The 72,089-nt window shown below is 42.2% G+C and overlaps 3 protein-coding genes across 3 annotated transcripts in view; all 3 read right to left on the bottom strand.

Moving 5' to 3' along the window:
• Positions 1-18,215: 18,215 nt before the first annotated feature.
• Positions 18,216-22,040, bottom strand: LOC115359832 (gastrula zinc finger protein XlCGF57.1-like). The gene is made up of 3 exons (XM_030052474.1): positions 21,851-22,040; positions 19,401-19,630; positions 18,216-19,208 (listed from the first exon to the last, which is right to left on the bottom strand). Exons 1-3 carry the CDS (start codon positions 22,038-22,040, stop codon positions 18,354-18,356), a joined length of 1,275 nt encoding a protein of 424 aa, XP_029908334.1. The 3' UTR covers positions 18,216-18,353.
• Positions 22,041-39,272: 17,232 nt separating this feature from the next.
• On the bottom strand, positions 39,273-54,436 carry LOC115359831 (gastrula zinc finger protein XlCGF57.1-like). The gene is made up of 4 exons (XM_030052473.1): positions 54,412-54,436; positions 53,382-53,611; positions 52,617-53,174; positions 39,273-39,806 (listed from the first exon to the last, which is right to left on the bottom strand). Exons 1-4 carry the CDS (start codon positions 54,434-54,436, stop codon positions 39,273-39,275), a joined length of 1,347 nt encoding a protein of 448 aa, XP_029908333.1.
• An 11,707-nt stretch (positions 54,437-66,143) lies between these two features.
• Positions 66,144-72,089, bottom strand: part of LOC115359829 (zinc finger protein 585A-like) — a 1,044,768-nt gene continuing 1,038,822 nt past the window's right edge. The window contains exon 12 of the mRNA XM_030052472.1: positions 66,144-66,677. Within this exon, the coding sequence (XP_029908332.1) occupies positions 66,144-66,677 (534 nt within the window). The remainder of the gene's footprint in view (positions 66,678-72,089) is intronic.

Below are 72,089 nucleotides of genomic sequence, written 5' to 3'. Positions count from 1 at the left end.
GTCTCAGCCTCAGAGGAGGGTTCTGGGTTCCTGGCTCGTTCCTCTCCACCATCTTCTGCTTCCATCTGTCCAGTGGAGCGGCGGCCGTCTCTGCTCCACTGAGCTTCCTCTTCATCATCCTCACTCTTCACAGGGACAGCAGTGAACGGCAGCCTGGTGATATCCTGAGGATGCTCTCCTTGCTGATTGGTGCAGAGTTCCTCCTGTTCCTCCTTAATGTGTGGGGGCTCAAACTCCAGACTGGGGGTCCGCTGAAGCTGCTCAGGGGGGACCTGCTCTTTACACACCACTGGAAAACACACACACATACACACACACAGAGAGAGAGAGAGACACACACACAAAATTATGCTTGGAAGATGACCCGAGCCTGTCAGCATCACTTCATGTCAGCATAATCCCTACTAAAGCTTTTGTAAAAAACAGATATGGTGACAATCAACACTTGCTTTTTTGTTTTTTGTTGGTTTGTTTTGTAATGTTGAAGAAAAACCACTGTAGTCCAGTCTAGGAGTTTGCTGTAATGGTGTGAGTTCATTGAAGTATAGCAGCACACTGGTGAACTGACCGACACAGAGGGTATCTGGTACGGTGAGCTCACCAAGAGCAATGTCAGGGGAAGACCTTTAAACAGTGAGTACAAACGGTATGTAAATAGGCAGAGAACAAAAGGTGAGGGAAGGTATTGTAAGACAGTGATCAAGGTATTTTAAGGCAGTGATCAGGTAGGGTGCGGTTCCGAATGGGAACAAAAGACACGGTAAGTGTTCATGTGCATGCCTACAGGATTAAAGGCCAGGCCCAGACGACAGGATGGGCCCGTCAATTAGCAAGTCTGAATCAATCAGGAAGTCTGAGCCGCCCAAAATGTGTATTTTCCTTCCACAATAATCAGGTGAGAAATAGGTTGTTTCTTATTCTCACCTAATTCCAGTTCACTCCATGATTGCTTGGCCACCAAAGATCGGACGTCCTGTAACTTCGCCCACCAGAGCCCCAATAAAAACTTTGTTTTACATGGTCCTGATAACCTCACCGCCTCAGTTGATAAGATTATTGGCCGACTTCACTCTAATATCAAACCTGCCACTGAGAATCTTTTTGTCATCTTTGACCAGTTCATGTCTTCATGTCTCAAAGCTCGCCCAGTGTTTTCTTTAAAGTTTTTTCTTTAAATAAAAAACATCGCAAAAATAGCTTGTCTTCTCGAGCCCTCCAACTTCTGATTCACACTTTGATTTAGTCCTGTCTAGGTTATTGCAATTCCCTCGACACACGAGCCTCAGTAAAGCCTCAAAAATTTACAAAAACTAGTTGTTCTCCTCCTGTGGGATCCAGTCAGAGGAAAATCCTGCTGGTTTGAGCCCAGAATCACAATCTCCTCCTCAGCATCTGGACTCTGAAGAGACGTTGCTGTGACTTGGGCCGATTCAGAAGAAAACAATTTGGTGATTCTGGGCTAAAATCAGCAGGATTTCTTTGTTCCTGAATCCCATGTCAAAGTAGAATTTGCTGAGTTGATCAGCTGCAGGCCTGAGACACGGCCAGCAGGAGGCAGCACATGAGTTTTTTGTCTCATACATCTGTGACTTTAAAATCTCAGAATTTAGGACTTTGTTTTTTTTTAACATAGATTTGTGAGGTTTTTTTTGTAAGCAACCACTTTAATCTCAAAAGCTTTTTTCTATGAAATTTACAACTTTAATCCAGAAAATTCTGTAGTACTACTACAATTATTATGACTATTGCTACTACTACCACTACTAGTGCTACTATTACTACTACTACTATTACTACTACTACCACTACTACTATTGCTACTACTACTACCACTACTACCATAACTACAACTATTAATATACTACCACTACTACTACTATTACAATTACTACTACTACTACAATTGCTACTACTACTAGTACAACTATAGCCTAACAATTAATATACTAACACTACTACTACTACTACTATTGCTACGACTACTACTAATATACTACTACTACAATGACTACTAAAATACTACTACTACTACTGTTACTGCTAGTAGCCTACTAGTAGTAGTTGTCTAGAAAATTCAGAGTTTTTTGTTTTAGAATGTGGCCCCGCCCCCGACCCCCCTGCAGTGACCCTGGTACTGCATCGTACAGAGGCCTGTGTGATCCACAGCAGCCACTATAACTTCATTTTTTCAAATTTTTGTTTTTTGATTCCACTCCAGGAGGCGACAGCACCGATAAACAGGTGACGGCACAGACAGACGAAGCGCAGGGTAATGTGGTAAAATATGGAAATTGCTCTAGTAACGGCTGTCTATCAGTAAATATGATGATAAATAATTTGTATTCAGAATAAACAATTTGTTTTTAAAATGATCTGAAAGTTGTGGCTGAACAGACCCGCTAACATGATATTAGCCTGTGAAGTTGGTCATTTAGAGTTGTTATTGTCATGCATTAATATTGATATCATTAGTTGTTATTGTCATGCATTAATATTGATATCATTAGTTGTTATTATCATGCATTGGTATTGATATCATTATCTCACAGACGCTGTAGATTGTCTCAATGTTTTCTTTTGAATCTTAACTGGCCGTTAGCCTCGCCTGTCAGGGTCCAGGTGAGTCGCTGATGTGAAAATGGCGTTTAAAACTTACGAACCTCTGTGCAGTCGCACCTCCGGCAGCAAGATGGCGTCCAGGAGCCTCTGCTGCCTCTCCACCTTCAGTTTCAGGCGAGAGTTTTGCAGCTTGTACTCAGCCAGCGTCTCCTCCGGCAGAGCCAGCGTCTCCTCGGTGGCTGCAGTCTGTTCCCGCATCACCTGCGATCTCAGCTCGCAGAGATCAGACATCTTCACAAAGTTGAGATCCGACTTTTCGCTGCTTTGACTCCAAGAGAAAGTACTCAGATATTCGCCTCAGAAATGAGGTTTTGTTTATTTTCTTCCTCGGCTGATGATTCCGATTCTGAGAATGTTGTTCTGTAAATCTGTGACTTTGGCTGCTAATGGTTACTATGGTAACTAACAAAAACTGGTCCTGTCTTTTGATGATAGCCCTATATTTCTGAAGCTTCTTTAAATCTTGGTTGGAACCAGAGTTACTATAATTGTTTTTTTTTTTTTTTTTTTTTTTTAAACCATTGAATCTTAACTAGGAGTCATGGCTGTTATGCACTCAGAGGGCAACTGCTATAAAATAAAATAAAAAAACAAACAAACTACAAAATAAAAAAATAAATAAATCATCCATTTCAAAAAGCACTCCCATTTTATTTTTATTTTCTAACTGCCCTTTACTTTAAAAAAACAAACAAACAAACAAAAAAAAAAAACGGACTCTTATCTATGGGTAGTGGCTGTTATGCACTCAGAAAGCACCCGAGTGTAAATAAATAAATAGATAAATAAAAACTTAAATAAGAATATATTCATTCAACCTTTATTTGGATTCGGAGAATCATTGAGAGCAAGCCCTCATTTACAATGATGCCGAATGTACAACAACCATAAAAACAATACGGAATTACAATACAATAACAAAAACATAATAAAACAGGGACTAAAACAGAATAAAACAGGGATTAAAACAGAATAAAACAGGGATTAAAACAGAAAAAACGGAATAAAACAGAATAAAACAGGGAAAAAATTAAAAGCAGTTACAAGTATGAGTAAAATAATCAGCAATCAAAGATTTGAGCTGGTTGAGGTGTACAACTGATTCAAGCCTCAAGTGACATTGCAAAGTGTTCCAGCTGTGAGCTGCACAGAAGCTAAAAGCAGTTTTTCCAAGTTCAGTACATGGGCATGGTACTTGGAGCAACAAAAAATTGGAAGAGTGTGTGGAGTAATTCCTACTGGACCACCTCAATGGAGAGCTCAGATAATGAGGAAGCCTTCCAATGTGGGCTTTATAAATGAAAACAAGCCAATGCCTATTCCGTCTGACAGACAGGGAAGTCCGGCCAAGTTTATCGTACAAGACACAATGATGGACAAAATAACTGTCACCAGTAATAAATTTTCAGGCTGAGTGCTAAACAGCATCTAATGGTTTTAGGGTGGAAGCAGATGCATGGCGATAAATGACATCACCGTAATCCAGGACAGACAGGAATACTGCCTCAACTACCCGCTTCCTGCAGGACATAGGAAAGCTGCCTCTATTTTTATAAAAATACCCTATTTTCTGCCGCAGCTTGGTAACAAGCATGGCAATATGAAACTTAAAATTAAGTTTTTGGTCCAGCAAAATGCCAAGATATTTATATTCTGAGACCCTCTCTATATTATGACCGTCCCGGGTCGAGATACACAGTGGTATGTTGATATCAACATCACTACAAGAAAACAGCATAAATTTAGTCTTGTTTGGATTCAGTAATAATTTCAATTTGAAAAGAGCATCTTGAAGTGTGTTAAAAGCCTTTTGAAGGGTTTCAACAGCAGACTGAGCAATATCAGCAGAACAGTATAGGACTGTATCATCTGCATAGAGATGAGCAGCTTGTTATAGAATTTGTAATATTGTTACTGAATATTGAGAACAAAATTGGACCCAGAATAGAACCTTGAGGAACCCCTTTTGCTAGTGGCAGGAATTTAGAGCGATTATTACCCAGGATTACACATTGTTGTCTATGAGACAAATAATCACGAAACAAATTACAGGCATTTAAATCAAAACCTATATCACATAATTTCTGGAGCAGCAAAGCATGGTCAACAGCGTCAAACGCTTTTATAAGGTCAACAAAAAGTGCCGCACAGTATTTCTTGTTATCAACATCACAAATAATATCATTTAAAACCCTGGTAGCAGCAGTGATGGTACTATGTCGGGCTCTGAAGCCAGATTAATTTGGGGTCAACACAGAATTTTCTGAGAGGAATGATTTGAGCTGCTCATTTACAAGAGATTCCAGTATTTTAGCAAGGCAGGGCAGTTTGGAAATCGGTCTATAGTTATTTAAATAATTTCTATTACCACCTTTATGCAGTGGGATTATGTGAGCAGATTTCCAAACTAGAGGGACAATTTCACTAAACATAGAAAGGTTGAAAAGATAAGTAAGCTGCTCAGTAATAAAAGGGGCAGAGAGCCTTTAAAAAGAAAGGTTCTAGGTTGTCCTCTCCAATTGCTGACCTACAATCAATGGCTTGCAGTGCCTTACTAACAGCAGAGGGAGTGACAGCCTGTAGAGTAAACTGAGGAAAGGCAGGAGAAGTAGAAACAGGAGTTGATAAATGGGTTAAAAACTTAGAACAAGACGCTGCTCCTGGGTGTTCAATGTCATCCTTTTTTCCAACTGAAGCAAACTGAGTGTTAAAAGCCTGACAAATATCAGATGCCTCGTTTACCTGACAACCATTTAACATTATATAAGTTGGAATTGATAAGGAGGATTTATCTTTTGTATTTACTGCTTTCCAGAATTTTGAAGGATCGGAGGCAGATTTGGAAATCAGTTCAGTATAATAGTTTGCTTTTGTTTTCCGTAAGGAGGATGTGCATTTATTCTTAAGTTGTCACAAGCCAGTACGCCTGGCTTGTGACCAGGCTTTGTCCCTTGCCTTGAATAACAAAGACAACTCTGAATTAAACCATGGGCTTGATCTTTCCTTAATCCTAAGATTCTTGAGTGGTGCATGTTTATCTATGACAGCAAGTAAAATATATGTGAGATATTCTAGGGCTGCCTCTACATTAGGAATGTCAGATGTGTGACATAAATTACTGTCAGCAAGGTCCCTGAGGAAGGACTGCTCATTAAAGGATTTAAAATTCCTTTTAAAAACAATTTTAGAGCCCAGTTTCTTCCGCTTACAGCTGTGTATGCATACCACAGGACAATGATCACTAAAACCAAGTGGGAAAACCCCAGAGGCTGTAATGTTTTCCTTCCTGTTTGAAAAAATTAAGTCAATCAGGGTAGATTTTGATGGATCCTTTAAATTGGGTCTGGCTGGTTCCTCAATCAGCTGTGACAGGTTGAAATTTCCTCTCTCCTTTAGACTGGATGAATCATTCGATAACCAGTTCTAGTTTAGGTCACCCAGGACCAATAGCTCAGTCTGCTCAAACTGGGCAAGCAAATCAGCTAAAGCACTGATAGAACCAGGGACAGCCAATGGTGGTCTATAAACACCCAGTAGATTAAAGGACCTGTCATGAGATAAACTGATTTTCAGAACAATAAACTCAAAACAGTGTGGCACAGAAGCAGCACTTGAAATAGAGACGGGCAAGTTAGATCTTACAAACACAGCAAACCCCCAGAAAACTGGCCAACTTCCAGAACAAAGAGTTTATTGCGACGTTTCGGTCATAGACCTTTTTCAAGCAAAGATGAATGAAGCAAAGATTTGCTTGAAAAAGGTCTATGACCGAAATGTCGCAATAAATTCTTTGTTCTGGAAGTTGGCCAGTGTCCTTAAGTTTCCTTAAGAAATACGGCCGTTTCTGAGCTTTTTTAACCAGGGCAGAGATATGTGAAGTCCATGACAGGTTCTCTGTTATGTTGATTCCCAGGAACTTGAAACTGCTCACTTGCTCCACCTCAGCTCCATTGATGTAGACAGGGTTGTGTGTCTTTGCCTCCTTTTTTCTAAAATCAACTATCAGCTCTTTGGTTTGGCTGACGTTGAGCAGTAGGTTGTTTTCTGTGCACCGTTCTGCAAGATGGTTGATTTCCTCCCGATATGAAAACTCATCATTGTTGGAAATCCGGCTGATGATGGTGGTGTCATCTGCGAACTTCACAATAGAGTTCTCTCCATGTCGGGGGTTGCAGTCGTGGGTGTACAGCGTGAACAGGAGGGGGCTGAGCACACAGCCCTGGGGCGCTCCGGTGTTGAGCACTAGAGTGGAGGAGGAGAGACTGCCAATCCGAACTGACTGGGGTCTGTTTGTGAGGAAGTCCAGTATCCAGTTGCAGAGGGTGGTACTGATGCCCAGAGTGTTCAGTTTTCCAATCAGCTTCATGGGGGAGATTGTGTTGAAAGCTGAGCTGAAATCAACAAACAGCATTCTGGTGTAGGTGTTGCTTTTCTCCAGGTGAGTGAAGACTGAGTGGAGAGTAGTGGAGATGGCATCCACTGTGGATCTGTTGGTTCTGAATGCAAACTGCTGAGGGTCCAGACTGGCAGGGATGTTGTTCTTTACATGCTGGAGAACCAGTTTCTCAAAGCACTTCATCAGGATGGGGGTGAGTGCCACAGGGCGGTAGTCATTTAGATCAAATACGACAAATAACAAAAAATTAGGATAAAGAAAGAAAGAAAGATAAAAATATAAAGTCAAATAAGAATAAGAATAAATAAATACAACAAATAAATGAATACAAATTAAGAAAGTACACAAGAATACAATCCAACAAGCACTCCCATTTTTTTTCTCACGTTTTATGTTGGTCACAATAAGACGAAAAGATCAGATACAGAATTCTGTTCGCCTACAGGGAGTCCCTTTTTTTTTTTTTTTTTTTTAAGTCTCTTAATTAACTTTATTTTGAAATTCCAGCAGGGATCCTGAGGTTTCCACGGATCCCAACATGAGCTGCTGGTTTCCAGGGAGAAGAGTCTGAACGTCATGGAGATCTTTTCTATGTGATGTGATTCTGCAGCCGTAAAACGACCGAACGGCGCCCCCTTCCTGTCGTGACTCGACCACGCTGAGCGCCGACGACGAGGGGCCGGCAGGTCCGACGCTGCCGCTCTCACTTTGTTTTTGCGCTCTCAAAATTGACACCTTAACCCCGCCGGCTGCAGAGGAACTGGCCCTCTCTAACAAGAGGCCTGTTTCCACCAAAAGGTTCCTGGTAGTATTTGGGGGGCAGGAGCTGCCACAGGAACGTCCTCTCGCTCGGCCCTCTCAGCTGCCGTGTCTCCACTGAGAGGCCGAGGAGGAGGAAGGTTCCTGTAAAGTTATCGGGCGGTTGCGCGACCATGACCGGGGCATCAAAATGCGTGTTGTTAGCCTTAGCTAACGTCCACTAAAGCTAACGTTAGCGTCCCTAAAAATGCCAGCTAAAAAGTGTGTTGTTAGCATTAGCTAGCACATTAGGCAGGGCCTTATTTTAGTCCCTGTAAAAGTTTAGGAACTCTTTCCTTCGGGGCGGTTCCGGCGGCGGAGACACGCAACAACGGCCTCGGCCCCATAAAATTACCTCGAAGTTCCGGCAGTGGAAACGGGCCTAATGAGGGTCGACCCTTGATGGAGGTCTGCTCTCAGTTTTAGTTTCATCAGAATCGTCACTTTGATTCAACTGATTCTGATATTTCATTTTATAAACCATCTGACGCCTTGTGTTTATTCTGCTGGTTGAAATATTATTTCACTGTCACTTAAAGACTGTAAAACATTTGGCACCAACTCTCATGTGGACTTTTCAGGGCAGACACCCTAAATACTAAATATGAGCAAACTAATGGAAACCTAAAGGAGACCAGAGGCTGGCATGTATTTTATCAGACTTTTATTTAACCCTCTGAATTAAATTCCCCTCATTTATTTTCAAAAACATTTTTTTTTTTAAATCATTACATCAGTCTACAAGATCAATTTTTGGTTGGACAGTGCAGAGTCATGAGTAAAAATAAATAGAAGAAGAATTGTAAAATGTATTAATTTTAATTTTATAAAAGAAGAAGAAAGGGAAAATGGGCAGGCCATTTTCCAAGAGAGCTGATTGGTCAGTAGGTGGGGCTTTTCTACCTGCTGAGCTCTTATCCTGAATTTAACCTGAGGCCTGTACCATAAAGCTGGATTAACATAGCCGGGCTTTCTTCCGCACTCCGGATTTTCGGTACCATAAAGCCGGTTATCAACTCGCTAATTCAACCCAGGTGTAACCCTGGTTACAATATAGCAATAGAGCACAGGTAAGTATCAATCAATAACAATAGCTGGACCAGTATCAGAAGACACTAAGTTGTTAAGAGCCAGGAATTTGAACATCAAATGACATGAACACTTATGGTTTGTGTTTTTGTATGGCCACATTTATATTGCAAATTTAAAGCACAGGAAAAATTTACAACAGTTATGTAAACAATGAATGAAAAATACTAAATTAAAATAATAAAGCCGGCAAAATGAAAACCCAAATTCAGCCTTTCTTGCGTTGGGGCCCTTTTTAAAGTCAGTGTCAGTGTTTATTTGTCCTACCACACAGTCCATGAGTGAGGGGAAATCAGGAATCCTGCACACTTGTAGGTGTTGAATATCAGTGGTTCGGGTTGGCTCGCCACCCAGCTTGCACTGGGAATCGGTTCTGGATCTGGAATTCTTCAATCTCACACACACCCGGCAGGATGTGCTCTCATGGACATGCAACAGCTGCGACCCTTGTCATGACGTCCACTCACAAAAAAACCCCCTGACCTATAGCAGGCCAAACGAGATTGGATCAGCTCATTAAACTCATACATCGTCTGTATAAATCATAGTTAAGTTCTAAATCTATTAATTTTCACCAATTAATAATGTTCTATTTTCTATTAATTAGTTCAAATTAGTTCTGAAAAGGTTTTGTTGTACAACAGTATTCAAATCTACAAATATCAAATAGAAAGCTACAGCTGTGCAACTGTTAATGTATTCAAAGTGCTTCTGGTAAACATATATTCACAAGAACTGATTGCATCAATAACAAAATATATTATAAAAATAAAATAAACATCATGAAATATTTCCAAAATGGCAAAAACTGAATGAAATGCAATAATATTTGTGACATGCATAGCAAATTAGAGGCATTAAGGCTCAATGTGCTTCATTATTTCTCCCTGCACCGGTGAAACAGAGAAAAAATGCACTAAACACCCATTTTGCGTATTAAACGCCCACCCGAATAACTGCCGGGGTGATTATTTGCATCATAATGAGGTAACCCAAAATAAGGCTACTCACCTTAGTTTTGCAGAAGTAAACAGTTTTCCGCACAATAACAGTGCAGCACTTTTGTTTTTTGTCAAAATAAGAGCGCTAGCTAACGTTAGAAAAAAAGGGTGCACTGTAATCTTAAATTGCCCGACTATAAATATGTTGGACAGTAACTGTCATCACAATAATGGCCTGGTGCAGGTCTGTGCAAAAATAAATAAAGGCCTGCAGCGAATAGCCACCTGGTTCTTTTAAACGCCTGGGGTCCAAGTTGATTTGGCATATTAAACGCCCGGGCGATTAATTGGTGAGATATGGTATACAATCAACTAGCAAGGTTAAACAGTGTTAGCACTCACTGCTGAGTCAGTCAATGTATATGCTCTTTAGCCAGTCAGAAGAGTGTTAGGACTCGCATCTGTCTGTGTGTGTGTTTTCCCCTGTTTCCCTTCCCCCTGTGTTTGTGTGTGTTTTTTCCCCTACAGGCTGGGCGTGGCAGGCTCATTGGTCTCTCCCACTCACCTGTTCCCAATCATGCACCTGGTTTCCATCCTGTCATTATCTCACCTATCTACAGACCTTATAACCCCGGCTCAGACCTCCACTCATCGCCAGTTCGTCCCGTACCATGCGTGGTAACGTCCCGGCTCCTACTTTTGGTCTTTTGCTACTCTGTGGTGTCCAGTCTTCTGATATTTGGATTTTTTCTGCTCTGCCTTTAGACCCTGCCCTGCCTGCCTTTGTGTCCTGCCTGCCCCTCCGTGTCCTGCCTGCTGCTACGCATTCTTGTTTGGAATTTATTTTTTGTTATTAAAGACCTTGTTACTTTTCCGCATCTGCATTGTGGGTTCTGTTCTTTCGAGCTTCGGCTTAACAAAGAGAGAATCAGCCCCTCTCCACTGACTGGCTGACTGTTAACGGCTATAATGTTATCAACAGTACTAATGAAAAACTTTACAACTTCTGGCAATGTTTTCGTCTTGATGAGACAGAGACAAAAAATCACTTGCTGGTCGCGGAGTAGACGTTGGTCCAGACAATGTGGGGACAGCAGCATCTTTTACAAAATGTCTTTGTGAAACCGGCATTGTATTGTGTCAGGTTGATACCCTTTTAAATTGCATTTTAGATATAAAGTCATGGATGGCAGCAGTGGCGTCGTTAGGCCTATTTTAGGGGGGCTGAAGCCCCCTAAAATTTTCTTAAGCCCCCCCAAATAATTTGGTGGTTTTTTTTTTTTTTTTTTTTTACAAAAAAGTGCAGACAAAATCAATATAAAGACGCAAGAATATGAATTTAAATAAATAATAATATAACCTGCCATTATTCACTTGAATATGATCATAAATCTGTTGGTTTCCCTTCACTTCACAGTGTAAGGTGGAGAGCGCCGTCAGTGCTTTGTTATCCAGTCCGTTCCACTTGTTCGTATAGACAACGCCCACATTACTGAAAATCCAGTCCACGTTTTCACTGCTACCTTACACCCCGCCGGCATACACGGCATACGTGCTGCACACAGCCGACTGAGAGCAGCGTTAGGACAACAAGAAGCAGGGATATACCGTATTTCACCAATCAATCGCCCGGGCGTTTAATACGCAAAATCAACTTGGACCCCGGGTGTTTAAAAGAACCAGGCGGCTATTCGCTGCAGGCCTTTATTTATTTTTGCACAGAACTGCACCAAGCCATTATCGTGATGACAGTTACCGTCCAACATATTTACAGTCGGGCAATTTAAGATTACGGTACACCCTTTTTTCTAACGTTAGCTAGCGCTCTTATTTTGACAGAAAACAGAAGTGCCGCACAGTTATTGTGCGGCTAACTGTTTACTTCTGCAAAAATAAGGTGAGTAGCCTTATTTTGGGTTACCTCAATATAATGCAAATAATCGTCCCGGCGGTTATTCGGGTGGGCATTTAATACGCAAAATGGGTGCAGACCCCAGGCGTTTATAAGAACCTGGCGGCTATTTGCGCCCCGGCGATTAATTGGTGAAATACGGTACACAAGTTTTTCAAGAAAGTAAGTCGTTATCACTGCTGGTAGTTACAGTTAGTTAGCTACAGCCTCAAGCTAACAGCAGAAAGCTCTATATAATTTATCAACTAGGTGCTCCCCATTTAATAAATAAAAACCTGGCTTGCATAGTGAATTAAATTGTTGGCATGATGTTGATTTCTGTCACTTGTTTCAGCTTTGAAAAAAGGGAGCGGAGCTCCTTGATGTATCACAAATATCAGTACATAATAATGATATACTAATAATAATATCCAGACGCGGTACACTACATATCGATAATGTTCCGATGGCAAATAGATTAGTATGTCTGCCTGACATGCAGAAGACTGGCGGTTCGATTCCCGGTCAGGACAACAAGGTGTTCCTACTTTATTACCTAATTTTGTTGTTGACAAAAACAACAACAATGTGCACCTGCACATACTGATCTGAAATAGATGCCTAAAAGGCGTTACCAATATGGCCATTAAGTGAACAGCCTTGGCTTAAAAGGACTTTGATAGAACTACATGAGTGCTTTCAATTCCAGTGAGCCGCCTACTAGGCCTATTGACCCTAATTAAGCATACACCCTTAATTGATTATACAGTGACTTGAATGCATTATGTTTTAAGTCTAAATTTTGATATTATAAGTCTCTTAAAAGTCCCCTGAAGCCACTATTTAAGGGGTTGCTTTTCAAAAATTTCTCATGAATATGAAACATTTCAGTCAAGGTGCACCTTATATGACTTATTTAACTTTAGCTTTTATTTAAGAGTCAAGATTAGAAAGTGGAGAGAGCCAAGAGACATATATATGAGCCAAATTAGCCAAATTTAAAGAATAGACTGAAGTAAAAAAAAAAAAAAAACAATCTCTTGGTGGCCTAAGACTTTTACACTGTACAGTATCTTTGTTAAATCTGTCCAAAAATGTTGAAAAGCAATTTCTCAGTCTTTGTTTTCTGTCTGTGAAATTTTGTGCTTGCGCGCGTTCACTCACATCCTGTGCATCTCCTGGGGCTAAGCGCCCCCTGTCCTTAAAACCTAGTGACGCCCCTGGATGGCAGAGAACTTCCTACAGCTCAACCAGGACAAAACAGAGGTTTTAGTTATTGGAGGCAAGAGAGAGAAACTTTTACCAAAACTAAAGGATTTTAAACCCTCACAATGCGTCAAAAATCTGGGCGTCCTTTTCGACTCTGAGCTTGATTTTATTCCAGACATTAGAAGTATAACAAAGATAGGATTTTATCATCTTAAGAACATGGCCAGAGTTTGCCCGTTTCTCTCTCTGGCCAGCACAGAGGTGCTAATGCATGCTTTTATCTCTAGTCGTTTAGATTATTGTAATGCCCTGCTTTCTGGTCTCCCCCCGAAAGAGAGTATTTCACACCTTCAATTACTCCAGAACTCAGCTGCACGTGTGCTGACGAGGACCAGAAAGCAGGCTCATATTACACCAGTTTTAAAATCACTGCATTGGCTCCCTGTGCGTTTCAGGATTGATTTTAAGGTTCTTTTATTGGTTTTTAAGTGTCTTAACGGCCTTCTTATCTGTCTGACCTGCTTTTACCCTACCAGCCCTCGCGCACCCTGAGGTCCTCCGGTACCGGTCTTTTAACTGTTCCCAACGTTAGAACAAAAACTCATGGTGAATCTTCATTTTATTATTATGGCCCACATCTGTGGAAGAGCCTGCCGGAGAACCTCAGGGCTGCTGAGACTGTTGATGTTTTTAAGCGCAGGCTCAAGACCCACCTTTTTAATTTGGCTTTTATCTGATTCTAGTTACCACTCTTTTATGCTGCTTCTATTGTTCTTATTGGTTTTAGTTGCTTGTTAAATAATTTTTTTTTTTTTTTTACTTTTTAATACATATTTATGTTGCCTGTATTGTTTTATTGTTTTTAATTTTATAGTTTTTAATTTATTAACACTCACCCATTTATTACACTTCATTTTTTATATTGTTTCCTTTTTCTATCCCTTTTAGTATTGATTGTATTTTACTCTGTTGTCTTTTAGTTTTTAGCTCCAGTGTTTTCCTCATTGGGGCCCTCCACACCCGGAGCGGTGTCTGGCCTGCCTGCGGGGGGTGCCGTCCTGGGGGTTGTCTTGGCCTGGATGGTTGGGGACCCTGTTCCATGGCCTTATGGCCATGGTATGGGCTCCTGTCTGTCTGGGTCGGGGTGGTCTCTGCAGTGGCGCCCCCTGTAGTCGTGGGCTGGGATGTCTCCCGGTGTGGATGGCTCCCAACCGTCAGCCGCTGGTCTGTCCCGTGTGTTTCTTTTGGAAGAGTGTGCAGAGAAACATGAGTCTCCTTGCATCCGTCTGTGGGGCAGCAACGTTTCTTCAGCATGTGGCTAACTTGTTAGCTTGTTACCTGGGGAGCGAAGGCGGGCCGGCTAGTTTAAGTGGGCACAGTCGCCTTATGTGACACAGGAAAACAAAAACACAGGAAAAGCAGCCACACACACACTGTCTGCATTTGCACGTGAAACAGTTTATTTAGTAAACAGGCATTTATTACAGTATACACTTTGCTGGAACTCTAATTCTCTCTGTACTAACACAAGATATACAAAATGTGTTGGGATGTGCTGCATCTCTAACATCAGCATTGACTGAAGCATCTCCTGCTGCTGCTCTCACCGACACACCCGTGTTTGCTTACATCTGTATGATGCTCGATGAAACTTCTCCCAAATACACACACAAATACACACACTGACTCAGGCAGTGACATCAGCAACCACACATCTAGGAATAAATTCGGTGATAGAACAGCAACATGCATTGATCACATTTATGTTAACAGACCAGAGTACTGTTCAAAAGCTGGTTCCAGAATTAATTATAGAAGGTCTTATAAATGGTTTAATCAGGCATTATTTGAGGAAGAGGTCAAGTGTGTGAAATGGTCGGATGTGTGCAGAGAAGAAAATCCAGAAAAAGCACTGTGTGTATTCATGAAGTTATTTATGGGGATAGCTGATAAACATGCTCCAATGAAAAAATGGACTGCTCGGTCAAATAGTGCACCCTGGCTGGATGATGAATTGAGGGGATTAATGGCCCAGCGTTATGAAGCCAAAAAAATTGCAGATAGAACAGGTTCAATGTCTGATAGACAACATTATTGTAAACTAAGAAATACTGTGACGAAATTGAATAATATTAAAAAAAGGGAATATTATAGGCTTATAATAAATGATGCTAAAAATGATGGAAAGAAGCTATGGAGAACGCTGAATAACATAATGGGGAGGAATTCAAACATGCAGGCCTCTTTCATTGAGAAAGACGGTACATTTATTACAAAGCCATATATTGCAAAATATTTTAATAATTATTTCATAAGTAAGGTGGATAAATTAAGGAATGCCATGTGTAGAATAAATGACAATGTAGCATACAACATTATTAAAGATGGTATCATTAAGGAAAAGCAGTGCAGGTTTGTATTTCAACAGGTAGGGGAAGAAAATATTGAAAGATTGCTGATGCATCTGACGATAAACCTCCTGGTACAGACAATCTTGACTGTAAAATACTCAGAATTTCAGCTAAACATGTACCCAAGCCATTATGTCATATATTCAATAAGTGTCTAGAGCAGGGTGTGTGCCCAGATATTTGGAAAGAAGCTAAGGTTATTCCACTGCCTAAGGATAAAAGATCCACCTTCGATGGTCCTAACAGTCGACCAATAAGCCTCCTTCCAGTAGCCTACTAAGTAAAATCTTAGAAAAAATTGTATACATTCAAATTCAGGAATATATGTCAAGTAATGGTCTGATCACAAGCTACCAACATGCATACAGAGCTAGGCACTCCACAAGCACAGCATTAGCACAAATAACGGATGACTGGCTAAAGAATATGGATGGTGGAAGGCTTGTAGGGGCAGTATTGTTAGACTTCAGCTCTGCTTTTGATGTTATTGATCACTTTTTGATGCTGAGAAAACTCAAAAGTTATGGTTTTAGCTCAGTTGCTCTTTCCTGGATGGAGAGTTACCTGTCTAGGAGAAAGCAGAGAGTTTTTTTCAATGGAAGCTTTTCTGATAGCAGGGAGTTATAGTGTGGGGTTCCTCAAGGAAGTTCCCTAGGCCCTCTTTTATTTACCATATTCACAAACGATCTACCATTAATATCAAATAAATCTAGTTTGGTTATGTATGCAGATGATTCCACTATGTACAGTGCCGCATCTACTCTTAAAGAGCTAAATGATACATTAAACATTGAACTTAAGGCAGTAGCTGACTGGGTCGCCAAGAACAAACTCGTGCTGAACATAGCTAAAACAAAATGTATGGTATTAGGATCCAGACATATGCTGGACAGTGATCCTCAATTGAGCCTGTCACTTGCCAGAAAGCAAGTAGAACAGATAAGAGAGGCTAAGCTGCTTGGCATCACATTAGACTCTAAACTAAATTGGACAAAACACATAGATAACATAGTGACAAAAATGGGAAGGAGCATTGCTATGACTAGAAAATGCTCAAAGTACATACAGCAAAATACTATGAAAGAAGTGACACAAGCCCTAGTTTTGTCACACCTTGAGTACTGCCCTGCCATTTGGTCATCTGCTTCAAAGAAAGACATGCAAAAATTGCAAATAGCTCAAAACAAGGCTGCAAGATTAGCTCTCCAGTGCTCTAAAACAGTGTTTCCCAACCTTTTTTGTCTTGTGTACCCCCTGAGCCTTTTTGTCAGACCACGAGTACCCCCTCACTCATACGTGGCTACAGGGGGCGGGGGGGTAAACAGCAAAATTTCAGAGAGTAATTGCTGTCTGGCACAATTGTACATCTCTCTCTGAACTCTCTTATGCTCCTTTGAAATTTGCCATTAAGTGCTGAGCCCTCAGCATGCTCATAGGTTTTAAATAATGCTATTAAAAGCAATAATCCTAATTTCTTTACTCACTGTTCTATTTCCACTCCAGTCCAACAAAGTAGCTTTACAAGAACTAGAAACTCAAAAGAAGCTCTTAAACTACAGGAAATACCTTGAATAATCCAACTACATCAAACTATTCTTCAAAAATTTTTTATTGTAGTGTCAACAAAAAAACAAAGCAACATATGGCATCAAATAGTGACATACAGTATATGTTTGAGCTGTGCACTGTCCCTTTTAGATCAAATAAGAAAATGACATGAAACTATGCCACAAAATAATGCAGTTTAAAATGCAAAACATAGATATCTATCTAGAGACAAACTCAAAATATCAGTAAAATCTGAACTATTTCTGAGATTAATATCCTGACAGACTTTTTGAAAGATTAAAAAGCTCAGTATTTGCTCCTCCTGTGGTCTGTCCTCTCTCTCCCTCACTGTCCTGCACTCGCTTCAGCCTGTAAACAGTCTTTAGCTATTAGCTTAAACAGCGAGCTGAAAGAGGCAGGTTTTGGACCAAGCAGGGGGGAAATATCACTTTTCATATTCCAACCTTGTGCTTGGTGAACAAGTGGTGTGATAAATGACTCATTGGCTTTCATTTGAGGAGGTTTTCTTGCTAGTTCTCATCAGGCTGCTGCCTCTCAGGCTGACGGACTGAAAGTTACCGAGCTGCCGCTCTGCCTGCAGCAGGATGCGGATCAAACCACTGTGAGGCATGGGGGAGGTCATAACTTTTAAACACTTAAAAACACACTATTTTACATTTATAATTAGCACCGCTTGCATTGCACTTTCATTGAATATTACTATATTATTCAAAATTTATGGATGGAGGGGTCTTGTCCCCCCCCCCCGACACCCCCGGGATTTCCGCCTATGTTTTCACGTACCCCCTGCAATGTGCTCGCGTACCCCTAGGGGTACGCGTACCCCCGTTTGGGAAACACTGCTCTAAAAGAACACGTTACAGAAATGCACAGAAATCTCTCATGGCTTCCTGTTGAGAAGAGAATACATTCTCGTATTCTCACTTTTTTCCGGAATGTGTTAATTGACAAGAAACCACAGCACTTCTATGACCAAGTTGAATACTCACGCGATATACATAACCACATGACTAGACAAGCCAGTTCAGGTTATATTGAACCACCTAAACCAAGAACAGAGCTACTTAAATCTACTGTTATCTATCGAGCTACAACAGGATGGAACTCATTGTCTAATGACATAAAGAATATTAGTACGAAATTTAGCTTCAAGAAAAAGTTGAAACAACACTTGATGCAAATAAGCCTGTACTAATCCCCAGAGGTGATTTTGGTGTATTTCAAACTGATTCTGTCTTATTTACTGTAGCATCTTTTTCTTTAATTATTGAGAAGACGGGTGATTGCTGAATTGTGAAATGATGGTTTATGTAATGTTTTTATTCTTGTGATTGACCCAAGGAAGACTAGCTTTTGTCTTGACAAAAGCTAATAGGGATCCTAATAAACAATAAACAACAATAAACACACATGCATGCAGGACTGCGTCTCTACAGGTTCTCCCCAACATGGGTTATCATGTGTCTTTTGAGGTGTCCTTTCTGTGTAAACCCTTTACCACAGACGGAGCAGACGGATGGTTTCTCTCCAGTGTGGGTTCTCATGTGGTCACTGAGGTGTCCTGTCTCGGTAAACCCTTTACCACAGAGTGAGCAGACGAACGGTTTCTCTCCAGTGTGGGTTCTCATGTGTCGCTTGAGGTGTCCACTAATGGTAAACCCTTTACCACAGAGTGAGCAGACGAACGGTTTAACTCCAGTGTGGGTTCTCATGTGTTTGTTGAGGTTTCCTTTCTCGATAAACCCTTTACCACAGAGTGAGCAGATGAATGGTTTCTCTCCAATGTGGATTCTCATGTGTTTGTTGAGGTTTCCTTTCTCGATAAACCCTTTACCACAGAGTGAGCAGGGGAACGGTTTCTCTCCAGTGTGGATTCTCATGTGTATCTTGAGGTTTCCTTTCTCGATAAACCCTTTACCACAGAGTGAGCAGACGAATGATTTCTCTCCAGTGTGGGTTCTCATGTGTATGTTGAGGTTTCCTTTCTGTGTAAACCCTTTACCACAGAGTGAGCAGATGAATGGTTTCTCTCCAGTGTGGATTCTCATGTGTCCATTGAAGTGTCCACTCGTGGTAAACCCTTTACCACAGAGTGAGCAGTCGAATGGTTTCTCTCCAGTGTGGATTCTCATGTGTATCTTGAGGGTTCGTTTCTGTGTAAACCCTTTACCACAGAGTGAGCAGTCGAATGGTTTCTCTCCAGTGTGGGTTCTCATGTGTATCTTGAGGTGTCCTTTCTGTGTAAACCCTTTACCACAGAGTGAGCAGGGGAATGTACTCTTTCCTGTGTTCTTGGTCTTGGAGCAGGAAGCTGGTTTCTCTCCCACATCAGGTCTGTCATGACTGAGAGGGACGTCACTCAGTGGGTTTGAACCTGACTGGACTTCACTAGTCTCATCCCAGTCATCACTGTCCTCAGTCTCAGCCTCAGAGGAGGGTTCTGGGTTCCTGGCTCGTTCCTCTCCACCATCTTCTGCTTCCATCTGTCCAGTGGAGCGGCGGCCGTCTCTGCTCCACTGAGCTTCCTCTTCATCATCCTCACTCTGCGCAGGGACAGCAGTGAACGGCAGCCTGGTGATATCCTGAGGCTGCTCTCCTTGCTGATTGGTGCAGAGTTCCTCCTGTTCCTCCTTAATGTGTGGGGGCTCAAACTCCAGACTGGGGGTCCGCTGAAGCTGCTCAGGGGGGACCTCCTCTTTACACACCACTGGAAAACACACACACATACACACAGAGAGAGAGAGAGAGAGAGAGACACACACACACACAATTATGCTTGGAAGATGACCCGAGCCTGTCAGCATCACTTCATGTCAGCATAATCCCTACTAAAGCTTTTGTAAAAAACAGATATGGTGACAATCAACACTTGCTTTTTTTGTTTTTTGTTGGTTTGTTTTGTAATGTTGAAGAAAAATCACTGTAGTCCAGTCTAGGAGTTTGCTGTAATGGTGTGACTTTATTGAAGTACACCGGCACACTGGTAAACTGACCGACACAGAGGGTATCTGGTACGGTGAGCTGACCAAGAGCAATGTCAGGGGAAGACCTTTATACAGTGAGTACAGACGGTATGTAAATAGGCAGAGAACAAAAGGTGAGGGAAGGTATTGTAAGACAGTGATCTAGGTATTTTAAGGCAGTGATCAGGTAGGGTGTGGTTCCGAATGGGAACAAAAGACACGGTAAGTGTTCATGTGCATGCCTACAGGATTAAAGGCCAGGCCCAGACGACAGGATGGGCCCGTCAATTAGCAAGTCCGAATCAATCAGGACGTCTGAGCCGCCCAAAATGTGTATTTTCCTTCCACAGTAATTAGGTGAGAAATAGGTTGTTTCTTATTCTCACCTAATTCCAGTTCACTCCATGATTGCTTGGCGACCAAAGATCGGACATCCCGTAACTTCGCCCACCAGAGCCCCAGTAAAAACTTTGTTTTACATGGTCCTGATAACCTCACCGCCTCAGTTGATGAGATTATTGGCCGACTTCACTCTAACAGCAAACCTGCCACTGAGAATCTCTTTGTCATCTTTGACCAGTTCATGTCTTCATGTCTCAAAGCTCGCCCAGTGTTTTCTTTAAATAAAAAACATCGCAAAAATAGCTTGTCTTCTCGAGCCCTCCAACTTCTGACTCACACTTTGATTTAGTCCTGTCTAGGTTATTGTAATTCCCTCTACACACGAGCCTCAGTAAAGCCGAGTTAAATATTTTACAGTTGCTTCAGATTATTTGCTAGAACGAGCTGCAGGTCCCACATCACCCCTGTTCTGGCTTCCTTCCATCACCTCAAAAATTTACAAAAACTAGTTGTTCTCCTCCTGTGGGATCCAGTCAGAGGGAAATCCTGCTGGTTTGAGCCCAGAATCACAATCTCCTCCTCAGCATCTGGACTCTGAAGAGACGTTGCTGTGACTTGGGCCGATTCAGAAGAAAACAATTTGGTGATTCTGGGCTAAAATCAGCAGGATTTCTTTGTTCCTGAATCCCATGTCAAAGTAGAATCAGTTGATCAGCTGCAGGCCTGAGACACGGCCAGCAGGAGGCAGCACATGAGTTTTTTGTCTCATACATCTGTGACTTTAAAATCTCAGAATTTGGGACTTTGTTTTTTTTTTTTTTAACATAGATTTGTGAGGGTTTTTTTGTAAGCAACCACTTTAATCTCAAAAGTTTTTTTCTATGAAATTTACAACTTTAATCCAGAAAATTCTATAGTACTACTACAATTATTATGACTATTGCTACTACTACCACTACTAGTGCTACTATTACTACTACTACCACTACTACTATTGCTACTACTACTACTACCACTACTACCATAACTACAACTATTAATATACTACCACTACTACTACTACTACTACTACTATTGCTACTACTATTACTAATATACTACTACTACAATGACTGCTAAAACTACTACTACTACTACTACTGTTACTGCTACTACTACTACATCTACTAATATACTACTACCACTATTACTTTACTGTTAGTAGTACTAGTAGTAGTTTTCTAGAAAATTCAGAGGTTTTTGTTTTAGAATGTGCCCCCCATCCCCCCACCCCCCTGCATTGACCCTGGTACTGCATCGTACAGAGGCCTGTGTGATCCACAGCAGCCACTTTAACTTCATTTTTTAAAATTTTTGTTTTTTGATTCCACTCCAGGAGGCGACAGCACCGATAAACAGGTGACGGCACAATCAGTAAATATGATGATAAATAATTTGTATTCAGAATAAACAATTAATGTTGATATCATTAGTCGTTATTATCATGCATTAATATTGATATCATTATCTCACAGATGCTGATTGTCTCAATGTTTTCTTTTGAATCTTAACTGACGGTTAGCCCCGCCTGTCAGGGTCCAGGTGAGTCGCTGATGTGAAAATGGTGTTTAAAACTTACGAACCTCTGTGCAGTCGCACCTCCGGCAGCAAGATGGCGTCCAGGAGCCTCTGCTGCCTCTCCACCTTCAATTTCAGGCGAGAGTTTTTCAGCTTGTACTCGGCCAGCGTCTCCTCCGGCAGAGCCAGCGTCTCCTTGGCGGCTGCAGTCTGTCGCCGCATCACCTGCGATCTCAGTTCGCAGAGATCAGACATCTTCACAAAGTTGAGATCCGACTTTTCGCTGCTTTGACTCCGAGAGAAAGTACTGTTGAAGAAAATCACTGTAGTCCAATCTAGGAGTTTGCTGTAGTGGTGTGAGAAGTCCGGCCCTCTCGCTCACTTCCGCCGCCGTCCGTAGCGGCACATTTGAATGTTGTTGTCAAAATGCCGCTGCTGTTTCATACTGCGCTGTCCTCTGTCATATTTATTATCTTCTGTCTTCCTGTCGCTTCTGCGGTCACTGAGCGAGTTTTGTGCGATATGTGTGCTTTGTTGTCGTCCGTATGTGGGCGTGGCCTGTACACGCAGTGCGACGTAACGTCCGCTGCACAAAGGATTGTGGGTCAGAATGGCCAGAGCAGCATGCTGAAATCCATACTGCGAAATCTGACCGGATGTAGTAGAACATCCTGGTACTCTTGGCATACTGCATCTGACATACTATGTATTGGGACACACTAAATCTTTTTTTTTCCTACTAAATAGTATGATAGTATGAGTATTGGAACGCAGGGCAAGAGCGTCTTCTTCTTCTTCTTCTTCTTTTGATTTTATTGGCGGTTGGCAACCGACTTAAAGGTGCATTACCGCCACCTACTGGACTGGAGTGTGGAACAGTAGATTAACAGACAAAAAAAAAAAAAAAAAAGGAAACTAAATCCTCTCCATCAGTCTTGTAACTTTTAAGTATGTAATGAGATGACCATATATCCTTGAATCTACCCCAAGTAGATTCCCTATATTCAGGCTTATGTTGGCTTTTTTTGCTGCTGTTATCAGTGCCCTCCTTTCCTCCTCATATGCCTTACACTCCAACAGTACGTGCTGGACCGATTCAGATACACCACAGTGCTCACATTTACCATCTAAGTGTTTACCTATTCTGTGAAGTGTGTCATTTAGTCCTGTGTGCCCTATCCTAAGCCGTGTGATGGCTGCCTCTTCCCTCCGGCTCCTGCCCATCCTTCTTCCCAACCCAACCTGTTTCTGTATATTATAGAGGTGTCTTCCTGTGTCTTGTATGTCCCAATATTCCTGCCACACCTTTCCCACATGTTTCTTAATTAATGCTTTCCCCTCTGCCCTACTTAACGGAATTTCCATATTTACTGTTTGTGATTTAAGTGATTGCTTGGCCAAAATGTCCACATCTTCATTTCCTTCTAACCCTACATGAGCAGGAACCCAAATAAAACATACCTTCAAACCCCTCCTGTGCATTCTGTACAGTACATTGTGTATTTCAAAAATGAGATCTTGCCTACATGATTTCAGGGTTTTGAGACTTGTAAGTGCTGCCCAGCTATCTGATGCTATTAATATGTTGTTGTGGTTATTCTTTTCTACCCATTCCAATGCCAATATAATAGCTGTAAGCTCAACTGTGTATACTGATAGATGGTCTGTGGTTCTTTTCTTGATATGTATTTTGTAGTGTGGGATGAAGACTGCAGCTCCTGTACGTCCAGTATCAGGGTCTTTTGATCCATCAGTGAAAGCCATTATTTTGTCTGAGAAGTGCTGCTCCAGATATCTCTGAGCTACCCTCCCAGCCGATACCTGCTTGCTTCCGTTCTTCAATTGTTGTATATTAAAGTTTACTGATGCCTTTACAAATAGCCAGGGGGGAGTATGTGAGTATGGGACTGTTGGACTGAATTGAATACAACCTAGACCTGCTTGTTCTGCTTTTATATTGCCTATCCATCCAAAACTCATATAACTAGTGTCATTATGTTCCCAACACTCTTCCAGAATAGCTTTAGCAGGGTGTGAGGTACTATGCCCCTGAAGGTTGACCCAGTACGCCAGCAAAAGTTTCAGTCTTCTAATCGATAGTGGCTGTTCCCCCATTTCAACTTGTATAGCTGCTACTGGAGAGGATTTAAATGCTCCACTACGTATCCTCAGTCCTTGTGCCTGCTGTACATCCAGTTTCAAAAATACGAAATGGAAAAACAGGAATCAGGACTGAATTTTATTTTATTATTTAATTTGTCCGGTTTACGTGACCCAGAAGTTTGGTAATGAGCGGTAGCTCACAGCAGATCACAGCAGCCAGGTGCATTCAGTCCCGCCACCCTGATCACCGCCACCATGGATAGTTATTACGTGTTGTTTCAAGGACCAAAGCGTGTGACTCTAAAAGAAGAGGACATGACAACCGAAAAAATCAGCTGAGCTTCTTAACAATGATGGGTAGTAGCTCCGGAGACCTTCTTAACCGATCTGGGAAACCCGGCCCTTTTCTGTGAAATTGCACAGTGGCGGTTCTGCCTATGTTGCCGCCCTAGGCGAAATTACTGGCTTGCGCCTTTCCATGTTACTACTCCTACCGCGGCGCCAGTCGGCCGCGGCATCAGGCGGGCCGGCCGCGGCACCGGACGGCATCAGGCGGGCCGGCCGCGGCACCAGACGGTACCGCGCCCACCCAGTCAGGTCTGCCGGATCTGACCGGTGAGCGTCCGGTGCCGCTCAGCTCAGCTGTTTTTTTTCGGTTGTCATGTCCTCTTCTTTTAGAGTCACACGCTTTGGTCCTCAAAACAACACGTAATAACTATCCATGGTGGCGGTGATCAGGGTGGCGGGGTTGAATGCACCTGGCTGCTGTGATCTGCTGTGAGCTACCGCTCATTACCAAACTTCTGGGTCACGTAAACCGGACAAATTAAATAATAAAATCAAATTCAGTCCTGATTCCCGTTTTTCCATTTCGTATTTTTGATCCGAGCCTAAAATTGAACTATGAAAAACCAGGCATATTTTGGATTTTGGTGTTAGATTAAAAAACAAATAACAAAATAATAAGTCACTTTTTCATTTTTTAATTTTTGATTGGCAATTGAAAATAGAAAGAACGAATGATACACGGATTCACTTGATATACTTTAGAGTACTCTGCATCCACTTTAACTTCTATTGTTCTCCCAAACAGGAAATCTAATACCCAATTATATATTTCCCCATTAACCCCTAATTTACTGAGTTTGATAAGAAGTCCCTCCTTCCATAACATATCGTATGCTTTCTCAACATCAAAAAACACCGCAATCACCACTTCTCTGTTGGTCTGAGCTTTCTTTATATCTGATTCCAGACACAAGACATTGTCCATCGTCCCTCTTCCTTTGCGAAATCCACTTTGATATTTTGAAAACAGGTTTTTACTCTTTAAAAAGTGTGTCAGCCTCTCCATCACCATCCGTTCCATAGTTTTCCCTAGCTGTGATGTTAGTGCGATGGGCCTATAACTAGAGGGGTTTGATGCATCTTTACCTGGTTTTAATATTGGCACTATCACAGATTCCTTCCATCTTGATGGGAGTTTGCCTGTGTCCCATACTTCATTAAATAATCTTAGTACTGCTTCCAGTGCCCTGTCTGTCATATGAGCTAACATACTGTAGCATATTCCATCTTTCCCTGGTGTTGTTTGTTGTGCATTTGAAATTGCTCTCCTCAGTTCAAACAGTGTAAATGGTAAATCCAGGTCCTCCCCTGATGATGCCCTTCTTTCTGTAATTCGTACATTCTTTGCAAGGATATTGTCTCTACATTGCTTAGCCTTTATAGTTAAATTTTCTGAGCTATGAATCTGCACAAACGTTTTTGCTAGAAGCTCTGCCTTTTCCACTGCACTTACTGCTATCATGTTATGGCTATGCATGACTGGTATTTCAAAGTTTCTCTTTAAACCATTCATTCTCCTAATCATTCCCCACACTTCCGCCAACTGTGTTTCTCTCCCAATTTTATTGCAGTATTGTCTCCAGAATGTCCGTTTTGCTGATCTTATTGTTTTCCGTACTATTGCTTGTGCTTTTTTGTATTGGATCAGTGTGTCTAATGTGTGGTGAGCTTTCACCTGTCTAAATGTTCTATTTCTCATTTTGATTGCCTTACTACAGTTGTCATCCCACCATGGTACACTCTTTTTCCTTTTATTTCCCTTGCTCTTTGGAATATTTTCTTCTGCTGTCTGTATCAATGCACTACTCAGTTTTCTGTTCATTTCCTCTACATTTGTTGTATTCTCTTCCAGTACTTTTATACACCTGGCCTCACTTGCTACTTGGAATGCATCCCAGTCTGCCCCATCCAACTTCCATCTTGATGTTCTTGCTCCCCCCTCTTGATGTATCCCTATTCCAACCTTGACTATTTGTAACGGGTTAAGTAGGTGGACTCAGGGCAGAGGAACGAGTGAGGCAGCTGATCAGTTCAATGAAAGAGTTTATTTTAACTGAGGGTGCAGGCTGAGTCCGGGATGAGAGGTGGCTGGATGCGGATCTATGGGATTCCAGGCGAGGGCTGGGTGGAGGGCTTGACTGGCAGGAGACAGCTGGGTGGGAAAGCAGAGGCAGGTCTGGAGGGCTGGGTGGAGGGCTCGGCTGGCTGGAAACGGCTGGGTGGCAGAGTAGAGGCAGGTCTGGTGCTGGAGGCCGGGGAGGAACTGGATCCAAGACAGAGAAAACTGGGTTATTTAAGTACTAGGAAATTACCAACAGACAAAGTACCGGCTCGAGAGTGACTGACAGTGTTACTGTATCACAATCTGGCGAGGTCTGGTTGATGGAGGAAGCCTTTTGTAGTGGGGTGGTGATTGTCAGAGAGTAGGCAGCTGAGGAGACCCAACCCCTGCACACCAGGCCTCAATCCTGCAATCAAGTGCTCACACATACACACACACGGAGAGAGACAGGCTAGGAGGCAGAGGGCATGACACTATTATTGGATAATGATCACTACCTATTGTTGACCGGTTCAATACTTCCCAAATAGTAACACCTGCAATTATATTGGATGTTAGCGTCAGATCAATTACACTCTCTGTATTCTGTGAACTATTATATCTTGTGCCCCTTCCATCATTAATACACACCAAGCCCATTTCATCTATAAACTCCTCTATTACTGATCCATTTGTATCTGTATTATTGCTTCCCCATAATGTGCTGTGGGAGTTAAAATCCCCACACCATACTACTTTCTCCTGTATTGGCCCACTTGCTTCCTTCAGTATATTAGTACTCAGTTTCTTACATGGGTTATAGTAATTGACTATTGTAATGCTACTCTTTTCTGTCCATACACTAATTATAATAGACTCTTGTTCTTTCCCTTTTTTGATTAAACTATAGTTCAACCCATTTCTCACAAATGTTGCCACTCCTCCACCTTTCCCAGTTTCCCTGTCATTTCTTATTACAGTGTATCCATATATAACAAAATCCCATTGTGGCTTTAACCATGTTTCTTGGATACATATTACATGAGGCTTGTCTGATAACTCTGATATAAACTTTTTAAATTCTTGCCCATTTGAGATAAGACTCCTTGCATTCCACTGTAAAATAATTAAGACCATGAGGATCCACCAGCCCATGTCTGAGATTTAGATAATTCTCCAGCTAATGTTTCCTCCACCGTTTCCCACCGTAGCCCCTCCAGCCCAAGAAATTTCTCAGCCGCTCTCACTATAATCTTGATCTTTTCGGTCTTCGTGGTTGCTTGAGCCGAACAGTTGATCACATCAACCATAAATAACACAAATTCATTCTTGCTCACAATCAGCGTATCTTCCTTTATTCCCAGTTTAGCACATCCTCCACACATTCTGTTGTTGTCCACTACTCCCACCGGTTTAGAGGCCTCTGTCTGCACTGTCTTTACTTTCCTCACTGCCTCTGCATATGAGATCCCCTGGGAGATTATAACTTTCTGCACTTCGGCCGCTTTCTTGCTCGCTTCACATCCCCGATAAGCTGAGGTGTGCTCTCCTCCACAGTTACAGCACTTTAGCTTAGCCCCTTCATCACATTTGCCGTTCTCGTGCTCACCTGCACATCTACCGCATCTTTGGTTGCCTTTGCAAACTGCCGCTACATGGCCATACTTTTGACACTTGAAGCATCGCAATGGAGGAGGAACATATGGTCTTACCTCATAGCTCATATATCCTAGGTACACTTTACTTGGCAACCTGGGCTCATCAAACTTGATTAAGACGGACAGGCTGTCGCATTTCTCTCCAAATCTAGTTGTTTTCAGCCGCCTGGCTTCCAGCACCTTTGCACCTGCCACGTTGTCTTTAATCTGGTCTACTGATACAACTGTAGGAATCCCTGAAATGACGCCCCTAGTCGACTTTCTGTCTTCAGGTATTGTGCACTGCACTCGTTTGCCATCAATCTTGTTCATTCTTATACATTTTCCTTGCTGCACACTATCCCTACAGAAGATCAACAATGATCCATTCCGTAACACTTTAACGTTTTTAACCTCACCCACCAACTTGAATATCGCCTTCGTCAACTGAATTAGGTTCCACTCACCAAACAACGCTCCGTCTTGAGAAAGTTTGACGTTTACTTTATATTCCTCCCTCTGCCTCGCTGCTGGTGTCTGATTTTCCTCACTGTCAGTACCTTCTGTGTTGACACTATCATTTTGTTGTCTCTGTTTTTTACGTTTTCTCCTGTTTTTTTGACCCACCAAACTCCAACCATCATCCTTCCCGCCAGCTACTTCAATTCCTCCCATCTCACTTCCTGATCCGTCACTTCCCTCTGCCATCTCCTGCCCATTCACAGTCCAGCTGTTGCCCTCCGCCGGTTGACCAAGAGCAATGTCAGGGGAAGACCTTTATACAGTGAGTACAGACGGTATGTAAATAGGCAGAGAACAAAAGGTCAGGGAAGGTATTATAAGACAGTGATCAAGGTATTGTAAGGCAGTGGTCAGGTAGGATATGGTACCGAATGGGAACAAAAGACTTGATAAGTGTTCATGTGCATGCCCACAGGATTAAAGGCGAGGCCCAGACGACAGGATGGGCCGTCAATTAGCAAGTCTGAATCAATCAGGAAGTCTGAGCTGCCTAAAAGACTGAGCTGCCTAAAATGTGTATTTTCCTTCCACAATTCACACTTTTTTTTTTTTTTTTTTTTTTTTTTTGTTGACCGCATTAGGGTTACATCCTTTTCAAAGACAAGACAATACCATAATCATAACAGAGAATTTAAGAAAAACTGCTTAGTCAAAATCAATCTCAATTTTGGACAGGAAATCTGAAGTTTCCTCTTCCAGTTGAGGGACTGATTGTATTGTAGTGGAGTACATGATTTTAGTAGTGGGTTTAGTGGCAAAGGAGTTACAAATGCTCTTGAGACAGGTGATTAGAAGACTAATGACAACCAGGATTCCACAACCAGATATCACAAATTCAAAAATTAAATAACCCAAGGCCCCTAATTTTCTATGACCCAGTCAAACAAACTAGTGGTGGAAGGGTTATGTAACGTCTTCGGAGTATTTGACATATGATTACTTATTTCTTGCATAGTGGCAGTATGGTCTGGTAAAAGCGTACAACGTACAACAAGCAGCACAATTGTGTAGAGTCGTCATCTTTATGGCGGTAATTTCCGGCGAGAGCATGGATATGCCCTTTGCAGTAGAATTTGGAAAATCTTCAGCTGCATGAGAAAGGTCTCATTTAGTCCAAGGATGCCATGACTCCGTAGCTTGGAATGGGAGCCCAAAAATCTTGTCCATGGTGTTTGTGCGTGTGTATATAAGTCTCTTTTGACATGGTGAACCTCGGGTGGCCCTGTAAAGACTTTCATGGCTGGTATCACGTGGCCCAGGCCACATATTCCGGACCATCCTTCTGGCAAATATTCATAAGCCTTCATTCCAACCATACAGTACACACCTTTTGGTAGTGATATTGAACAATGATTGATCATTGTGACAAAGTGATTTTTATCATCGATTGGATTGGATGATGAATATGGTCTTAGTGGAACAGATGGTACTTCTGATGAAGAGTATGTCGAGTCATTTGGATGTTCCCAAGTGGATGTTTCCTTTCCTTCAGTGGATCATTTTAATGTCTTTGGAACCCTTGTGAGAGTGAGAGGGGTAACGGTGTTGCAGGAATAACAGTCCGCATAAAGTTGACTGCGGTATTGTTGTCTTGTTTGTGATGGATTTATTTTATTTATTTATTTTATTTTGATAGAGAAATCAGGGGACAGTACATATTAATATACATCTTCGTGTAAATATGTAGGATTGTAGCGAGCAGCTAATTTCCATCCTTTGTCCCTGGGCAGGTTGGTTATCATTATAAAAACAAAATTACACTACCAGTAAATGGTGCGAGGTACAATAACAATAAGAATAAAGAATACAGTACATAACGACAAACAATAAACATGTTACTCATGACAGACCAGAAATAGGGTGTCCATTAGATGTTAAAGTGCTGGAGTGCTAAAGTGATGTAAGTGCTAAAGTGCGTAAGTGCTAAAACTGAGTATTGCACGTTGCCCAATTGCACATATTTTGCACACACAGACGTGTGTGTGCTGGTGTTATTGCACAGGTTAGCATACATAGATATAATTATGTACGCACAAATTAACAGGATTTGCATACATAAAGTATGTAAGCTTGGTCACCAGATTGGCTCGTCACCAGCAACACTCCCATCAACTAAACAATTACACAGAATTAATACAGATAAAAAATATCAGATACATTTAGTACAAATAACAATGCAGAATATCCGATGACTTAATATTCAAGATTCAATGTGAGTGCAAATTTGGTTTTCCAATAACCACTTTTTTAGATGCTTTGTGAAAGAAGTGAGGATTGGTACATCACGTATGTCACTTGGTATCATATTCCATGTACGAGACGCTCGATACGAAAAAACTGACTGGCCAAAAACACTTTTCCTGAGTGGGATCAGGCAATCACCTCTGGACCCTGCTCTGGTTGACCTGTTTGTATTTATCTTTATAAATTCTTTTAATGGCGGTGGTGCTAGTCCATGGAGAATCTTGTAGACTAAGATAGAATCTGCATATATTACTACATTTTCCCAACTCAACAATTCATATTTTTTCAAGATGTTACAATAATGGTGTGAGTTGGGCTTTTTATCTAAGACTTTTAGAGCCTGCTTATATGCTATTTCTACAGGCCTCAGTGTGGATTTGCATGCCAGTGCCCAAGTTGTTACACAGTAGGTCATATATGGCATGATCATCGCACTTAGGTATAGTTTTGCAGAATCAGTAGTTAAGTTATTTCGAATATATCTAAAATTTGACAGGTGGAATCTTATTCTATTCACAGTTTTTTTGACCTGCTGTTTGAAGCATAGCTGTGAATCAAAAGTAACTCCTAGATATTTAAATTCCTGTACGACTTCGAGTTTTGTTCCATGGACAAGCACATCAGGAATTAAATCAACATTTGCCTTTTTGGAAAAGAACATGCAAACAGTCTTTGACACATTGAGATGTAATTGGGAGTTTTTCAGCCAGTTGGACACATTAGACATAGTTGCTGATAAGTCTTGTGCAGCTTGGTATTTTGTTTTAGCATGCACATACACGACTGCATCGTCAGCATACATCTGGAAGGCTACATTTGACGGACAGCAGCTGGGCAGGTCATTGATGTACAGACTGAACAGTAGTGGTCCAAGGAAGGAGCCCTGAGGTACACCAAGATTATTTTCAGAAGTTGTGGATGTTGTGTTGTGAACTCTAACACACTGTTTCCTCTGCCCAATATATGATTCAAACCATTGTAATGCTTTTACAGAAAAGTTAAAATATGACAACTTACTTAATAATATCTGATGATTCACAGTGTCAAACGCCTTTCTTAAATCAAGAAAAACAGCACCTATAACACCCCCATTGTCAATTTTAGACTTTAGGTTTTCCAAAAAAAAGCAAATGGCTGTCTCTGTGGAGTGGTGTTTTCTAAAGCCAAACTGCATTGGATTCAGGTTGTAAGGACTGTCATTCAAGTGGTTAATAAGTTGCTCTGCCACCAGCTTTTCCGCTACTTTAGAAACAGCAGGGAGAATGCTTATTGGTCTATAGTTACTGATTGTTGCAGAGTCTCCTGATTTAAAAATTGGAGTAATAACTGCAGATTTCCATGAATTTGGAAACTTACCCTCAGTTATAGAATTATTAATTATGCTGGTCATCGGGGCAATAAGCGATTGTTTGTGCATTTTAATAAACACTGTATCCATATAAAATGCATCCTTGGCTTTAGAGTTTCTCAAATTACAAATCACTCAACCTACATCCAACTGGGAGACTTCATTTAAATTAAAAACCGGTGTAGTGGTGCTCAGAGGCATAGCAGGACAGATTTGTATATGCGAGTCAGTAGCAAGATGTTTTACTGAATCAATAAAGTAAGAGTTCAGGGCTGTTGCCATCTCTTTAGGGTCATACGTTAGATTTCCATTTATTTGCAACTCCCTGATATTCTTGTTAGAGGTATTATTCCCTGTTAATTTCTTTATGTTTGACCAAATCTCCTTGGCATTGCCTCTTGCATTACTTATAACATTAACAAAAAATTTGCCTTTGCGGTTCTGATTTCCTTAGTTACTTTATTCCTGAGTGAAGTAAACAAGTGTCTATTATGTGTGGATCTTGTTTTAAGGGCTATCTTGAGTGCATGGTCCCGCTGTTTCATAAGTGACCATATTGTACTGTTCAACCAGGGGAGGTGATTGCTTTTCCTCGGCTTATGTTTTGTTTTTCATAAAGCCAGACATGGTTGTTTGTATTACTGTCATGAAAGCGTTGCACTTGTCATCAACCTGTTCACAGGTTAGACACTCAGACCAGTTTATTTCACTCAGGGCAGTTTTTAAATTCTCAATTTCACATTTTGGTATTCTCAGTTGTTCTGATTTAACACTGGGGGGGCAGGCGAGTCTATTTTTCGTTAATTTTCTTGAGAACAGGATCATGTTGTGGTCAGACAGACCTGTAACCATGTTGAAAATTTTCTGGATTCTTTCATGTTTATTACTGAAGACCAAATCTATACACGTCTCTGACACAGTTGTTATTCTAGTGGGTTCTTTGATAATTTGTACCAAATCAAAGCTGTTTGTTAGCGCTTTAAGGCGTTTTCGATTTCTTTTATCATTCCAGTTTACATTAAAATCACCCACTAGAATAACTTTGTTTTTAAAATTACATTCTTTAAGAATATCATGTAATTCCTCATAGAAGCCACTAGGGGCTGATGGCGGTCTCTATATCCCAATCAATGTGACAGACATTTGTGGGAGAGAGTGATGTTGAGACCAATACATTCAAGAGTATTCGCACATTGCATCCGGCTGCTGAGCTTTCTGCTGTAGGCGCCCACCCGCCGGAAAGGCCGCTAGAGCTGGTGGACTCGGGCCCGGGAGCGTTGCGGTGAAGAGGGGATCCGGCTGCTGAGCTTTCCGTTGTAGGCGCCCACCCGCCGGGGAGGCCGCTGGTGTTGGTAGGCTAGGGCCCAGGAGCGTCGCAGTGGAGAGGGCATCCGGCTGCTGAGCTTTCCGCTGTAGGCGCCCACCCGCCGGAGAGGCCACTGGAGCTGGTGGACTCGGGCCCGGGAGCGTTGCGGTGAAGAGGGGATCCGGCTGCTGAGCTTTCCGTTGTAGGCGCCCACCCGCCGGGGAGGCAGCTGGAGCTGGTGGACTCGGGCCCGGGCGGGTTGCGGTGGGGAGGGCATCCGGCTGCTGAGCTTTCCGCTGTAGGCGCCCACCCGCCGGAGAGGCCGCTGGAGTTGGCGGACTCGGGCCCAGGAGCGCTGCAATGGAAAGGGCATCCCACTGCTGAGCCTTTGGTTGCAGGCGCCCTGCCACTAGAGAGGCCGCTGGTCTTAGGTTATCTTGCAGTAGGTGAGGCCGGAGTAGCTGCCGTGACGGCCAGCCTAGTAATAGTGGAGCCCAGGCTAACTGTTGTAGACGCCGCTGTGATGGTTGAGCTGGTAGTGGGGTCCCTGCTGCCATCAGCTGTAGTAGTTGCTGCCGGGGCTGCAAAGTTTGCAGTAGTGCAGCCCAGGCTAGCTGCAGTGGTAGCTGCTCCGACGGCCAGGCCAGCAGCGGTGGGGCCCAAACTAGCTGTTGGACCAGCCCCCACCATGGCGCGGGTACCAGCGTCGGAGGCCAGACGAGCTGTTGAGGCAGCTGCTGTATGAGCGCAGCCGGCAGCAGCGGACCCAGGCCTGGTTGTTGTGGTAGCTGCTGCTGAGTCCAGCTAAGCTGCTGCTGTGTCGTAGATAGTTGCAATGATTGGGCCAGGCAGGGCTGCTGTGCAGGGCCAGGGTTTGTTTCAACGTCTCCGGCCAAGAGGAGGATGACTGTGAGGTGTGCGAGCCCAAGGAAACTACCGAAAACTTTCGTAGATCTATGTTTACCTGACGGCATTATAGCATGGCCAGAGTCCATGAGTCTTGAATACAACACGTGTTGACTGCCTTTAGCTAGATTGCAGGTCTGGTCATTTTTGGCGAGAATATGCAGGCGGAGAGGACATAGAACGAGGAACAGAATCACTGCGAACATACATGGAAACGTTGGCGGTAGAGATTGCAGCGTTTTGACGGAGTTTGTAGTCGTCTGTGGCTTAAACGCAGGACCTGCCTGCGTGGCTGCATAGCGTCCGTCCGTCCGTGATCGTGCGTTAGAACAGGCACATTTTCTTTTGTGATAAACTGAAAGATCTTGTTTGTAGAATCTGTTCTGCTCCCCTGATGGCTGTGGGGAGCATGGTGGACCTCTTCTTCTGGGAATCCAGTGCTTGCGCTGCTCCTCCATTCCTCCTCCGACTGTTTGTGAGCTGGGGAATGTTGGGCTTCTACTTCTGGGACTCCGGTGCCTGTGCTGCTCCCCTGTTCCTCCGACGACTGCCTGTGAGCTGGAGAAGGTTGGGCTTCTACTTCTGGGACTCCGGTGCCTGAAATGCTCTCCAGGGGAGGAAGTCCATCCAAAGGATGTGGCCAAGATTCTGTGGTTCGGTAGATGGTGATGAAGAGGCTCCAACTTGATTGCTGTGTTGGTGGTAAGCGGGACGTGCTGAGGCTTGGGCCACCGAGGTGTGCAGGGTGTTCTTCCACCGGAACTCTTGGACACAGACCCAGTCCCCTGGTTGGATGCTGTGGCACTGTTTGTCACTAGAAGGAGACTGGTCAGCTTTTCCTTGTCTGTGTATTGAGCAGCAGAAGTTAGAGCACAGCAAAATGATCTCATTGACTCATCCATAGCACGGAGATCCGTCTTCTTCATGCATATTCGTGCTTGGCACAACCATTGGTCTACCTGTAATAATCTCATGAGGTGTGAATTTGTGTTTCTTGATGGGTGTGTGCCTCACTGACATTAGGCTAGGGGCAACAACACTGTCGTTCAACTAGCCCTGCAGACTGTGGGTGGTATGGACGATATAGTCGTTGTTTAATCCCAAATGGTTTACAGATTTTAGTCGTAATTTGTCCAGTGAAATGACTACCTCTGTCTGAATTGATGCTCTGAGGAAATCCAAGTCTTGAGACAATGTCTTTCAGCAGGCATTTCACTACAATATAGAGTCAGTCTTTGTGCAAGCCCAGGCTTCGGGCCAGTTTGAAAACACATCAGCACATACAAGAATATTGTCATATCCATCACATTTTCTTCAAAAGCATCATATTTTCTTCAAAAGCTACAAAAGGTCCCCAAGGGGGAGGATGTTAGCCATTGTTCACAATAATTTTATATGGGATGTAAATCCCGCAGCATACCAACACTGTTTGACACATCCCCCCTTTGCTCACATGCAACAAGCCATGTGACATGCGTGCTAGCCACGGGTACAAGGACTTGGGTGCCACAATGCGGCCATCGTTGTGGACCCAAACAATATTTACATATTTACAACCATGAGAAAACCATGACTGCTGCTCCTTCACATCAGCAGGCTCTCTGTAAGAGAGCCACATCATTAGGAGAAGCAAAGTCGTTAGCAGGTATGGAAAGACAGAGCTTTACATGGACAGGAATACCAAATTTGGCAGCTGCCTTGGCTGCATGGTCAGCCATTGCATTGCCTTGTGAAACAGGGCCATTGGATTTGGTGTGGGCATCACATTTTACAACAGCAATAGATGAGGGTAACTGGCATGCATCTAATAATTTCCCCGATCAAATTCGCATGTTTAACATTTGTCCCAGAGGAGGTAATGAATCCTCGGTTTGCCCACAGCATACCAAAGTCATGTAAACATCGAAAAGCATACCTGAGGTCTGTGAAAATGGTAACAGTTTTACCTTTTGTTTGGTGGCAGGCTCTCATCAATATGTGTGACTCAGCTACCTGGGTGGAGCTTGAGGGTGGCAGGGCAGCACTTTCAATAATTGAGAAATTATCACAGATTGTATACCCTGCGTACGGCACTCCATTTTCTCCATAAGCAGAGTCATTAGTATAGAAAATGAGGTCAGGGTTAGAGAAGGGAGTTTCGGAAAGTTCAGGATAAAGTTTAGATGAACATGAGATGACATCCATATAGTTATGGGGTCACCATCATCTTCTGTAGACAGTAGTGTAGCAGGGTTAGTTACAGCTAGATCCATAGGAATCCCTCCAACCCCCACAGCTCTTACAGTTTCTTCAGATGTTTTCAATTCTGTGAATTCTGTCATTTTTTAAAGTTGAGAGAGAAGCTCCTGTCTCTTACCTAAAAGGATACTGATTTTCCATTTGTATATTTTTCAACAAATGAGGTTTCTGCCAATTTAATTAGTGAAGCTTGGATCACAATTCAATTTTCAATTTCAGTTTCAATTTCTGATGCTGTCCTGACAGTGCAATTGACAGTGCTGTGGGATTTGTTGGTGTTCCATCTGGCTCAATGGAGGTGCCGTAGGCATGGTAAGGTTCTGGGAGGCTCTATATGGGCAGTTACTCATCCAATGTTTTGGCTCACCACAATGGAAGCAGTTCTCATGTTGGTTGCTTGAAAAGGGTGAGTTGTGACTTTGATCATGATGTTGATGATCTCTTGGCCCATGTTTTTTGGCTCCACCTTCCTTTTTTGTAGGTTCTTCTGCCACTGCATCCTCCTCTGGTTGCTCCACCTGTGTAGTGAGACACTTGGGCAAGCATTAGCATTTCATGCATTTTACATTATCTTTGCTCTGTGTTATCCCAATGATGTTGGGCTATCTCTACTAGCTACATAGGTTTTCCTGTCCATCCAAGTGTCAGTTGTACTTTTACTTTAATCTATGGCTGAAGACTGTTCACAAGCACATTTTGCACGTAACCAGGAGGAAGTTCATCAATCTGATTTTGTGACAGGCTACAATTTTCTTTCGCTGTAGTCACCACCTTAAAGCTCCCAAGGATTCTCATCCTTCCTTGTCTAATTTTGGTGAAGGGACTAAAATCAGTCTGCTGTACTACCTCATGTTTTGACCTGCAAATGCCATGATGCTGTAGAAGGCATGCGCTTGCTCTGGTGTGATTCTTGTAAATTCAGTGGAATTGCAGGAATTTTACAAACATCAAACACTTTGTCTTTCAAACCAGATGTTAAAGTCAGTTTTAGCAGTTGCATTCAATCTCCCACTATTTCTGTTAGCTCTCTTCGATTCCAAGCTTTACAGACAAATGCCTCTTTTCTTAACCCAACCTTCATCATCTCTCTAGTCAGAGAGATGATGAAGATCTTGGGTACACAAAATCCAATCATCATCAGCGTTGTCATCATCACTAGATTCTTTTATCTCTTTCACAAGATAAAGGCTTTGGATTAGATTTTTTGTTTATCTGCGTTGTGTTTTTTTTTTTTTTTTTTTTTTTTTTTCAATTTAGCTATTATATTAGCTATTATATTATTATATTGTCACTTAAAGACTGTAAAACATTTGGCACCAACTCTCATGTGGACTTTTCAGGGCAGACACCCTAAATACTAAATATGAGCAAACTAATGGAAACCTAAAGGAGCCCAGAGGCTGGCGTGTATTTTATCAGACTTTTATTTAACCCTCTGACTTAAATTCCCCTCATTTATTTTCAAAAACATTTTTAAAAATCACTACATCAGTCTACAAGATCAATTTTTGGTTGGACAGTGCAGAGTCATGAGTTAAAATAAATACAAGAAGAATTGTAAAATGTATTAATTTTAATTTTATAAAAGAAGAAGAAAGGGAAAATGGGCAGGCCATTTTCCAAGAGAGCTGATTGGTCAGTAGGTGGGGCTTTTCTACCTGCTGAGCTCTTATCCTGAACTTAACCTGCTCCGGAGCAGGTTAGGTGTTCAGCATATGTTACCATGGCAACGTAGCCTGATAAAAAGTAAGCCACCTTTATGGTACAGAAAAGCCAGGGTTAAGCCTGAAGTTAGCTCGCTAAGCCGAAATCCAGCTTTATGGTACAGGCCTCTGGTCCACCTCCATGTTCCACCTGCAGGAGCTTCTCTGACCTTCCATTCTAAATCCAGAGGCTTTAAAGGCCCCATGGTGTCCACTTTTCCTGGGTTTTATTTGAACTGTTGATCTCCCTGCAAGATGTATTTGTGGTTTTGAGTACCTGTGGTCTGCTAAATATAGTTTCACAGCTCCTCTCTCTTGCCTTTCACCAGAGCACTGGCAGCACGGTTCCTTTAGCCAGTCAGAAGAGAGAATCAGCCCCTCTCCACTGACTGGCTGACTGTTTTCTGAGTGACATATGGTCGGGCCAATCACATGCAAGTTAACGGCTATAATGTTATCAATGGTGCTCATGAAAAACTTTACAACTTCTGGAAATGTTTTCGTCCTGATGAGACAGAGACAAAAAATCACTTACTGGTCGCAGAGTTGACGTTGGTCCAGACAATGTGGGGATAGCAGCATCCTTTACAAAATGTCTGTGAAACTGGCATTGTATTGTGTCAGGTTGATAAAACAGTCGGCGCTGAAATGAGCCGAACAGATGAGCAAATTTTGACTAAAACCCTGCGGGACCCGGGAAAAAATGACCGTCAGCCGCTGGTCTGTCCTGTGTGTTTCTTTTGGAAGAGTGTGCAGAGAAACATGAGTCTCCTTGCATCCGTCTGTGGGGCAGCAATGTTTCTTCAGCATGTGGCTAACTTGTTAGCTTGTTACCTGGGGAGTGGAGGCGGGCCGGCTAGTTTAAGCGGTAAACAGGCATTTATTACAGTAAACACTTTGCTGGAACTCTAATTCTCTCTGTATTAACACAAGATATACAACATGTGTTGGGATGTGCTGCATCTCTAACATCAGCATTGACTCTGAAACATCTCACCGACACACTCGTGTTTGCTTACATCTGTATGATGCTCGATGAAGCTTCTCCCAAACACACACACAGAAACACACACACATGCAGGACTGCGTCTCTACAGGTTCTCGCCAACGTGGATTATCATGTGTCTTTTGAGGTGTCCTTTCTGTGTAAACGCTTTACCACAGAGGGAGCAGACGAATGGTTTCTCTCCAGTGTGGATTCTCATGTGTCGCTTGAGGTGTCCTTTCTCAGTAAACCCTTTACCACAGACGGAGCAGACGAATGGTTTCTCTCCAGTGTGGATTCTCATGTGTTCCTTGCAGTGTCTTGTCTCGGTAAACCCTTTACCACAGATGGAGCAGACGAATGGTTTCTCTCCAGTGTGGATTCTCATATGTATCTTGAGGGTTTCTTTCCATGTAAACCCTTTACCACAGAGTGAGCAGGGGAACGGTTTCTCTCCAGTGTGGATTCTCATGTGTAGCTTGAAGTGTCCTTTCTGTGTAAACCCTTTACCACAGAGTGAGCAGACAAATGGTGTCTCTCCAGTGTGGATTCTCATGTGTGTCTTGAGGTTTCCTTTCTGTGTAAACCCTTTACCACAGAGTGAGCAGTCGAATGGTTTCTCTCCAGTGTGGGTTCTCATGTGTATCTTGAGGTGTCCTTTCCGTGTAAACCCTTTACCACAGAGTGAGCAGGGGAATGTACTCTTTCCTGTGTTCTTGGTCTTGGAGCAGGAAGCTGGTTTCTCTCCCACATCAGGACTGTCATGACTGAGAGGGATGTCACTCAGTGGGTTTGAACCTGACTGGACTTCACTGGTCTCATCCCAGTCATCACTGTCCTCAGTCTCAGCCTCAGAGGAGGGTTCTGGGTTCCTGGCTCGTTCCTCTCCACCATCTTCTGCTTCCATCTGTCCAGTGGAGCAGCAGGCGTCTCTGCTCCACTGACCTTCCTCTTCATCATCCTCACTCTTCACAGGGACAGCAGTGAACGGCAGCCTGGTGATATCCTGAAGCTGCTCTCCTTGCTGATTGGTGCAGAGTTCCTCCTGTTCCTCCTTAATGTGTGGGGGCTCAAACTCCAGACTGGGGGTCCGCTGAAGCTGCTCAGGGGGAACCTCCTCTTTACACACCACTGGAAAACACACACACACACACACACACACACACAGAGAGAGAGAGAGAGAGAGAGAGACACACACAATTATGCTTGGAAGATGACCCGAGCCTGTCAGCATCACTTCATGTCAGCATAATCCCTACTAAAGCTTTTGTAAAAAAAAAAAAAAACAGATATGGTGACAATCAACACTTGCTTTTTTTGTTTTTTGTTGGTTTGTTTTGTAATGTTGAAGAAAAACCACTGTAGTCCAGTCTAGGAGTTTGCTGTAATGGTGTGAGTTTATTGAAGTACACCGGCACACTGGTGAACTGACCGACACAGAGGGTATCTGGTACAGTGAGTTGACCAAGAGCAATGTCAGGGGAAGACCTTTATACAGTGAGTACAGACGGTATGTAAATAGGCAGAGAACAAAAGGTGAGGGAAGGTATTGTAAGACAGTGATCAAGGTATTTTAAGGCAGTGATCAGGTAGGGTGCGGTTCCGAATGGGAACAAAAGACACGGTAAGTGTTCATGTGCATGCCTACAGGATTAAAGGCCAGGCCCAGACGACAGGATGGGCCCATCAATTAGCAAGTCTGAATCAATCAGGAAGTCTGAGCCGCCCAAAATGTGTATTTTCCTTCCACAGTAATTAGGTGAGAAATAGGTTGTTTCTTATTCTCACCTAATTCCAGTTCACTCCATGATTGCTTGGCGACCAAAGATCGGACGTCCCGTAACTTCGCCCACCAGAGCCCCAGTAAAAACTTTGTTTTACATGGTCCTGATAACCTCACCGCCTCAGTTGATGAGATTATTGGCCGACTTCACTCTAACATCAAACCTGCCGCTGAGAATCTCTTTGTCATCTTTGACCAGTTCATGTCTTCATGTCTCAAAGCTCGCCCAGTGTTTTCTTTAAATAAAAAACATCGCAAAAATAGCTTGTCTTCTCGAGCCCTGCAACTTCTGACTCACACTTTGATTTAGTCCTGTCTAGGTTATTGTAATTCCCTCTACACACGAGCCTCAGTAAAGCCGCGTTAAATATTTTACAGTTGCTTCAGATTATTTACTAGAACGAGCTGCAGGTCTCACATCACCCCTGTTCTGGCTTCCTTCCATCACCTCAAAAATTTACAAAAACTAGTTGTTCTCCTCCTGTGGGATCCAGTCAGAGGGAAATCCTGCTGGTTTGAGCCCAGAATCACAATCTCCTCCTCAGCATCTGGACTCTGAAGAGACGTTGCTGTGACTTGGGCCGATTCAGAAGAAAACAACTTGGTGATTCTGGGCTAAAGTCAATATACTACCACTACTACTACTACTACAATTACTACTGCTACTACAATTGCTACTACTACTAGTAGTACAACTATAGCCTAACAATTAATATACTACCACTACTACTACTACTACTATTGCTACTACTACTACTAATATACTACTACTACAATGACTGCTAAAACTACTACTACTACTACTGTTACTGCTACTACTACTACATCTACTAATATACTACTACCACTATTACTTTACTGTTAGTAGTACTAGTAGTAGTTGTCTAGAAAATTCAGAGTTTTTTGTTTTAGAATGTGGCCCCGCCCCCCACACCCCTGCAGTGACCCTGGTACTGCATCGTACAGAGGCCTGTGTGATCCACAGCAGCCACTTTAATTTCATTTTTTTTAATTTTTGTTTTTTGATTCCACTCCAGGAGGCGACAGCACCGATAAACAGGTGACGGCACAGACAGACGAGGCGCAGGGTCGTGTGGTAAAATATGGAAATTGCTCTAGTAACGGCTGTCTATCAGTAAATATGATGATAAATAATTTGTATTCAGAATAAACGATTTGTTTTTAAAATGATCTGAAAGTTGTGGCTGAACAGACCCACTAACATGATATTAACCTGTGAAGTTGGTCATTTAGAGTTGTTATTGTCATGCATTAATATTGATATCATTAGTCGTTATTATCATGCATTAATATTGATATCATTATCTCACAGATGCTGTAGATTGTCTCAATGTTTTCTTTTGAATCTTAACTGACGGTTAGCCTCGCCTGTCTGGGTCCAGGTGAGTCGCTGATGTGAAAATGGCGTTTAAAACTTACGAACCTCTGTGCAGTCGCACCTCCGGCAGCAAGATGGCGTCCAGGAGCCTCTGCTGCCTCTCCACCTTCAGTTTCAGGCGAGAGTTTTGCAGCTCGTACTCGGCCAGCGTCTCCTCCGGCAGAGCCAGCGTCTCCTCGGCGGCTGCAGTCTGTTCCCGCATCACCTGCGATCTCAGCTCACAGAGTTCAGACATCTTCACAAAGTTGAGATCCGACTTTTCGGTCCTTTGACTCCAAGAGAAAGTACTCAGATATTCGCCTCAGAAATGGCAAATGGTTGTATAATGAAATTAAAAAGTGGTTTCCTCTTGACTGATTAATTGATTGTATAAAAAATAAAATCATTAAACATGGAGGAGTGTAGATGGTGCATTTAGTAGTCTCACAGCCTGTGGGAAGAAGCTGCTCTGTAGTCTGGTGGTACGGCAGCGGATACTTCTGTATCTTTTGCCTGATGGCAGCAGGGTGAACAGGCTGTGGCTGGGGTGGCTGTTGTCTTTTAGGATCTTTTTGGCTCTGCGCGGGCACCTCACCTCCCTAATATCACTGATGCTTGGTAGATGTGTGCCAATGATGTTTTGGGCAGTTTTAATCACTCGTTGCAGAGTCTTCCTGTCCTGGGCGGTGCACATCCCATGCCAGTTTGTGATGTTTCCAGTCAGGATGCTTTCAATCGCTCCTTTGTAGAAGTTGACAAGAACTTGGCATGGGAATTTTGCTTTCTTAAGTTTCCTTAAGAAATACAGCAGTTTCTGAGCTTTTTTAACCAGGGCAGAGATATGTGAAGTCTATGACAGGTTCTCTGTTATGTTGATTCCCAGGAACTTGAAACTGCTCACTTGCTCCTGTTAAGCCTGGGCTCCAAACAAACTGAATCCACAAAGCGGAAACGGTGAAAATAACAATAGTTCTTTAATGGAACAAAGGTTGGCCAAATACAAAATGTAACAGAGATATCCTGGGGAGGCTGGACGCGGCAGACAGGACACAGGAGAGGCAGGCAGGGTATAGGAGCAGAGGAAAAAGAGCCAAAGTTCAAAAATGGGCAGCAAACAAGCAGAGCAGAATACTCAAGAGTTAGCCGGGACGTTACCACGCGAGGGTACAGGACGAACTGGCGGTGAGTGGAGGTCTGAGCCGGGATTATAAAGGCAGTAGAGTGGTGGAGATAATGATGAGATGGAAACCAGGTGCGTGAGCAGGAACAGGTGAGTAAGAGGAATCAATGAGCCTGCCACGCCCAGCCTAGAGGGAGAAACACCCTGCGTTCCAATACTCATACTACCATACTATTTAGTAGGGAAAAAAAGAATTAGTATGTCCCAATACATACTAAACTACATACTTTGTAAGGGCAGCTGCAGTACATACTAAAAGTAAAAAGTATAAGTATGCGATTTGGAACGCAGGGACAGACACACAACACAGGGGGAGGGGAAACAGGAAAAACACAGAGACAGGACAAGGGAGCTCCTAACAGCTCCACCTCAGCTCCATTGATGTAGAAAGGGTTGTGTGTTTTTGCCTCCTTTTTTCTAAAATCAACTATCAGCTCTTTGGTTTTGCTGACGTTGAGCAGTAGGTTGTTTTCTGTGCACCATTCTGCAAGATGGTTGATTTCCTCCCGATATGAAAACTCATCATTGTTGGAAATCTGGCCGATGGTGGTGGTGTCATCTGCGAACTTCACAATAGAGTTCTCTCCATGTCGGGGGTTGCAGTCGTGGGTGTACAGCGTGAACAGGAGGGGGCTGAGCACACAGCCCTGGGGCGCTCCGGTGTTGAGCACTAGAGTGGAGGAGGAGAGACTGCCAATCCGAACTGACTGGGGTCTGTTTGTGAGGAAGTCCAGTATCCAGTTGCAGAGGGTGGTACTGATGCCCAGAGTGTTCAGTTTTCCAATCAGCTTCATGGGGGAGATTGTGTTGAAAGCTGAGCTGAAGTCAACAAACAGCATTCTGGTGTAGGTGTTGCTTTTCTCCAGGTGAGTGAAGACTGAGTGGAGAGCAGTGGAGATGGCATCCTCTGTGGATCTGTTGGTTCTGAATGCAAACTGCTGAGGGTCCAGACTGGCAGGGATGTTGTTCTTTATGTGCTGGAGAACCAGTTTCTCAAAGCACTTCATCAGGATGGGGGTGAGTGCCACAGGGCGGTAGTCATTTAGATCAAATATGACAAATAACAAAAAATTAGGATAAAGAAAGAAAGAAAGATGAAAATATAAAGTCAAATAAGAATAAGAATAAATAAATACAACAAATAAATGAATACAAATTAAGAAAGTACACAATAAGATAGAATACAATCCAACAAGCACTCCCATTTTTTTTCTCATGTTTTATGTTGGTCACAATAAGACGAAAAGATCAGATACAGAATTCTGTTTGCCTACAGGGAGTCCCTTTTTTTTTTTTTTTTTTTTTTTAAGTCTCTTAATTAACTTTATTTTGAAATTCCAGCAGGGATCCTGAGGTTTCCACGGATCCCAACATGAGCTGCTGGTTTCCAGGGAGAAGAGTCTGAACATCATGGAGATCTTTTCTATGTGATGTGATTCTGCAGCCGTAAAACGACCGAACGGCGCCCCCTTCCTGTCGTGACTCGACCACGCTGAGCGCCGACGACGAGAGGCCGGCAGGTCCAACGCTGCCGCTCTCACTTTGTTTTTGCGCTTGTCACACTGATGTCTCAAAATTGACACTTTAACCCCGCCGGCTGCAGAGGAACTGGCCCTCTCTAACAAGAGGCCCGTTTCCACCAAAAGGTTCCTGGTAGTATTTGGGGGGCAGGAGCTGCTACAGGAACGTCCTCTCGCTCGGCCCTCTCAGCTGCCGTGTCTCCACTGAGAGGGCCGAGTAGGAGGAAGGTTCCTGTAAAGTTATCGGGCGGTTGCGCGACCATGACCGGGGCATCAAAATGCGTGTTGTTAGCCTTAGCTAACGTCCACTAAAGCTAACGTTAGCGTCCCTAAAAATGCCAGCTAAAAAGTGTGTTGTTAGCATTAGCTAGCACATTAGGCAGGGCCTTTTTTTTAGCCCCTGTAAAAGTTTAGGAACTCTCTCCTTCGGGGTGGTTCCGGCGGTGGAGACACGCGACAACGGCCCCGGCCCCGTAAAATTACCCCGAAGTTTCGGCAGTGGAAACGAGCTTAATGAAGGTCGACCCTTGATGGAGGTCTGCTCTCAGTTTTAGTTTCATCAGAATCGTCACTTTGATTCAACTGATTCTGATATTTCATTTTATAAACCTTCTGACGCCTCGTGTTTATTCTGCTGGTTGAAATATTATTTCACTGTCACTTAAAGACTGTAAAACATTTGGCACCAACTCTCATGTGGACTTTTCAGGGCAGACACCCTAAATACTAAATATGAGCAAACTAATGGAAACCTAAAGGAGCCCAGACGCTGGCGTGTATTTTATCAGACTTTTCTTTAACCCTCTGAATTAAATTCCCCCAATTTATTTTCAAAAACATTTTTAAAAATCACTACATCAGTCTACAAGATAAATTTTTGGTTGGACAGTGCAGAGTCATGAGTAAAAATAAATACAAGAAGAATTGTAAAATGTATTAATTTTAATTTTATAAAAGAAGAAGAAAGGGAAAATGGGCAGGCCATTTTCCAAGAGAGCTGATTGGTCAGTAGGTGGGGCTTTTCTACCTGCTGAGCTCTTATCCTGAACTTAACCTGAGGCCTGTACCATAAAGCTGGATTAACATAGCCGGGCTTTCTCTTACTTATCTGGCTTCACTTAACCAGACATCCGCACTCCAGATTTTCGGTACCATAAAGCCGGTTATCAACTCACTAATTCCACCCAGGTGTAACCCTGGTTACAATATAGTAATAGAGCACAGGTAAGTATCAATCAATAACAATAGCTGGACCAGTATCAGAAGACACTAAGTTGTTAAGAGCCAGGAATTTGAACATCAAATGACACGAACACCTATGATTTGTGTTTTTTGTATGGCCACATTTATATTGCAAATTTAAAGCACAGGAAATATTTACAACAGTTAAAACATATAAACAATGAATGAAAAATACTAAATTAAAATAATAAAGCCGGCAAAATGAAAACCCAAATTCAGCCTTTCTTGCGTTGGGGCCCTTTTTAAAGTCAGTGTCAGTGTTTATTTGTCCTACCACACAGTCCGTGAGTGAGGGGAAATCAGGAATCCTGCACACTTGTAGGTGTTGAATATCAGTGGTTCGGGTTGGCTCGCCACCCAGCTTGCACTGGGAATCGGTTCTGGATCTGGAATTCTTCAATCTCACACACACCTGGCAGGATGTGCTCTCATGGACGTGCAACAGCTGCGACCCTTGTCATGACGTCCACTCACAAAAAAACCCCCTGACCTATAGCAGGCCAAACGAGATTGGATCAGCTCATTAAACTCATACATTGTCTGTTTAAATCATAGTTAAGTTCTAAATCTATTAATTTTCACCAATTAATAATGTTCTATTTTCTATTAATTAGTTCAAATTAGTTCTGAAAAGGTTTTGTTGTACAACAGTATTCAAATCTACAAATATCAAATAGAAAGCTACAGCTGTGCAACTGTTAATGTATTCAAAGTGCTTCTGGTAAACATATATTCACAAGAACTGATTGCATCAATAACAAAATATATTATAAAAATAAAATAAACATCATGAAATATTTCCAAAATGGCAAAAACTGAATGAAATGCAATAATATTTGTGACATGCATAGCAAATTAGAGGCATTAAGGCTCAATGTGCTTCATTATTTCTCCCTGCACCGGTGAGAAAACAGAGAAAAAATGCACTAAACACCCATTTTGCGTATTAAATGCCCACCCGAATAACTGCTGGGGCGATTATTTGTATCATAATGAGGTAACCCAAAATAAGGCTACTCACCTTAGTTTTGCAGAAGTAAACAGTTTTCCGCACAATAACAGTGCAGCACTTTTGTTTTTTTGTCAAAATAAGAGCGCTAGCTAACGTTAGAAAAAAAGGGTGCACTGTAATCTTAAATGCCCGACTATAAATATGTTGGACAGTAACTGTCATCACAATAATGGCCTGGTGCAGGTCTGTGCAAAAATAAATAAAGGCCTGCAGCGAATAGCCGCGTGGTTCTTTTAAACGCCCGGGGTCCAAGTTGATTTGGCATATTAAACGCCCGGGCGATTAATTGGTGAAATACGGTATACAATCAACTAGCAAGGTTAAACAGTGTTAGCACTCACTGCTGAGTCAGTCAATGTATATGCTCTTTAGCCAGTCAGAAGAGAGAATCAGCCCCTCTCCACTGACTGGCTGACTGTTAACGGCTATAATGTTATCAACAGTACTAATGAAAAACTTTACAACTTCTGGAAATGTTTTCGTCTTGATGAGACAGAGACAAAAAATCACTTGCTGGTCGCGGAGTTGACGTTGCTCCAGACAATGTGGGGACAGCAGCATCCTTTACAAAATGTCTTTGTGAAACCGGCATTGTATTGTGTCAGGTTGATACCCTTTTAAATTGCATTTTAGATATAAAGTCATGGATGGCAGAGAACTTCCTACAGCTCAACCAGGACAAAACAGAGGTTTTAGTTATTGGCCCTGAAGGCAAGAGAGAGAAACTATTACCAAAACTAAAGGATTTTAAACCTTCACAATGTGTCAAAAATCTGGGCATCCTTTTCGACTCTGAGCTTGATTTTATTCCACACATTAGAAGTATAACAAAGATAGGATTTTATCATCTTAAGAACATGGCCAGAGTGCGCCCGTTTCTCTCTCTGGCCAGCACAGAGGTGCTAATGCATGCTTTTATCTCTAGTTGTTTAGATTATTGTAATGCCCTGCTTTCTGGTCTCCCCCCGAAAGAGAGTATTTCACACCTTCAATTACTCCAGAACTCAGCTGCACGTGTGCTGACGAGGACCAGAAAGCAGGCTCATATTACACCAGTTTTAAAATCACTGCATTGGCTCCCTGTGCGTTTTAAGGATTGATTCTAAGGTTCTTTTATTGGTTTTTAAGTGTCTTAACGGCCTTGGGCCTTCTTATCTGTCTGACCTGCTTTTACCCTACCAGCCCTCGCACACCCTGAGGTCCTCCGGTACCGGTCTTTTAACTGTTCCCAACGTTAGAACAAAAACTCATGGTGAATCTTCATTTTATTATTATGGCCCACGTCTGTGGAACAGCCTGCCGGAGAACCTCAGGGCTGCTGAGACTGTTGATGTTTTTAAGCGCAGGCTCAAGACCCACCTTTTTAATTTGGCTTTTATCTGATTCTAGTTACCACTCTTTTATGCTGCTTCTATTGTTCTTATTGGTTTTAGTTGCTTGTTAAATAATTTCTTTTTTTTACTTTTTAATACATATTTATGTTGCCTGTATTGTTTTATTGTTTTTAATTTTATTGTTTTTAATTTATTAACACTCACCCATTTATTACACTTCATTTTTTATATTGTTTCTTTTTTCTATCCCTTTTAGTATTGATTGTATTTTACTCTGTTGTCTTTTAGTTTTTAGCTCCAGTGTTTTCCTCATGGGGGCCCTCCACACCCGGAGCTGTGTCTGGCCTGCCTGCGGGGGGTGCCGTCCTGGGGGTTGTCTTGGCCTGGATGGTTGGGGGCCCTGTTCCATGGCCTTATGGCCGTGGTGTGGGCTCCTGTCTGTCTGGGTCGGGGTGGTCTCTGCGGTGGCGCCCCCTGTAGTCGTGAGCTGGGATGTCTCCCGGTGTGGATGGCTCCCAAAGAATGAATGGTGTTTCCTCATCTGGTCCCTCAGCGCTCAGCCATGTTTTATTTTATTTTTGGGTGGGGCTGGGGTGGGCTGGGGTGTATGCATGTGTGAAATATGTTGTACTTGTGTGTGTGTGTGTGTGTGTGTGTGTGTGTGTGTGTGTGTGTGCGTGTGTGAGTGTGTGTGAGGGGGTGGGGGATTAGGGTTGTATGTATTTTAATGTAAAGCACTTTGCGTTGCATTTGTTTTATGTATGAAAGGTGCTATATAAATAAAGTTTGATTGATTGATTGATTGATAAAACAGTTGGCGCTGAAATGAGCCGAACAGACGAGCAAATTTGGACTAAAACCCTGCGGGACCCGGGAAAAAATGACCGTCAGCCGCTGGTCTGTCCCGTGTGTTTCTTTTGGAAGAGTGTGCAGAGAAACATGAGTCTCCTTGCATCCGTCTGTGGGGCAGCAACGTTTCTTCAGCATGTGGCTAACTTGTTAGCTTGTTACCTGGGGAGTGGAGGTGGGCCGGCTAGTTTAAGTGGGCACAGTCGCCTTATGTGACACAGGAAAACAAAAACACAGGAAAAGCAGCCACACACACACTGTCTGCATTTGCACGTGAAACAGTTTATTTAGTAAACAGGCATTTATTACAGTGTACACTTTGCTGGAACTCTAATTCTCTCTGTATTAACACAAGATATACAAAATGTGTTGGGATGTGCTGCATCTCTAACATCAGCATTGACTGAAGCATCTCCTGCTGCTGCTCTCACCGACACACCCATGTTTGCTTACATCTGTATGATGCTCGATGAAACTTCTCCCAAATACACACACAAATACACACACTGACTCAGGCAGTGACATCAGCAACCACACATCTAGGAATAAATTCAGTGATAGAACAGCAACATGCATTGATCACATTTATGTTAACAGACCAGAGTACTGTTCAAAAGCTATATCAGTTCCACTGGGTTGCAGTGACCATAACCTAGTTGCAATTGTGCGAAAAGCTAATGTACCTAAAGCTGGTTCCAGAATTAATTATAGAAGGTCTTATAAATGGTTTAATCAGGCATTATTTGAGGAAGAGGTCAAGTGTGTGAAATGGTCGGATGTGTGCAGAGAAGAAAATCCCTCTCGAAAATCCAGAAAAAGCACTGTGTGTATTCATGAAGTTATTTATGGAGATAGCTGATAAACATGCTCCAATGAAAAAATGGACTGCTCGGTCAAATAGTGCACCCTGGCTGGATGATGAATTGAGGGGATTAATGGCCCAGCGTTATGAAGCCAAAAAAATTGCAGATAGAACAGGTTCAATGTCTGATAGACAACATTATTGTAAACTAAGAAATGCTGTGACGAAATTAATAAAAAATAAAAAAAGGGAATATTATAGGCTGAAAATAAATGATGCTAAAAATGATGGAAAGAAGCTATGGAGAACGCTGAATAACATAATGGGGAGGAATTCAAACATGCAGGCCTCTTTCATTGAGAAAGACGGTACATTTATTACAAAGCCATATGATATTGCAAATTATTTTAATAATTATTTCATAAGTAAGGTGGATAAATTAAGGAATGCCATGTGTAGAATAAATGACAATGTAGCATACAACATTATTAAAGATGGTATCATTAAGGAAAAGCAGTGCAGGTTTGTATTTCAACAGGTAGGGGAAGAAAATATTGAAAGATTGCCGATGCATCTGTCTGACGATAAACCTCCTGGTACAGACAATCTTGACTGTAAAATACTCAGAATTTCAGCTAAACATGTACCCAAGCCATTATGTCATATATTCAATAAGTGTCTAGAGCAGGGTGTGTGCCCGGATATTTGGAAAGAAGCTAAGGTTATTCCACTGCCTAAGGATAAAAGATCCACCTTCGATGGTCCTAACAGTCGACCTATAAGCCTCCTTCCAGTACTAAGTAAAATCTTAGAAAAAATTGTATACATTCAAATTCAGGAATATATGTCAAGTAATGGTCTGATCACAAGCTACCAACATGCATACAGAGCTGGGCACTCCACAAGCACAGCATTAGCACAAATAACGGATGACTGGCTAAAGAACATGGATGGTGGAAGGCTTGTAGGGGCAGTATTGTTAGACTTCCGCGCTGCTTTTGATGTTATTGATCACTTTTTGATGCTGAGAAAACTCAAAAGTTATGGTTTTAGCTCAGTTGCTCTTTCCTGGATGGAGAGTTACCTGTCTAGGAGAAAGCAGAGAGTTTTTTTCAATGGAAGCTTTTCTGATAGCAGGGAGTTACAGTGTGGGGTTCCTCAAGGAAGTTCCCTAGGCCCTCTTTTATTTACCATATTCACAAACGATCTACCATTAATATCAAATAAATCTAGTTTGGTTATGTATGCAGATGATTCCACTATGTACAGTGCCGCATCTACTCTTAAAGAGCTAAATGATACATTAAACATTGAACTTAAGGCAGTAGCTGACTGGGTCGCCAAGAACAAACTCGTGCTGAACATAGCTAAAACAAAATGTATGGTATTAGGATCCAGACATATGCTGGACAGTGATCCTCAATTGAGCCTGTCACTTGCCGGAAAGCAAGTAGAACAGATAAGAGAGGCTAAGCTGCTTGGCATCACATTAGACCCTAAACTAAATTGGACAAAACACATAGATAACATAGTGACAAAAATGGGAAGGAGCATTGCTATGACTAGAAAATGCTCAAAGTACATACAGCAAAATACTATGAAAGAAGTGACACAAGCTCTAGTTTTGTCACACCTTGAGTACTGCCCTGCCATTTGGTCATCTGCTTCAAAGAAAGACAAATAGCTCAAAAAAATGCAAATAGCTCAAAACAAGGCTGCAAGATTAGCTCTCCAGTGCTCTAAAAGAACACATGTTACAGAAATGCACAGAAATCTCTCATGGCTTCCTGTTGAGAACAGAATACATTCTCGTATTCTCACTTTTTTCCGGAATGTGTTAATTGACAAGAAACCACAGCACTTCTATGACCAAGTTGAATACTCACGCGATATACATAACCACATGACTAGACAAGCCAGTTCAGGTTATATTGAACCACCTAAACCAAGAACAGAGCTACTTAAATCTACTGTTATCTATCGAGCTACAACAGGATGGAACTCATTGTCTAATGACATAAAGAATATTAGTACGAAATTTAGCTTCAAGAAAAAGTTGAAACAACACTTGATGCAAATAAGCCTTTACTAATCCCCAGAGGTGATTTTGGTGTATTTCAAACTGATTCTGTCTTATTTACTGTAGCATCTTTTTCTTTAATTATTGAGAAGACGGGTGATTGCTGAATCGTGAAATGATGTAATGTTTTTATTCTTGTGATGGACCCCAGGAAGACTAGCTTTTGTCTTGACAAAAGCTAATGGGGATCCTAATAAACAATAAACAACAATAAACACACACGCATGCAGGACTGCGTCTCTACAGGTTCTCCCCAACATGGGTTATCATGTGTCTTTTGAGGTTTCCTTTCTGTGTAAACCCTTTACCACAGACGGAGCAGACGGATGGTTTCTCTCCAGTGTGGGTTCTCATGTGTTCATTGAGGTGTCCTGTCTCGGTAAACCCTTTACCACAGAGTGAGCAGACGAACGGTTTCTCGCCAGTGTGGGTTCTCATGTGTCGCTTGAGGTATCCACTCATGATAAACCCTTTACCACAGAGTGAGCAGGGGAACGGTTTGACTCCAGTGTGGGTTCTCATGTGTATCTTGAGGTTTCCTTTCTCGATAAACCCTTTACCACAGAGTGAGCAGACGAATGATTTCTCTCCAGTGTGGGTTCTCATGTGTCGCTTGAGGTTTCCTTTCTGTGTAAACCCTTTACCACAGAGTGAACAGATGAATGGTTTCTCTCCAGTGTGGATTCTCATGTGTCCATTGAAGTGTCCACTCGTGGTAAACCCTTTACCACAGAGTGAGCAGTCGAATGGTTTCTCTCCAGTGTGGATTCTCATGTGTATCCTGAGGGCTCCTTTCCGTGCAAACCCTTTACCACAGAGTGAGCAGGGGAATGTACTCTTTCCTGTGTTCTTGGTCTTGGAGCAGGAAGCTGGTTTCTCTCCCACATCAGGACTGTCATGACTGAGAGGGACGTCACTCAGTGGGTTTGAACCTGACTGGACTTCACTAGTCTCATCCCAGTCATCACTGTCCTCAGTCTCAGCCTCAGAGGAGGGTTCTGGGTTCCTGGCTCGTTCCTCTCCACCATCTTCTGCTTCCATCTGTCCAGTGGAGCGGCGGCCGTCTCTGCTCCACTGAGCTTCCTCTTCATCATCCTCACTCTTCACAGGGACAGCAGTGAACGGCAGCCTGGTGATATCCTGAGGCTGCTCTCCTTGCTGATTGGTGCAGAGTTCCTCCTGTTCCTCCTTAATGTGTGGGGGCTCAAACTCCAGACTGGGGGTCCGCTGAAGCTGCTCAGGGGGGACCTCCTCTTTACACACCACTGGAAAACACACACACATACACACACACACAGAGAGAGAGAGACACACACACACAATTATGCTTGGAAGATGACCCGAGCCTGTCAGCATCACTTCATGTCAGCATAATCCCTACTAAAGCTTTTGTAAAAAAAAAAACAGATATGGTGACAATCAACACTTGCTTTTTTTGTTTTTTGTTGGTTTGTTTTGTAATGTTGAAGAAAAACCACTGTAGTCCAGTCTAGGAGTTTGCTGTAATGGTGTGAGTTTATTGAAGTATACCGGCACACTGGTGAACTGACCGACACAGAGGGTATCTGGTACGGTGAGCTGACCAAGAGCAATGTCAGGGGAAGATCTTTATACAGTGAGTACAGACAGTATGTAAATAGGCAGAGAACAAAAGGTGAGGGAAGGTATTGTAAAACAGTGATCTAGGTATTTTAAGGCAGTGATCAGGTAGGGTGCGGTTCCGAATGGGAACAAAAGACACAGTAAGTGTTCATGTGCATGCCTACAGGATTAAAGGCCAGGCCCAGACGACAGGATGGGCCCGTCAATTAGCAAGTCTGAATCAATCAGGAAGTCTGAGCCGCCCAAAATGTGTATTTTCCTTCCACAGTAATTAGGTAAGAAATAGGTTGTTTCTTAATCTCACCTAATTCCAGTTCACTCTATGATTGCTTGGCAACCAAAGATCGGACATCCCGTAACTTCGCCCACCAGAGCCCCAATAATAACTTTGTTTTACATGGTCCTGATAACCTCACCGCCTCAGTTGATGAGATTATTGGCCGACTTCACTCTAACAGCAAACCTGCCACTGAGAATCTCTTTGTCATCTTTGACCAGTTCATGTCTTCATGTCTCAAAGCTCGCCCAGTGTTTTCTTTAAATAAAAAACATCGCAAAAATAGCTTGTCTTCTCGAGCCCTCCAACTTCTGACTCACACTTTGATTTAGTCCTGTCTAGGTTATTGTTATTCCCTCTACACACGAGCCTCATTCAAGCCGCGTTAAATATTTTACAGTTGCTTCAGATTATTTGCTAGAACGAGCTGCAGATCCCACATCACCCCTGTTCTGGCTTCCTTCCATCACCTCAAAAATTTACAAAAACTAGTTGTTCTCCTCCTGTGGGATCCAGTCAGAGGGAAATCCTGCTGGTTTGAGCCCAGAATCACAATCTCCTCCTCAGCATCTGGACTCTGAAGAGACGTTGCTGTGACTTGGGCCGATTCAGAAGAAAACAATCTGCTGATTCTGGGCTAAAATCAGCAGGATTTCTTTGTTCCTGAATCCCATGTCAAAGTAGAATCAGTTGATCAGCTGCAGGCCTGAGACACGGCCAGCTTTGACTTTGTTTTTTTTAACATAGATTTGTGAGGGTTTTTTTGTAAGCGACCATCTCAAAAGTTTTTTTCTATGAAATTTACAACTTTAATCCAGAAAATTCTGTAGTACTACTACAATTATTATGACTATTGCTACTACTACCACTACTAGTGCTACTATTACTACTACTACTATTACTACTACTACCACTACTACTATTGCTACTACTACTACCACTACTACCATAACTACAACTATTAATATACTACCACTACTACTACTACTACAATTACTACTACTACTACAATTGCTACTACTACTAGTACAACTATAGCCTAACAATTAATATACTACCACTACTACTACTACTATTGCTACTACTACTACTAATATACTACTACTACAATGACTGCTAAAACTACTACTACTACTACTGTTACTGCTACTACTACTACATCTACTAATATACTACTACCACTATTACTTTACTGTTAGTAGTACTAGTAGTAGTTGTCTAGAAAATTCAGAGTTTTTTGTTTTAGAATGTGGCCCCGCCCCCCACCCCTCTGCAGTGACCCTGGTACTGCATCGTACAGAGGCCTGTGTGATCCACAGCAGCCACTTTAACTTCATTTTTTGAAATTTTTGTTTTTTGATTCCACTCCAGGAGAGGACAGCACCGATAAACAGGTGACAGCACAGACAGACGAGGCGCAGGGTCGTGTGGTAAAATATGGAAATTGCTCTAGTAACGGCTGTCTATCAGTAAATAAGACGATAAATCAGGGCAGAGATATGTGAAGTCCATGACAGGTTCTCTGTTATGTTGATTCCCAGGAACTTGAAACTGCTCACTTGCTCCACCTCAGCTTCATTGATGTAGATAGGGTTGTGTGTCTTTGCCTCTTTTTTTCTAAAATCAACTATCAGCTCTTTGGTTTTGCTGATGTTGAGCAGTAGGTTGTTTTCTGTGCACCGTTCTGCAAGATGGTTGATTTCCTCCCGATATGAAAACTCATCATTGTTGGAAATCTGGCCGATGATGGTGGTGTCATCTGCGAACTTCACAATAGAGTTCTCTCCATGTCGGGGGTTGCAGTCGTGGGTGTACAGCGTGAACAGGAGGGGGCTGAGCACACAGCCCTGGGGCGCTCCGGTGTTGAGCACTAGAGTGGAGGAGGAGAGACTGCCAATCCGAACTGACTGGGGTCTGTTTGTGAGGAAGTCCAGTATCCAGTTGCAGAGGGTGGTACTGATGCCCAGAGTGTTCAGTTTTCCAATCAGCTTCATGGGGGAGATTGTGTTGAAAGCTGAGCTGAAATCAACAAACAGCATTCTGGTGTAGGTGTTGCTTTTCTCCAGGTGAGTGAAGACTGAGTGGAGAGCAGTGGAGATGGCATCCTCTGTGGATCTGTTGGTTCTGAATGCAAACTGCTGAGGGTCCAGACTGGCAGGGATGTTGTTCTTTACATGCTGGAGAACCAGTTTCTCAAAGCACTTCATCAGGATGGGGGTGAGTGCCACAGGGCGGTAGTCATTTAGATCAAATATGACAAATAACAAAAAATTAGGATAAAGAAAGAAAGAAAGATGAAAATATAAAGTCAAATAAGAATAAGAATAAATAAATACAACAAATAAATGAATACAAATTATGAAAGTACACAATAAGATAGAATACAATCCAACAAGCACTCCCATTTTTTTTCTCATGTTTTATGTTGGTCACAATAAGACGAAAAGATCAGATTTTTTTTTAAGTCTCTTAATTAACTTTATTTTGAAATTCCAGCAGGGATCCTGAGGTTTCCACGGATCCCAACATGAGCTGCTGGTTTTCAGGGAGAAGAGTCTGAACGTCATGGAGATCTTTTCTATGTGATGTGATTCTGCAGCCGTAAAACGACCGAACGGCGCCCCCTTCCTGTCATGACTCGACCACGCTGAGCGCCGACGACAAGAGGCCGGCAGGTCCAACGCTGCCGCTCTCACTTTGTTTTTGTGCTCGTCACACTGATGTCTCAAAATTGACACTTTAACCCCGCCGGCTGCAGAGGAACTGGCCCTCTCTAACAAGAGGCCCGTTTCCACCAAAAGGTTCCTGGTAGTATTTGGGGGGCAGGAGCTGCTACAGGAACGTCCTCTCGCTCGGCTCTCTCAGCTGCCGTGTCTCCACTGAGAGGGCCGAGCAGGAGGAAGGTTCCTGTAAAGTTATCGAGCGGTTGCGCGACCATGACCGGGGCATCAAAATGCGTGTTGTTAGCCTTAGCTAACGTCCGCTAAAGCTAACGTTAGCGTCCCTAAAAATGCCAGCTAAAAAGTGTGTTGTTAGCATTAGCTAGCACATTAGGCAGGGCCTTTTTTTAGCCCCTGTAAAAGTTTAGGAACTCTTTCCTTCAGGGTGGTTCCGGCGGTGGAGACACGCGACAACGGCCCCGGCCCCGTAAAATTACCCCGAAGTTCCGGCAGTGGAAACGGGCCTAATGAGGGTCGACCCTTGATGGAGGTCTGCTCTCAGTTTTAGTTTCATCAGAATCGTCACTTTGATTCAACTGATTCTGATATTTCATTTTATAAACCATCTGACGCCTCGTGTTTATTCTGCTGGTTGAAATATTATTTCACTGTCACTTAAAGACTGTAAAACATTTGGCACCAACTCTCATGTGGACTTTTCAGGGCAGACACCCTAAATACTAAATATGAGCAAACTAATGGAAACCTAAAGGAGCCCAGAGGCTGGCGTGTATTTTATCAGACTTTTATTTAACCCTCTGACTTAAATTCCCCTCATTTATTTTCAAAAACATTTTTAAAAATCACTACATCAGTCTACAAGATCAATTTTTGGTTGGACAGTCCAGAGTCATGAGTTAAAATAAATACAAGAAGAATTGTAAAATGTATTAATTTTAATTTTATAAAAGAAGAAGAAAGGGAAAATGGGCAGGCCATTTTCCAAGAGAGCTGATTGGTCAGTAGGTGGGGCTTTTCTACCTGCTGAGCTCTTATCCTGAACTTAACCTGAGGCCTGTACCATAAAGCTGGATTAACATAGCCGGGCTTTCTCTTACTTATCTGGCTTCACTTAATCAGACATCCGCACTCCAGATTTTCGGTACCATAAAGCCGGTTATCAACTCGCTAATTCAACCCAGGTGTAACCCTGGTTACAATATAGTAATAGAGCACAGGTAAGTATCAATCAATAACAATAGCTGGACCAGTATCAGAAGACACTAAGTTGTTAAGAGCCAGGAATTTGAACATCAAATGACACGAACACCTATGATTTGTGTTTTTTGTATGGCCACATTTATATTGGAAATTTAAAGCACAGGAAATATTTACAACAGTTAAAACATATAAACAATGAATGAAAAATACTAAATTAAAATAATAAAGCCGGCAAAATGAAAACCCAAATTCAGCCTTTCTTGCGTTGGGGCCCTTTTTAAAGTCAGTGTCAGTGTTTATTTGTCCTACCACACAGTCCGTGAGTGAGGGGAAATCAGGAATCCTGCACACTTGTAGGTGTTGAATATCAGTGGTTCGGGTTGGCTCGCCACCCAGCTTGCACTGGGAATCGGTTCTGGATCTGGAATTCTTCAATCTCACACACACCCGGCAGGATGTGCTCTCATGGACGTGCAACAGCTGCGACCCTTGTCATGACGTCCACTCACAAAAAAAACCCCTGACCTATAGCAGGCCAAACGAGATTGGATCAGCTCATTAAACTCATACATTGTCTGTATAAATCATAGTTAAGTTCTAAATCTATTAATTTTCACCAATTAATAATGTTCTATTTTCTATTAATTAGTTCAAATTAGTTCTGAAAAGGTTTTGTTGTACAACAGTATTCAAATCTACAAATATCAAATATAAAGCTACAGCTGTGCAACTGTTAATGTATTCAAAGTGCTTCTGGTAAACATATATTCACAAGAACTGATTGCATCAATAACAAAATATATTATAAAAATAAAATAAACATCATGAAATATTTCCAAAATGGCAAAAACTGAATGAAATGCAATAATATTTGTGACATGCATAGCAAATTAGAGGCATTAAGGCTCAATGTGCTTCATTATTTCTCCCTGCACCGGTGAAACAGAGAAAAAATGCACTAAACACCCATTTTGCGTATTAAACGCCCACCCGAATAACTGCCGGGGCGATTATTTGCATCATAATGAGGTAACCCAAAATAAGGCTACTCACCTTAGTTTTGCAGAAGTAAACAGTTTTCCGCACAATAACAGTGCAGCACTTTTGTTTTTTGTCAAAATAAGAGCGCTAGCTAACGTTAGAAAAAAAGGGTGCACTGTAGGGGAGAGTGGGGTAATTTGTGCCAAGGAGCAAGTAGTGCCACCCCTGTTATCTAGAAAACCATAGAAGAAGTTGGTCATGTGACCACATATTTTTGAAGAGGCATCCATTTCACTCACCCTGCAAAGAAGGGAGACACATGGCTTGAGAGGTAAGCATATTTAAGTTCAAAAAACATTTTTTTGCCCTCCAAAGTAAAATTTCCATGATCGAGGTTTTTTGATTGCTGTGTTTGAACAATGATAGAAAACTTTGAAAACAGTTCACACAGGTTTTAGTACTTTAGTAAGCTACACCATGAGTCTATACAGTTAGCATGATGTTAGCTCAAAACAGCTGGGGGATGCATTTTTTTTCAAAATGGTGGGCTTGGGGTAATTTGTGCCAAAGGGCCTTGGGGTAAGTTGTGCCAGTGGCACAACTTGTGATTATATACTATATATTACTTTCTTGTATTTTATTGTTATTGTACATTATTTTCTTACCTTTGATCACTAAAACTATTCAGATTCAGATGAAGATGATTTTCAGGTGCTCATTTTGGATTTTTTACTTTGTTCTGGGTGTGTGTTCATGTGGCGCTAGGCCTTGTTATAGAAAAGTGGCCTGTGATCTTGTTAAAATAATAAATAAATGTTAAATAAATAATTTTGTGTTGAATTTGTTTTGCTTTTATATAGCATTATCATTTGTGAGATTAAAATGATCTGTTTTACTTCAATTATCAATGGCACAATTTACCCCAGTGTATTCTCTCTAATGGCACAATTTACCCTGCACCGGGGGCAAGTTGTGCCACAAAACCACTTTTTTTTCGAAACCTATATTTCTCAAACAGTCTATATAAGATCCAAAGTGATTGTTCCCAGGGATGCACAACATCCTAAACTATATGTGCATATTTTAGTTGGAGGCATTACTGTAATCCCCTCGCTTTAAAGGCACTTTAAGTAAAAATTGGCACTACTTACCCCACTCTCCCCTAATCTTAAATTGCCGGACTATAAATATGTTGGACAGTAACTGTCATCACAATAATGGCCTGGTGCAGGTCTGTGCAAAAATAAATAAAGGCCTGCAGCGAATAGCCGCCTGGTTCTTTTAAACGCCTGGGGTCCAAGTTGATTTGGCATATTAAACGCCCGGGCGATTAATTGGTGAAATACGGTATACAATCAACTAGCAAGGTTAAACAGTGTTAGCACTCACTGCTGAGTCAGTCAATGTATATGCTCTTTAGCCAGTCAGAAGAGAGAATCAGCCCCTCTCCACTGACTGGCTGACTGTTAACGGCTATAATGTTATCAACAGTACTAATGAAAAACTTTACAACTTCTGGAAATGTTTTCGTCTTGATGAGACAGAGACAAAAAATCACTTGCTGATCGCGGAGTAGACGTTGGTCCAGACAATGTGGGGACAGCAGCATCTTTTACAAAATGTCTTTGTGAAACCGGCATTGTATTGTGTCAGGTTGATACCCTTTTAAATTGCATTTTAGATATAAAGTCATGGATGGCAGAGAACTTCCTACAGCTCAACCAGGACAAAACAGAGGTTTTAGTTATTGGAGGCAAGAGAGAGAAACTTTTACCAAAACTAAAGGCTTTTAAACCCTCACAATGTGTCAAAAATCTGGGCGTCCTTTTCGACTCTGAGCTTGATTTTATTCCACACATTAGAAGGATAACAAAGATAGGATTTTATCATCTTAAGAACATGGCCAGAGTTCGCCCGTTTCTCTCTCTGGCCAGCACAGTGGTGCTAATGCATGCTTTTATCTCTAGTCGTTTAGATTATTGTAATGCCCTGCTTTCTGGTCTCCCCCCGAAAGAGAGTATTTCACACCTTCAATTACTCCAGAACTCAGCTGCACGTGTGCTGACGAGGACCAGAAAGCAGGCTCATATTACACCAGTTTTAAAATCACTGCATTGGCTCCCTGTGCGTTTCAGGATTGATTCTAAGGTTCTTTTATTGGTTTTTAAGTGTCTTAACGGCCTTGGGCCTTCTTATCTGTCTGACCTGCTTTTACCCTACCAGCCCTCGCGCACCCTGAGGTCCTCCGGTACCGGTCTTTTAACTGTTCCCAACGTTAGAACAAAAACTCATGGTGAATCTTCATTTTATTATTATGGCCCACGTCTGTGGAACAGCCTGCCGGAGAACCTCAGGGCTGCTGAGACTGTTGATGTTTTTAAGCGCAGGCTCAAGACCCACCTTTTTAATTTGGCTTTTATCTGATTCTAGTTACCACTCTTTTATGCTGCTTCTATTGTTCTTATTGGTTTTAGTTGCTTGTTAAATAATTTCTTTTTTTTACTTTTTAAGACATATTTATGTTGCCTGTATTGTTTTATTGTTTTTAATTTTATAGTTTTTAATTTATTAACACTCACCCATTTATTACACTTCATTTTTTATATTGTTTCTTTTTTCTATCCCTTTTAGTATTGATTGTATTTTACTCTGTTGTCTTTTAGTTTTTAGCTCCAGTGTTTTCCTCATGGGGGCCCTCCACACCCGGAGCTGTGTCTGGCCTGCCTGCGGGGGGTGCCGTCCTGGGGGTTGTCTTGGCCTGGATGGTTGGGGGCCCTGCTCCAGGGCCTTATGGCCATGGTATGGGCTCCTGTCTGTCTGGGTCGGGGTGGTCTCTGCGGTGGCGCCCCCTGTAGTCGTGAGCTGGGATGTCTCCCGGTGTGGATGGCTCCCAAAGAATGAATGGTGTTTCCTCATCTGGTCCCTCAGCGCTCAGCCATGTTTTATTTTATTTTTGGGTGGGGCTGGGGTGGGCTGGGGTGTGGTGGGGTGTATGCCTGGGGTGTATGCATGTGCGAAATATGTTGTACTTGTGTGTGTGTGTGTGTGTGTGTGTGTGTGTGTGTGTGTGTGTGTGCATGTGTGAGTGTGTGTGAGGGGGTGGGGGATTAGGGTTGTATGTATTTTAATGTAAAGCACTTTGCGTTGCATTTGTTTTATGTATGAAAGGTGCTATATAAATAAAGTTTGATTGATTGATTGATTGATAAAACAGTCGGCGCTGAAATGAGCCGAACAGACGAGCAAATTTGGACTAAAACCCTGCGGGACCCGGGAAAAAATGACCGTCAGCCGCTGGTCTGTCCCGTGTGTTTCTTTTGGAAGAGTGTGCAGAGAAACATGAGTCTCCTTGCATCCGTCTGTGGGGCAGCAACGTTTCTTCAGCATGTGGCTAACTTGTTAGGTTGTTACCTGGGGAGCGGAGGCGGGCCAGCTAGTTTAAGTGGGCAGATTCACCTTATGTGACACAGGAAAACAAAAACACAGGAAAAGCAGCCTCACACACACACTGTGTAACAGGATAGACTGGTATTTGCCAAATCGAGTGACTGCTTGGAACAGTGTGCAGTGGTAGTGGTGTGGTGTGCAGTGGCATTGTGTTGGGGTGTGTCCTTCAGTGTGGTGTGGTGTGCAGTGGCATTGTGTTTGGGGTGTGTCCTTCACGTGTGGTGTGCAGTGGCATTGTGTTTGGGGTGTGTCTGTCACGAGTGGTGTGCAGTGGTTGGTAATTGGGCTGATCGGTCACAGGTGTGTGAGGTGTGGGACTTCATGCTCTGCAGCATATTTAGTGGAGTGACGAGAGTTGCCGGCAGGTTTTTGTTTTGCTGGGCTTTCGTTCATGGGCAGGACCAAGTCTCTGGGCAGCTGCTGGCACTGCAGATCCCCCAAGGGCCGTGAGTGCTGTGGAGACGGGTGAGCGGAGCAGCCGTTGGTGTAACCCCCTGAGACTCCAGACAGGAAGCAACAGCAACCGGCTACGCAGCAGAACCAGCTACCTGGGTGCTCCGGACAACCACTCGGCTTCGCCAGGGCCCGGACATGAGACCAAGCTGCCTGCGATTGACTTTTTGGTCCAGTTAAGACTTCCCCCTCCCTTGACTTGGGCCTCCTTCTTTTTATCCATATTTATTGTTAGTAATATTAAATAAATTGAGATTTTAACAGTCTGTCTTTTGCCTCATTTACACTGGTGGTCAAAGCCTGAACGAGGGTGTTACAACTGTCTGCATTTGCACGTGAAACAGTTTATTTAGTAAACAGGCATTTATTACAGTATACACTTTGCTGGAACTCTAATTCTCTCTGTATTAACACAAGATATACAAAATGTGTTGGGATGTGCTGCATCTCTAACATCAGCATTGACTGAAGCATCTCCTGCTGCTGCTCTCACCGACACACCCGTGTTTGCTTACATCTGTATGATGCTCGATGAAACTTCTCACAAATACACACACTGACTCAGGCAGTGACATCAGCAACCACACATCTAGGAATAAATTCGGTGATAGAACAGCAACATGCATTGATCACATTTATGTTAACAGACCAGAGTAAGCTATATCAGTTCCACTGGGTTGCAGTGACCATAACCTAGTTGCAATTGTGCGAAAAGCTAATGTACCTAAAGCTGGTTCCAGAATTAATTATAGAAGGTCTTATAAATGGTTTAATCAGGCATTATTTGAGGAAGAGGTCAAGTGTGTGAAATGATCGGATGTGTGCAGAGAAGAAAATCCCTCTCGAAAATCCAGAAAAAGCACTGTGTGTATTCATGAAGTTATTTATGGAGATAGCTGATAAACATGCTCCAATGAAAAAATGGACTGTTCGGTCAAATAGTGCACCCTGGCTGCATGATGAATTGAGGGGATTAATGGCCCAGCGTTATGAAGCCAAAAAAATTGCAGATAGAACAGGTTCAATGTCTGATAGACAACATTATTGTAAACTAAGAAATGCTGTGACGAAATTAATAAAATAATAAAAAAAGGGAATATTATAGGCTTAAAATAAATGATGCTAAAAATGATGGAAAGAAGCTATGGAGAACGCTGAATAACATAATGGGGAGGAATTCAAACATGCAGGCCTCTTTCATTGAGAAAGACGGTACATTTATTACAAAGCCATATGATATTGCAAATTATTTTAATAATTATTTCATAAGTAAGGTGGATAAATTAAGGAATGCCATGTGTAGAATAATGACAATGTAGCATACAACATTATTAAAGATGGTATCATTAAGGAAAAGCAGTGCAGGTTTGTATTTCAACAGGTAGGGGAAGAAAATATTGAAAGATTGCCGATGCATCTGTCTGACGATAAACCTCCTGGTACAGACAATCTTGACTGTAAAATACTCAGAATTTCAGCTAAACATGTACCCAAGCCATTATGTCATATATTCAATAAGTGTCTAGAGCAGGGTGTGTGCCCGGATATTTGGAAAGAAGCTAAGGTTATTCCACTGCCTAAGGATAAAAGATCCACCTTCGATGGTCCTAACAGTCGACCTATAAGCCTCCTTCCAGTACTAAGTAAAATCTTAGAAAAAATTGTATACATTCAAATTCAGGAATATATGTCAAGTAATGGTCTGATCACAAGCTACCAACATGCATACAGAGCTGGGCACTCCACAAGCACAGCATTAGCACAAATAACGGATGACTGGCTAAAGAACAGGGATGGTGGAAGGCTTGTAGGGGCAGTATTGTTAGACTTCAGCGCTGCTTTTGATGTTATTGATCACTTTTTGATGCTGAGAAAACTCAAAAGTTATGGTTTTAGCTCAGTTGCTCTTTCCTGGATGGAGAGTTACCTGTCTAGGAGAAAGCAGAGAGTTTTTTTCAATGGAAGCTTTTCTGATAGCAGGGAGTTACAGTGTGGGGTTCCTCAAGGAAGTTCCCTAGGCCCTCTTTTATTTACCATATTCACAAACGATCTACCATTAATATCAAATAAATCTAGTTTGGTTATGTATGCAGATGATTCCACTATGTACAGTGCCGCATCTACTCTTAAAGAGCTAAATGATACATTAAACATTGAACTTAAGGCAGTAGCTGACTGGGTCGCCAAGAACAAACTTGTGCTGAACATAGCTAAAACAAAATGTATGGTATTAGGATCCAGACATATGCTGGACAGTGATCCTCAATTGAGCCTGTCACTTGCCGGAAAGCAAGTAGAACAGATAAGAGAGGCTAAGCTGCTTGGCATCACATTAGACCCTAAACTAAATTGGACAAAACACATAGATAACATAGTGACAAAAATGGGAAGGAGCATTGCTATGACTGGAAAATGCTCAAAGTACATACAGCAAAATACTATGAAAGAAGTGACACAAGCTCTAGTTTTGTCACACCTTGAGTACTGCCCTGCCATTTGGTCATCTGCTTCAAAGAAAGACATGCAAAAATGCAAATAGCTCAAAACAAGGCTGCAAGATTAGCTCTCCAGTGCTCTAAAAGAACACATGCTACAGAACTACACAGAAATCTCTCATGGCTTCCTGTTGAGAACAGAATACATTCTCGTATTCTCACTTTTTTCCGGAATGTGTTAATTGACAAGAAACCACAGCACTTCTATGACCAAGTTGAATACTCACGCGATATACATAACCACATGACTAGACAAGCCAGTTCAGGTTATATTGAACCACCTAAACCAAGAACAGAGCTACTTAAATCTACTGTTATCTATTGAGCTACAAGAGGATGGAACTCATTGTCTAATGACATAAAGAATATTAGTACGAAATTTAGCTTCAAGAAAAAGTTGAAACAACACTTGATGCAAATAAGCCTGTACTAATCCCCAGAGGTGATTTTGGTGTATTTCAAACTGATTCTGTCTTATTTACTGTAGCATCTTTTTCTTTAATTATTGAGAAGACGGGTGATTGCTGAATCGTGAAATGATGGTTTATGTAATGTTTTTATTCTTGTGATGGACCCCAGGAAGACTAGCTTTTGTCTTGACAAAAGCTAATGGGGATCCTAATAAACAACAATAAACACACACGCATGCAGGACTGCGTCTCTACAGGTTCTCCCCAACATGGGTTATCATGTGTCTTTTGAGGTTTCCTTTCTGTGTAAACCCTTTACCACAGACGGAGCAGACGGATGGTTTCTCTCCAGTGTGGGTTCTCATGTGTCGCTTGAGGTGTCCACTCATGATAAACCCTTTACCACAGAGTGAGCAGACGAACGGTTTAACTCCAGTGTGGGTTCTCATGTGTTTGTTGAGGTTTCCTTTCTCGACAAACCCTTTACCACAGAGTGAGCAGATGAATGGTTTCTCTCCAATGTGGATTTTCATGTGTTTGTTGAGGTTTCCTTTCTCGATAAACCCTTTACCACAGAGTGAGCAGGGGAACGGTTTCTCTCCAGTGTGGATTCTCATGTGTATCTTGAGGCTTCCTTTCTCGATAAACCCTTTACCACAGAGTGAGCAGACGAATGATTTCTCTCCAGTGTGGGTTCTCATGTGTTTGTTGAGGTTTCCTTTCTGTGTAAACCCTTTACCACAGAGTGAGCAGATGAATGGTTTCTCTCCAGTGTGGATTCTCATGTGTCCATTGAAGTGTCCACTCGTGGTAAACCCTTTACCACAGAGTGAGCAGTCGAATGGAGTGTGGATTCTCATGTGTATCCTGAGGGCTCCTTTCCGTGTAAACCCTTTACCACAGAGTAAGCAGGGGAATGTACTCTTTCCTGTGTTCTTGGTCTTGGAGCAGGAAGCTGGTTTCTCTCCCACATCAGGACTGTCATGACTGAGAGGGACGTCACTCAGTGGGTTTGAACCTGACTGGACTTCACTGGTCTCATCCCAGTCATCACTGTCCTCAGTCTCAGCCTCAGAGGAGGGTTCTGGGTTCCTGGCTCGTTCCTCTCCACCATCTTCTGCTTCCATCTGTCCAGTGGAGCGGCGGCCGTCTCTGCTCCACTGAGCTTCCTCTTCATCCTCCTCACTCTTCACAGGGACAGCAGTGAACGGCAGCCTGGTGATATCCTGAGGCTGCTCTCCTTGCTGATTGGTGCAGAGTTCCTCCTGTTCCTCCTTAATGTGTGGGGGCTCAAACTCCAGACTGGGGGTCCGCTGAAGCTGCTCAGGGGGGACCTCCTCTTTACACACCACTGGAAAACACACACACACACACACACAGAGAGAGAGAGAGAGACACACACACAAAATTATGCTTGGAAGATGACCCGAGCCTGTCAGCATCACTTCATGTCAGCATAATCCCTACTAAAGCTTTTGTAAAAAACAGATATGGTGACAATCAACACTTGCTTTTTTTGTTTTTTGTTGGTTTGTTTTGTAATGTTGAAGAAAAACCACTGTAGTCCAGTCTAGGAGTTTGCTGTAATGGTGTGAGTTCATTGAAGTATAGCAGCACACTGGTGAACTGACCGACACAGAGGGTATCTGGTACGGTGAGCTCACCAAGAGCAATGTCAGGGGAAGACCTTTAAACAGTGAGTACAAACGGTATGTAAATAGGCAGAGAACAAAAGGTGAGGGAAGGTATTGTAAGACAGTGATCAAGGTATTTTAAGGCAGTGATCAGGTAGGGTGCGGTTCCGAATGGGAACAAAAGACACGGTAAGTGTTCATGTGCATGCCTACAGGATTAAAGGCCAGGCCCAGACGACAGGATGGGCCCGTCAATTAGCAAGTCTGAATCAATCAGGAAGTCTGAGCCGCCCAAAATGTGTATTTTCCTTCCACAATAATTAGGTGAGAAATAGGTTGTTTCTTATTCTCACCTAATTCCAGTTCACTCCATGATTGCTTGGCCACCAAAGATCGGACGTCCCGTAACTTCGCCCACCAGAGCCCCAATAAAAACTTTGTTTTACATGGTCCTGATAACCTCACCGCCTCAGTTGATAAGATTATTGGCCGACTTCACTCTAATATCAAACCTGCCACTGAGAATCTTTTTGTCATCTTTGACCAGTTCATGTCTTCATGTCTCAAAGCTCGCCCAGTGTTTTCTTTAAAGTTTTTTCTTTAAATAAAAAACATCGCAAAAATAGCTTGTCTTCTCGAGCCCTCCAACTTCTGATTCACACTTTGATTTAGTCCTGTCTAGGTTATTGCAATTCCCTCGACACACGAGCCTCAGTAAAGCCTCAAAAATTTACAAAAACTAGTTGTTCTCCTCCTGTGGGATCCAGTCAGAGGAAAATCCTGCTGGTTTGAGCCCAGAATCACAATCTCCTCCTCAGCATCTGGACTCTGAAGAGACGTTGCTGTGACTTGGGCCGATTCAGAAGAAAACAATTTGGTGATTCTGGGCTAAAATCAGCAGGATTTCTTTGTTCCTGAATCCCATGTCAAAGTAGAATTTGCTGAGTTGATCAGCTGCAGGCCTGAGACACGGCCAGCAGGAGGCAGCACATGAGTTTTTTGTCTCATACATCTGTGACTTTAAAATCTCAGAATTTAGGACTTTGTTTTTTTTTTAACATAGATTTGTGAGGGTTTTTTGTAAGCAACCACTTTAATCTCAAAAGCTTTTTTCTATGAAATTTACAACTTTAATCCAGAAAATTCTGTAGTACTACTACAATTATTATGACTATTGCTACTACTACCACTACTAGTGCTACTATTACTACTACTACTATTACTACTACTACCACTACTACTATTGCTACTACTACTACCACTACTACCATAACTACAACTATTAATATACTACCACTACTACTACTATTACAATTACTACTACTACTACAATTGCTACTACTACTAGTACAACTATAGCCTAACAATTAATATACTAACACTACTACTACTACTACTATTGCTACGACTACTACTAATATACTACTACTACAATGACTACTAAAATACTACTACTACTACTGTTACTGCTAGTAGCCTACTAGTAGTAGTTGTCTAGAAAATTCAGAGTTTTTTGTTTTAGAATGTGGCCCCGCCCCCGACCCACCTGCAGTGACCCTGGTACTGCATCGTACAGAGGCCTGTGTGATCCACAGCAGCCACTATAACTTCATTTTTTCAAATTTTTGTTTTTTGATTCCACTCCAGGAGGCGACAGCACCGATAAACAGGTCACGGCACAGACAGACGAAGCGCAGGGTAATGTGGTAAAATATGGAAATTGCTCTAGTAACGGCTGTCTATCAGTAAATATGATGATAAATAATTTGTATTCAGAATAAACAATTTGTTTTTAAAATGATCTGAAAGTTGTGGCTGAACAGACCCGCTAACATGATATTAGCCTGTGAAGTTGGTCATTTAGAGTTGTTATTGTCATGCATTAATATTGATATCATTAGTTGTTATTGTCATGCATTAATATTGATATCATTAGTTGTTATTATCATGCATTGGTATTGATATCATTATCTCACAGACGCTGTAGATTGTCTCAATGTTTTCTTTTGAATCTTAACTGGCCGTTAACCTCGCCTGTCAGGGTCCAGGTGAGTCGCTGATGTGAAAATGGCGTTTAAAACTTACGAACCTCTGTGCAGTCGCACCTCCGGCAGCAAGATGGCGTCCAGGAGCCTCTGCTGCCTCTCCACCTTCAGTTTCAGGCGAGAGTTTTGCAGCTTGTACTCAGCCAGCGTCTCCTCCGGCAGAGCCAGCGTCTCCTCGGTGGCTGCAGTCTGTTCCCGCATCACCTGCGATCTCAGCTCGCAGAGATCAGACATCTTCACAAAGTTGAGATCCGACTTTTCGCTGCTTTGACTCCAAGAGAAAGTACTCAGATATTCGCCTCAGAAATGAGGTTTTGTTTATTTTCTTCCTCGGCTGATGATTCCGATTCTGAGAATGTTGTTCCGTAAATCTGTGACTTTGGCTGCTAATGGTTACTATGGTAACTAACAAAAACTGGTCCTGTCTTTTGATTATAGCCCTATATTTCTGAAGCTTCTTTAAATCTTGGTTGGAACCAGAGTTACTATAATTGTTTTTTTTTTTTGTTTTTTTTTAAACCATTGAATCTTAACTAGGAGTCATGGCTGTTATGCACTCAGAGGGAAACTGCTATAAAATAAAATAAAAAAACAAACAAACTACAAAATAAAAAAATAAATAAATCATCCATTTCAAAAAGCACTCCCATTTTATTTTTATTTTCTAACTGCCCTTTACTTTAAAAAAACAAACAAACAAACAAAAAAAAAAACGGACTCTTATCTATGGGTAGTGGCTGTTATGCACTCAGAAAGCACCCGAGTGTAAATAAATAAATAGATAAATAAAAACTTAAATAAGAATATATTCATTCAACCTTTATTTGGATTCGGAGAATCATTGAGAGCAAGCCCTCATTTACAATGATGCCGAATGTACAACAACCATAAAAACAATACGGAATTACAATACAATAACAAAAACATAATAAAACAGGGACTAAAACAGAATAAAACAGGGATTAAAACAGAATAAAACAGGGATTAAAACAGAATAAAACAGGGATTAAAACAGAAAAAACGGAATAAAACAGAATAAAACAGGGAAAAAATTAAAAGCAGTTACAAGTATGAGTAAAATAATCAGCAATCAAAGATTTGAGCTGGTTGAGGTGTACAACTGATTCAAGCCTCAAGTGACATTGCAAAGTGTTCCAGCTGTGAGCTGCACAGAAGCTAAAAGCAGTTTTTCCAAGTTCAGTACATGGGCATGGTACTTGGAGCAACAAAAAATTGGAAGAGTGTGTGGAGTAATTCCTACTGGACCACCTCAATAGAGAGCTCAGATAATGAGGAAGCCTTCCAATGTGGGCTTTATAAATGAAAACAAGCCAATGCCTATTCCGTCTGACAGACAGGGAAGTCCGGCCAAGTTTATCGTACAAGACACAATGATGGACAAAATAACTGTCACCAGTAATAAATTTTCAGGCTGAGTGCTAAACAGCATCTAATGGTTTTAGGGTGGAAGCAGATGCATGGCGATAAATGACATCACCGTAATCCAGGACAGACAGGAATACTGCCTCAACTACCCGCTTCCTGCAGGACATAGGAAAGCTGCCTCTATTTTTATAAAAATACCCTATTTTCTGCCGCAGCTTGGTAACAAGCATGGCAATATGAAACTTAAAATTAAGTTTTTGGTCCAGCCAAATGCCAAGATATTTATATTCTGAGACCCTCTCTATATTATGACCGTCCCGGGTCGAGATACACAGTGGTATGTTGATATCAACATCACTACAAGAAAACAGCATAAATTTAGTCTTGTTTGGATTCAGTAATAATTTCAATTTGAAAAGAGCATCTTGAAGTGTGTTAAAAGCCTTTTGAAGGGTTTCAACAGCAGACTGAGCAATATCAGCAGAACAGTATAGGACTGTATCATCTGCATAGAGATGAGCAGCCTGTTATAGAATTTGTAATATTGTTACTGAAAATTGAGAACAAAATTGGACCCAGAATAGAACCTTGAGGAACCCCTTTTGCCAGTGGCAGGAATTTAGAGCGATTATTACCCAGGATTACACATTGTTGTCTATGAGACAAATAATCACGAAACAAATTACAGGCATTTAAATCAAAACCAATATCACATAATTTCTGGAGCAGCAAAGCATGGTCAACAGCGCCAAACGCTTTTATAAGGTCAACAAAAAGTGCCGCACAGTATTTCTTGTTATCAACATCACAAATAATATCATTTAAAACCCTGGTAGCAGCAGTGATGGTACTATGTCGGGCTCTGAAGCCAGATTAATTTGGGGTCAACACAGAATTTTCTGAGAGGAATGATTTGAGCTGCTCATTTACAAGAGATTCCAGTATTTTAGCAAGGCAGAGCAGTTTGGAAATCGGTCTATAGTTATTTAAATCATTTCTATTACCACCTTTATGCAGTGGGATTATGTGAGCAGATTTCCAAACTAGAGGGACAATTTCACTAAACATAGAAAGGTTGAAAAGATAAGTAAGCTGCTCAGTAATAAAAGGGGCAGAGAACCTTTAAAAAGAA

The sequence above is a fragment of the Myripristis murdjan genome, chromosome 5, assembly GCF_902150065.1.
Source record: "Myripristis murdjan chromosome 5, fMyrMur1.1, whole genome shotgun sequence".
NCBI lineage: Eukaryota > Metazoa > Chordata > Actinopteri > Holocentriformes > Holocentridae > Myripristis > Myripristis murdjan.
The sequence above is the reverse complement of the archived record's forward strand: the minus strand, read 5'-3'. Positions and strand labels throughout refer to the sequence as shown.

What these genes read in the sequence shown, in the direction of transcription:
- LOC115359832 (XM_030052474.1), bottom strand. Translation starts at nt 22,040, where the DNA reads ATGTCTGATCTCTGCGAACTGAGATCGCAGGTGATGCGGCGACAGACT. An exon ending in GGAGGTGCGACTGCACAGAG is followed by an intron (nt 19,631 to 21,850) that starts GTTCGTAAGTTT and finishes TGTGTTTTCCAG; the next exon opens with TGGTGTGTAAAGAGGAGGTC. An exon ending in GCTCCACTGGACAGATGGAA is followed by an intron (nt 19,209 to 19,400) that starts GCAGAAGATGGT and finishes ACCAAGAACACA; the next exon opens with GGAAAGAGTACATTCCCCTG.
- LOC115359831 (XM_030052473.1), bottom strand. Translation starts at nt 54,436, where the DNA reads ATGACAAAGAGATTCTCAGTGGCAG. An exon ending in AAAGAGATTCTCAGTGGCAG is followed by an intron (nt 53,612 to 54,411) that starts GTTTGCTGTTAG and finishes TGTGTTTTCCAG; the next exon opens with TGGTGTGTAAAGAGGAGGTC. An exon ending in AAGGAAACCTCAAAAGACAC is followed by an intron (nt 39,807 to 52,616) that starts ATGATAACCCAT and finishes CTCAAGATACAC; the next exon opens with ATGAGAACCCACACTGGAGA.